This window comes from Engystomops pustulosus, chromosome 1 (genome assembly GCF_040894005.1).
Source record: "Engystomops pustulosus chromosome 1, aEngPut4.maternal, whole genome shotgun sequence".
NCBI classification, from domain to species: domain Eukaryota; kingdom Metazoa; phylum Chordata; class Amphibia; order Anura; family Leptodactylidae; genus Engystomops; species Engystomops pustulosus.
The window spans coordinates 213,381,087-213,453,175 of NC_092411.1; the positions used below are offsets into that span (position 1 = coordinate 213,381,087).

Consider the following 72,089-nt stretch of genomic DNA (forward strand, 5'->3'; position numbering starts at 1 on the left):
AAGCCTGATGAAAGTAAGTAGGAGGGATATGTGGATCTCTAGCTTTTTGCACTTCTTACATGTACATGACAATCAGGTAATGGGTTTACAGAAGGAAAAAAAAAAAGTATATTTCCTAGAGTCTAGCATAAAGCCATGAGTACATAGCAGCTCCGACGCTCTGTATGCTCTCCATTTTCTCATGTTCAGGGGTGCACGGAAAACAGAATACAACAGAATCACTTTTCTCATGTTTATTGACTCCAGCGTGGTTATGACATGTCAATGCTTGTAAGCCGCTGTTCAGAAGGATTTTGATCATGAAAGAGAATCCTTGTGCTAAGGCACTAGAGTATGGACATTTGCTGAGAAAACCAAAATGATATCAGTCAGCAAAATGGGAAGTCAGAAATCATATAGCAAGCAAGAGAGACTATAAAAATATATATCTGCAGTGCAGGATGGCATATTATCTGTATTTATAAAATCCTTCTCCAGTCTTCTTGCCCAGCTTCTTCTCAGCAACCAGTTTATTGAGCAACTCACTGGGGGCAAAGAGGGGGTTGTCAGGCTCCATCTGGTGCCAACCTAGGTTGTGGGGGGAAACAATTAGCATTAATTAAATTAAAAAGTGCTTTATAACAGGAGTTAGAGGCTGTCCCAACTATCCACAGGAATGGGGGATAACTAGCTGATCAGTTACACTTTGCCCTCATCATACACACCAATTGTTTGCTGAAGGTGTTTAGCAGCTAGCAGAGGTTTTACCTTGCCAATGATCTGAAAGTATTCATTTATCAACTTTTCTCAAACAACCAAAAAAAAAAAAATAAATAAATCAATTACCATCAATGATGTATTTACTAGTGTCGAGACCAACATAATCCAGAAGTTCAAAAGGGCCCATTGGGTAACCAGCTCCCAACTTCATTGCAACATCAATGTCTTCCTTAGATGCATGACCTGAAAACATGAGAAGACTGTAGATAATCTCCAGTGCCTACGCCTTCTTTTAATACGTTCTGATTTTCAGATAGCTTTATTAATCATTTATGAGTATACAAAAGGTAATTAAAGTATACTTTTGTAAGTACAATTATAATTGATAGTTTATCCATACCCAAGAAAAACACGAAATCAAACGAGTTTTAGAAAATAAAATCTTCCCTTAACCCCTTACTGATGCATGCTAAGTATTACGGCGCGTGTTGGGTCCCGGTTCAATGTGAGGGCTCACTGGATGAGCCCTCTCCATAGCTGCCAAGTCTTTGCTGCATATTGCAGCAAAGACTTACCGGTAACACCCGTGATCGGTGCTAGCACCAATCGCGGTGCAATGTCGTTGATTGACAAAAAGATGGCGACGTATGACATCATCAGGGAGCGGCGATACGTCGCCATGATAGGCTTGGGTCTTGCAAAAACCCGAGGCTGCCTAGTTTTAACCCTTTCATTACAATGTGCTATCAGCACATTGTAATTGAGGAAGGAAATCCCCATATACTGCCATACTGTAGTATGGCAGTATATGATAGGATCGATCAGACAACCTAGGGTTAAAGTACCCTATGGGGTCTGAAAAATAGTAAAAGAAAAAAAATTATAATAAAAAACCCTAAAAATTCAACTAACCCCCCTTTCCCTAGAACTGATATAAATATAAATAAGCGGTTTTTCACTGCATTTAACCCCATAACAGAAAATAGCGCCCAGTCGAAAACGGCAAAAAGTGATCAAAAGGTCGTAAAGTCCTAAAAATGGCAGCATTGAAATAGTCAAAGGTTGCCAAAAATTACACCACCCACAGCTCCGTACACCAAAGTATGAAAAAGTTATTAGCGCCAGAAGATGGCAAAAATAAAACATTTTTGCACAGGTTTTAATTTTTGTAAATGAATGAAAACATAAAACCTATACAAATTTGGTATCCCCAAAGAATAAAGTAGAGGTGTCATTTGTGGCGTACAGTGAAGGCTGTAAAATCCAAGTCCACAAGAAAATGGCACAAATGCGTTTTTTCACTGTACTGCATTTTGAATTTTTTCCCCCGTACACGACATGGAAAATGAAAAACCCTCGTTATGAAGTGCAATTTGTTACACAGAAAACAAGCCGTCAGAGCGCATTACGTGGAAAAATTAAAGTTAAAAAAAAAAAAAAAAAAAAAAAAGGAAAACAGTTAAAGATTTTTGAAGGAGTGGAGTGAAAAATGCAAGTGAAAAAACTAAAAAGGCCCAGGTCATTTAGGTGTTAATATACTTCTCCAAACCTCCTTATGTGCCACTCACAAGAAAGAAAGAGGATCACAACAAATAGGAGAGGGAGCAGAGGTAAAAAGAAAGAGAAGGAGTAGGAGAGGAGACACAAACGCGGAGCCTGGGGCTTGAGTTTTCCTTAAAACGTTCTGATTTTCAGTAAATTTAAGAAGGACCTAGGCTTATGTTCCTCAATAGCTGCAATAGTTTTTGACTATGTGGGCATCATCAGAACTCTCCATTTAATTGCGAATGTGCATTTCCAACTAGAACGGATAATGGTTTATTCATATATAATAAAAGCTAGACAATTTGGATTGCTGCTCGTTTTGTGTCCACAACATGGCAGAAAACATGAAAACGGTCACAGATAAATGACTAGTACTAGCTATTAAGGAAAAATTTGTAAATGATGTCATCAAAGCCAAGTGCTTCCTTGTCTCTCATTATTACTAATCATCCACCCTCATTACTTATCTGCTTTTCACTTTGCAGAAAAGAGCTAATGGAAAATAACACAAGCCAAATAATGACTTATTCCTCATAGACACAGGACTACTGCTAATCTCCGCACAACTTGAACAGCAAAACTTCAAGTCTATGCCTGCCTAGAGGTGATCCCCGAATAGTTTAGCATTATAGCTTCACCCCTCTCCACAGGTTGTATGTGTTATTGTAGCTCAGTCTGTTTCACTGCATTCATGTAGCAGGCACAACTAATGAACAGGCATGGCGTTTTTGGCATCCTGGAAAAACATTTAAGGCTGGTAAAGCAAGAGGATAAAATGTGTGAAATATGCTACATGTATCATGGTTATTATTCTAAATAAATTACTGTATAAGATAACTGTATGCAAAAAGATGGGCATCTATAAAAAAGTTACAGTAAATGGTTGCCGAGCTTTCAGAGCTTTTACGATGTGATTTAAAAGAAAAATCGAACAAGATAAACCAGGGACACTTACTCCTGGCACAGTGACTGTGGTAATCTTCTTATATTAGTTATCCATAGTCTCCTTCCATCTAAAATCATGCTCATTACCATGCTTTAAAAAGTTGAAGGGTTCTGGGAGTGTATCCAGGGCCCTCAGTGCTGCAGATTCTCAAGCGGAAACTGTGAGCAGAACATGTCTTAGCCTCCCCCTCCTGCCTCAGCCTGTGTAATCTAGCAGCAATAGAAAGTGCAGACGGGGGGGGGGGGGGGGGGGCGGGTGGGAAATCTGCTCTACTCCTTGTGACAATAAGTCAAAAGACATCACTGAGGGGCTCTGGTAACATCCACCAGAGCCAAACAGACTCATTAGCAAAAGTTGATTTGAGAAGGAGGCCCTGGATAACAAATATTAGAAGATTACCACAGTCACATTGCCTGCATCTATATGCAAGGATGGATTATGATGGTAGGTTTTCTTTAACTGCCAATGTTGATCAAAGTGATTTGAGGAGGCGGCTCGTGCCTTCATACTGTTGTCTAGACACTTTCTATAATCCAACCATCTCACTGACTCTTTATCGGATGATGATCTATACAGATTGGATAGCTAATCATGAGTACAAGCAGCGCAGGCACATACCCCTTTCGTGTAGACGGACAGATTCCATTAGATATGGTACCAGAAGGCGGTTCACTACGAATCCAGGTGTGTCCTAAAAAAAAAAAAAATTAAAGGTAATTAATTGTTATGCAACTAAAAATGCCATCCATGAATATATATAGATATTAAGTCATATTACTGTATGACATTACCAAGAGAATAAGCAAATAAGTATGTAAAAATATGCAAGAAACAAGAAGTTCTCGTCTTGTATCAGTACAGTTTATTTCTGTACTTTACCTTACATGAGACGGGAGTCTTTCCAAGTGCCTTACTGAAATCCAAGAGAGAATCAAAAGTCTTCTGGCTGGTCATTGGTGTCTTTATGACCTGAAAGACAGGGCAAGAATAAGAAAAACTTAGGAAGAGAAACTTCAGAAAGAACTGCAAATGTGTCTGTTGGTGGGGTAGTATTTTGTAGCGAGTAAGAGGGAAATTATATTGATACACCCCATACCACATGATGTATGCGGCAGGCGTGTGCTAACCGTACGGAGGGAAGCTAGCATATGGCCACCATAGAAGTGCATTGGCACCGTACAGCGCGTGTTACTGTACCATGCTGTCAAGAAAAAGAAAAAAACAAAAAAAACACACAACAACGACCTTTAGTACATATGGTGCAGCTGCACAACTTCCTATGGAGAGAGAAGGGGCAAGGAGGATTCCCCCCTCCCCTTCTCCAGTCAGCCCGGGCCGTATGTGTGAAAGGGGCAGTCTTTATTAAGAGCTCCATACAATTTTCAACAGGGGTGCAGGTTATCCATAACTACCCCATTCTAAAATATTACAGCAGAGGCGAGGGGGTGTGGTGCTTAGCTACCATCCAGCACCATGTGGTACCCTCCAGATATACTAGAAAATACATTAAAATACATGAAATTAAAAGGAAGGTCCCTGAAATAATGTGGGTGCAGAGGTAATTAAAGGGGTATTCCCACAAAGACCGGATTCTTAAAAATGTACTCAGAAAAAAATAAATAAAAAAAAAAATAATATAATATATATATATATATATATATATACACACACATATACACACACACACACACACACACTGCCCATCAGTCCTGGTGTACACAATTTCAGTTGCCCCGGGATCCGACGCTTATTCTTCTGACTTTAGGGTTGGGCAGGACAGATTTTTCTCATGAACAGATTCTCCAGTCTCACACTGCAGAGTCTCTACCCCCCCTTCCATGACAAGCTCATACACACAGTACAGTCTTCAACAACTCTGCTGGTTTCACACAAATCGCAGGTGGAACTGATCATCAGTGTGCACTTAGGAGACTTCCTTCCTCTGACGTTAGAACAAGTCAACTTTATTCTATCACTTTTTAAAAAAATACATAGAATTTGTTCTTGCTGCATATCATTCAGTCAATACTTTTTCTTTAAGCCAGTTGCATTGTGAAAAAACAAAAAATTGCTTAAAGAAAGTACTGACGGAATGATACGCAGTAACAAAATTACTTTTCTGTGTAATTTTTTTTTTTTAAAGTTTAGTATAAAGTTGACTTGAGAATAAGAATAGGGTGGGAATTGCATTGTTTGCAGCCTCCACCCAAGTGTGAGTCTATTGTACATCACCAGATTAAAAATTATTATTAACTCACTATTCACCTTTCTGACGCCCCCTGCAGGTTCTCTACTTTCTTCTAGCAACAGCTCCGGCTGACAACATACCCTGCTGATGAAAGAAAGAAGAGGACCTGTGTGGGGCATCGAAAAGGTGAATATTGATTTTTTTTCCGAGTTTCGGGTTTTTAGCACATTTTTTTGTGCTGAAAAACTCAGCCTATACTTGAGTATATATGGTAGTAATGCAAAGATGTCAAATATGTGAGATCCAAATCCAGAAGCATACCTCAACCAACTTCATCATTGGAACTGGATTAAAAAAATGCAATCCTCCAAAGCGGTCCTGTCTAGTTGTAGAGTTTGCGATGTCTGTTATTGGCAAAGAAGAGGTGTTGCTGGCAAATATGGTATGTCTGCAAGAAAGGAAAGCAGTAAAGAACATTTCAACCAAGTGCATTACCGACCAAAGGTTATAAAAATTATTTTTGCTGTGTTGGGTAGGATAGAATCCACGAGATATGGAACACAACATGTTCAATACCAAATTTTGTGTTTTATTACATCAAGTGTTGCGGGTGGGGTTCGAGCAGCTCTGTAAGCTGTGCAATGAGTATGTGGAATGGTAACCAGAAATGGGAATGAGCTGCAGTACAATTTACAGCCAGTACTGTTTATGGGCATAGACGCCTCTTTAATCAACTGAACAGTGGTTTCATTTCTATGGGTGACAGTATCTTTCCATAGGCTTTATAGTGCATATGGATGTAGTTCCTGTTTAAATAACCAGCACAATATGTGGCTGCTTTGAGAGACACTGGCATCATACTGAATTTCATGGAATTGGATATACTTTAGTGCTCTCCATGCAGTAAGAAGTGCTGTTACAGCAGCAATAACAGTACAATGGACATGCACAAAATATCCGTGATATCTCTGCATAAATAAGAGCTCTACATAAATTTGCAACATCCTTAAAATTTACATCCATTTTAAGTGAGAATTAATCAAATGAATAAATTTACGAACTGCGTTTTTTTCTCTCATTTAGGAGATCTGATGAATGATGGCAATAAAGGTTAAATGGTGTGAAATAACAAATTCTTTAGCAATCTTCCTTACTCTGGTGCAAATTTATCCAATCTCTTGAAGAGTTCGTTTTTCACTTCCAAGTTCTCAACAATGGCTTCCACCACTAGATCCGTGCTGTGGACCACGGCTGCTGGGTCGCTGCTGGTGCTGAAATTTGAAAGGGTTTTCTCAATAAACTGAGAAGCAGCCTGAAAGTGGAGAGAAAGGAGAAAATCAGTTACTAAAGTAAAAATGTTGCGTTGATGCTCATTTCCATAGACATTACTACTCCTGCTACAATCCAAATTATAATAAATGTGCTTTACAGCTAGAGTTCACCTTTAACTAAAATATACATTTGCTTATAGCTAGATGCACCATCTCCTGAACATCAAGGTATGGCATTTGGGGGGGGGGGGGGTACAAAACTTTGTACCAAGAGTCAGTAATAGTGGTGCTGCTGGTGTACTGACACTTGGCTCCTTAACCCCTTAAGGACCAGGCCCTTTTTCGTTTTTGCGTCTATTTTTCTTCAAAAATGTATAACTTTTTATTTTTCCATGTGAAGAGCTGTGTATGGGCTTGTTTTCTGCATAACCAATTGCACTTCATAGTGGTGGTATTTAATATATGCCATGTACTGGGAAACAAATTCTGAAAGCAAAAAAAAAAAAAAAAAAAATGAAGGAAAAATGCCTTTGCGCCATGTACTTGTGGGCTTGGATTTTACGGCTTTCAATGTCAGGTCTACTTCATTCTTTGGGTCAGTACGATCACTGAGATAACAAATTTGTATATGTTTTATAATGTTTTCATACAGATACAAAAATGAAAACCTCCCGATGACGTTTTTCAATGCTACAATTTTTAGGACTGTGCGACCTTTTGATCACTTTTTATAGAATTTTTTAAAATGGCAAAAAAGTGACATTTGCGACTTTTGGCGCTTTTTGTCCATTACAGTGTTAAACTAACAGATCAGGCATTTTCGGACACGGCGATATCTAATGGGTTTATGATTTTTACTGTTTATTTATACGATTCTAGGGAAAGGGGGGCGACATATTTATGATTTTGTTTATTTTTAATATCAGTTCTAGGGAATAGGGGGAAATGTTATTTTTTATAGGTTTTTTGGTACTATAGCATCGTAGGATATTGAAAATTTGCTATGGATCTTAACAGTGTGCCACCGACACACTGTTATAAATCCTGTTGAATGGCAGGTTCTGGAGTCTCCTACAGATTGCAGGCTGCAATGGGAACAGATCGTCTCTTCCTGATGACATCACAGGGAGAATTCAACTGCCGCTTTAATCACGTAGCCCATGAGCCCTTTACATACACCCTTGACAATATTAGGAAATCCATTTATAGGGCAAGTTTATCATGATTTTCATGGTTTCTCGAATTGAAACCAGTAGTTGTGATAATTTCCCCCTTTACACCACCTCCACACTATGTGGGCGTGGAAGGGCGTATGACTGGTGGCAGCACGGAAGATACACCAGCAGGCCGGTGGGGCTTTCACCATAAGCCGGAGCACCAGCGTATGATAAATATCTCCCAACAAATTGTAACTATTTTTTTTTTTGGGCTCTAGAGAAATAAAATCCTGTAAGTTTATAGAGCTCTTATTTGGCAGAAGATGCATTAAGGTTGAAGAAAGAAATACCAGAATGTCACCTCAGGCTTGTCTGCAAACATCTTCTTGGTGACTCTTTTCAAGCTGTCTTCAATAGTTTTGGAGGACTTTTTCAAGATTTCATCAGTCTGGTCCACTAATACTACAGTGTGTCCAGTGGCTGCAGCTACCTACAATGAAACACAAAAAGTGTGCACCAAGAGAACAGTGTCAGAACAGACACAAACATATTTAAATGCACCCTTAACCCACGCTCCTATGTGGAAGAATGTTGCCCTATTTGTCACCTTACTCATTACATTGTAGATTTGAGAATTTGCAGCATGGCCCAAGGTCTGTTTTCACTCCATGTGTTTGTGTAGCTTTAAACTTTTCATTCACTTGAGTTGTATTACATTTCAATTGGGTTTTGGATGTGCAACGTTCATGACAATCCACCCCCACACCATTAGTTGAATGTTTCAATAGGACATTAATATAGATGACCTTTACTGCATAGTAATTGATGACTTTCGACCAAAGGTGTAGTCTGGGGACACAACAAGCCGGTAATCTACAGTATTTTCAAGGTCAGCACTGACTACATTAAACATTAACCTGTTCTGTCAGACAAGGTCGGATGTGCAGAGTCCATGCAGAGACTAGGGTACACTGTTCCATCCCTATGCCCTTACATTTGGAAAGCTTAGATAGGATTTTATAAATTGAGAACATGCATTATCTTAGACTGCTTTAAAACACTGTTCCTCAGAGCCCTATAGCTTACAGGTGTATTCACATTATGGTACATCAGAACACAGGCCCCATGAGATGTACTGTGGCTTTGTAAAACCCAGGTTGTACAAACAAGAACCCTTTCAATCATCCAGAATCATCTTATATTACTGTACTGTTACAATATGTCAGACAATTCAAGCCCACCCCCCTCCCCGAAATTACATTTTTACAGTTTGTGGGGCTGAGCAATATATTTACAAACTGCAGCCAGCACTGTAACAGTTAATAAAGTGCTGGCGCTTCAGTCCAGCCAGCAGACTTCCATCAAAGTGTGCAGTCTGTGGGGCAAGCCAGCAAGTAAGAGTTCTCCTTACCGAGAATGCCAATTAAGGGTGATTAACGGGCCACACATCCCGTTTTTGGACCATTTTAAAGCATGTGTTGTCAATCTGTTTAAAAAAATGGTCGAAAAAAAAGGGACGTGTGGCATCACCCTTAGGGTGAAGACACACATGGCGTTTTTGGGCCGTTTTTCATTGCGCAATTTCTGAAAAACTGACAAAAACGCATGCGTTTTTAACGATCTGAAAACGCACTTAGTAAAAAGGGCACAAAAACGCCATGCGTGTCTTCACCCTTAGACCCTCATGCACAGGTAAAATATCATGTGACAGAAAGCAGGGGCGAATCCTGAAAAACCTGGCTCAGGACAAGTATGTAAGCAACACAGAGGTATAACTTGTGTAATGGTTGGTGGCTCAGACCCAGCTCGATGTGGTTGCCTGTGTGTGGCTGTATCTAAATAATCAGACAGCTGAGAAGCCCATCTGGAAGCCATCAGTGCTGCCACCTATTGGTTGACAACCGTTCCTTCAATCAACCATTTGAGGGTGCTGTCACACGTCGCGTTTACTGCATGCGTTTAAAAAGGCATTGCTACAGCTGAAGGGATATTTCCCTAATTAAACAGCTGTTAACGCTTGCGTTTACAAAACGCATGCGTTAACATAGCGGTTAACGCATGCGTTAACAGTGCGTTAACAACCGCATGCGTTAACCGCGATGTTAACGCATGCGTTAACGCTTGTGTTTTGTAAACGCAAGTGTTAACAGCTGTTTAATTAGGGAAATACCCCTTCAGCTGTAGCAATGCGTTTTTAAACGCATGCAGTAAACGCGACGTGTGACCGCACCCTGAGAGGTATAAAGAAAAAGTGTCGGGGAGCAGGGATCTAACATCATAAGGCAGACAGGGAACTACTTTGATTTGAATATCATTTTATTCTGACATATGCCAGGTATCTAACATCAAGCCCTTAAGGGTGATGTCACACATGGCGTTTTTAGGCCGTTTTTGGGCTGAACTGCCTAAAAACACCATGGGGGACATTTACATAAAGTGTCGGTGTCTGCATTGGCTTCGTTACTGACCTGCTCTCGGTAAGCAGACACACATTTAATATTGTGTAGCTGTGCAGATAAGTTTCTGGCGCCGAGACCATTTTCTGTCCATGGAACCAGAAATGTGTCCAACAGTCAGAGAACAGGCAATAGCACTGTTTTGTGTCCCTGCTAGACCAAATTTCTTTTGGTCTACTTTACGCCAGTTTACAGCGTCCAAAAATGGCTGTGACACATTAATTGTGTCTGAGTTTCCACTCCGCCAAAGCCACGCCCCTTTTCAGAGAAGAGTCGGAGCAGGCGGAAAAAGGCATTTTATCTGTCCCCGCCAGCTAATAAATAGGTAGGAGAGCAGAAGATGCGGTGAAAGCGCCACAAAACTGGCGGAAACACCATAGTAAATGTCCCCCCCATGTGTGTCACCACTCTAAGGCCACGGTCACATGGTGCGTTTTGAAACGCATTACAACACCTGAGGAGAGGTGGATTGCCTAATTACATTACGATTAACATTTGCATTAACAGAATGTTAACACATGTGTTAATGAGTTAACAAAATGTAAATGTAAACACATAGTTAACACAGCATTTTGTAAACGTAAATGTGAACAGTAAAGTAATTTGCCAATCACCTCTGCGCAGCTGTAGAAATGAGTTTCAAAACACAATGTAAATGCAACCAAAACTCATTGAAAACTGATGTGTTTTTGCTCATGGGTTTTTAAATGTTTGTTCGCGTTTTTTTAAACGCAATGCTTGATGTACGCAAGGGTGGTGCCACATGTTCCCCTTTGTAACTGAATCAAAACACACTGCGTCGGCCCGCGGACGAGCACATATGCGCTTGCATGCTGCCTGTCCCAAATAGAACAGCCAATCCAACAAACCAATGCCCCTAGCAACTAGACGTGGCTATGACTGGCCAGGGGGACACGTTTACCATTAGGTCCTCTCTTCTTTAGCAGCCACAAATGTCTGACTAGGTAAATCCCTCCAGGAAACTAATCTGTGGCCCAGAATGCATACCATCACCAGTTCCGGATCCAGTGGTACAGTCAGCGTTAGGAGGAAGGTCACATGCTGCAACTCTTCAACAATAGATTTAAATGCAATGGTGATGCAGGGAGCCGTTGTGACTCCATTGAGCTTTGATGTGATGACAGCACTGCACCTGCTGGCTTCAAAACAGCAGCAGAGTGGGGACCACTTTAGGGGGTATTAGTTACAAGGACCATTTTTTTCAAGATGGACATTATACATGGTGAGGGGGTCACAAGAAGAGGCATTATACAGTGTGAGAGCACTAGGGGGTAGATCAATGGGCATGGCTTAGAATATAATAATTTCCCAAATTATAGGACATTTATCATATGATAAAGTCCCCATTCCTGTGTATACATCAAAAGGCTCCAGCCCTCTGCTGCACCCCCTTGGCATGGAAGGGAAAATAATGACAATGCTCAGCAGTTCACAAGTGACCGCAATTATTACACCAAAAACCTGATAAGTGTCCACCGCATGTCCATATTCTCATCATCACAAAGATTTCAATCCATGTGAGAGCAGTAATAAGGCTCAGCTCAGACATAAGTATTACATACAAATTTAATAGCAGATCTCATCCAGGAGAGTGAAATCCACTGGAAATACTGACCTGCTGCAGATCTGACACCAGAGCTCAATGTGCGCTACATCACACTATGTGACTATAGAAGTTATACAGAACATACAGGGGCAGCACCGCGGAGGACATGCAGCGGGGTAACGCACGGCGCAGTAACTCCCTGCTCACACATGCACCCCGCGCTCAGGTCACATGACCGGCGTTCGCCTCTCACCTGCGCGATCCCAGCTCCCATGAGGCCTCCCCCGATCACTGTGACGTGCTTGATGGCGATCTTCTTGGCGGCAGCACTGGATGACATACATCGTGCAAGGAGCTGCCTACTGGCAGAGGCCATGACTGCTAGCGAGTAGGAGCTGAAGGACACACGCCTTATGCCCGAGCTGACAGCGAGTGACGTCAACACCAGGCGCCGGGAAAGTTAGCCAGGAGCTGGAGCGGAGCGAAGGAGGTCACCTGACCGCACGGGGGCGGGGCTAATCCTTCTCCGTGTACATATACATGTGTCATGTAAGAGAGAAGTAATAACGTAGGGAAGGTCATTGCTGTCACATACCGGCAGTGCTGAATAGTCATGGCGGGAATAGAGAAGAGGTAGCATGGGAAGAAGCATACAGGGAGATTGTGTGACAGAGAAGGAGCATGAGGGAGGTCTGTGAGAGAAGGGCTGATTGAGAATGTAAATGCAGTAGTTACGAATACACTTTATGCTGAGGCTATGGTTACAATGTTGTTAACATAGTGCATACCTCCGAACTTTTGGGTGGGAGGAGAGTGACAAAACCCCTCCCCCTTTATAAACCACGCCCATTGCCCCACCCACAAGCATATTATAATATCGACCTTGATGGTCCCATCCTCCTCCTTTGGACCTTTTGTCCTCCAACCTCCTCATGTAGCCTCCTGCCCTCCAGCCTCCTCCTGCCCTCCAACCCCCTCATGTAGCCTCCTGTCCTCCAGCCTCCTCCTGTCCTCCAACCCCCTCATGTAGCCTCCTGTCCTCCATCCTCCTCCTGTGAACTCCTGTCCTCCAGCCTCCTCATGTAGCCTCCTGTCCTCCAGCCTCCTCCTGTCCTCCAACCTCCTCATGTGGCCCCCTGTCCTCTAACCTCCTCATGTAGCCTCCTGTCCTCCAGCCTCCTCCTGTCCTCCAACCTCCTCATGTGGCCCCCTGTCCTCTAACCTCCTCATGTAGCCTCCAGCCTCCTCATGTGGCCCCCTGTCCTCCATCCTCCTCCTGTCCTCCAACCTCCTCATGTGGTCTCCTTTCCTCCAGACCCTCCTGTAGCCACCTTTTCTCCAGACCCTCCCTATCCTCCAGCCTCCTCATCCTGTGGACTCCTGTCCTACATCCGCCTCCTGTAGCCCCCTTTCCTCCAGCCTCCTCCTGTTCTCCAGCCTCCTCCTGTCCTCCAGCCGCCTCCTCCTGTAGCCCCTGCCCTCCAGCCTCCTCCTCTCCCCCAGCCTGCTCCAGCACCCTACTGTCCTCCAGCCTCCTCCTGTCCTCCAGCCTCCTCCTCCAGCATCATCCTCCTGTCCCCCAGTCTGCTCCATTATCCTCCTTTCCTCCAGCCTCCTCCTGTCCCCCAGTCTCCTCCTTCTCCTATCCTCTATACTCCTCCTGTCCTCCAGCCTCCTCTGCCAGCATTCTCCTGTCCTCCAGTCTACTCCTCCTGTCCCCCAACCTCCTCCAGCATCCTTCTCCTGTCCCCAGCCCCCTGTCCTCTATCCTCCTGCTGTCCCCCAGCCTCCTCCTCTTGTCCCTCAGCTTCCTCCTCCTGTCCCCCAGCATCTTTCTCCTATCCTCTATACCCCTCCCTCCTGTACTCCAGCCTCATCCTCCTGTCCCTCTGCCGCCTCCCAGCATCCTCCTCCTGCCCTCCAGCATCCACCTCCTGTCCTCCAGCCCCCTTCTCTTATCCTATAGACTACTCCTGTCCCACAGCTTCCTCCTCCTGTCCCCCAGAATCCTACTGTCATCCAGCCTCCTCTTATTGTCCCCCAGCCTCCTCCTATCCTCTATCATCCTCCTGTCCTGCAGTCTGCTCCTCCTGTACCCAGCCTCCTCCTCCTGTCCCCACCCCTCAGTGTCCTCCATGCCCCCCGTCTCCCAGCCGCCTCCTGCTGTCCCCCAGCCTCCTCCTGTCCCCCGCATCCTCCTATTCTCTATACCCCTCCTGTACTCCAGCCTCCTCCTCCTCCAGCATCCTCCTGGCCTCCAGTCTCCTCTTCCTGTCCCCCTGCCTCCTCCAGCATCCTCCTCCTATCTTCAGCATCCACCTGCTGTCCTCCATTCCCCCCTGTCCTCTATCATCCAGCCTTCTCCATCCTCCTCCTCCTGTCCCCCAGCATCCTACTGTCATTTAGCCTCCTACTCCTGTCCCCCATACTGCTCCACACCTCTAAAGGTCAACGGAGGATTAAATAAAGAAAATCAAACTGCGATTATTTCTTACAGTGAAAAAATGCTGCACTGTGATTGGGTAAAACATGTGCTTTCCAATACACAGTTTTCTTTGGTTATTTAGAAGGGAGACATAATCAATACTTCCAGCAGGTGGCGACATTACTTAGTTTATGCTCACATGTGACTGTCCCAAATATGGAAGCAGGTTAAGGAAATCTATGCACATGCTTCATCATATCAGAAGATATCAGTCTGCCGTCCGAAAAAATATGTGAAATCTGATCAATCCCCCTGCCCTCCCAAAAATTACGCCCCTTAAAGTTCCTCATTTCTTTTAAGTGGAGATTATTCCATAATGGTGCCTGTGTTGTGCTGCTATTAATTTCGCAGTGCTTTTTAACCCAATCCCAAGTTCTCCTGAAACACCTACATATTGGTACCCGTGCTAATTCTATAGAATCCAGAGTCCAAATATGTCAAGCCATTCTTAAAATCTAAGTTAACCTTTTTAGCTATAGCTTTAATGATTATGTAGCCCAGCCCCCCTTCCTTTTCGGTTTGCACCAATATTGTAATTTTAGTCTGACTCTCTTTCTTCCCCAGATGAGCTAGTTTAGGAGTCTTTCAAAGATTTTAAAATATTTACTACTAATCCAAATTGGAGTGGCTATAATAACATACAGTATTTGCGGCAGTAGGATCATTTTGATAAGCGCAAGTCTATCTACCTGGGATAACGGCAATTTCACCCATACGTATATTTTCTTCCTTATCTTCTGAATTAAGGGTATTAGATTCTGATCAATATAAGTTCCAGGGGTCCTAGACACTCTTATCCCTAGGTATTCTATCGTGTCCCCTCTATCCAAAACTGTCACCTCACCGCACTTCCTAACTATAAAATCATCCACTGGGAGAAGGCATGACTTCCAGTTCACCTCTAACCCGGAAAACTTACTAAATTCGGCTACTGTTTCCATTATTTTTGGGACAGATTCCTCTGTTCTTTCAACAGTAAAGAGTATGTCGTCTGCATACAATAGCATTTTATCCTGGGTTCCATTGCACCCCCAACCCCAATGCAATCCCTGCATTGCTTCTACACCTGATTGCCAGCGGTTCTAAGAATAACACAAATAGAACGGGGGAAACTGGGCAACCCTGTCGAGTTCCTCTTAGAATATCAAATACATCAGTCAGACATTGTCCAATTCTGATTCTAGCCTTTGGGTCTACATACAGCAATTGGATATACTTCACGAACTGTACCCCGAATCCAAATCCTCTCAACACTTCCCAGAGGAAGGTCCACTCCACCCTGTCGAAAGCCTTAGCTGCGTCAATCGACAGGATGGAGCGGGTCCCCCCCTGGCCCAGCTGAATCCCTGCAAATATCCTCCTTATGTTGTTGGAGGCATGTCTACCGGAATAAACCCCGATTGGTCTGTGTGTATGAGCTCACCCACAACAGATTTCAGTCTGATTGTCAAAGTTTTAGCAAATAGTTTCACATATGTATTTAATAGGGATATAGGGTGGTATGACTCCACCTCTGTGGCTATTTTGTTTTTCTTCGGGATCAGTGTGATTATGGCTTCTCTCATGGAGACCGGTAGTCCTCCCTCCTTCAATGAAAAATTTAAGACCTCCAGTAGGATGGGTAACAATACCTTTCCTCCCCTACGGTATATCTCAAATGGTATCCCATCCAATCCCGGGGCGGTGTTACCTGATATTACACTAAGTGCTTCGTTAAGTTCCCTCTCCGTGATCTGTTCATCTAGTTTTTCTTTATCCAGTGATGATAACTGCGGTAGTTCGATCCCCTCTAAATATTCCTTTACATTATCTGCTCCCTGTGATATACTGGATGAATATAAATCCGAGAAGAATTTAACAAATCCCCTCCGGATCTCTATTTTATCACTTGTCAGGTTCCCAGTACTTGTCCTGATTGTATTTATCCCAGGGTTATAATCATGACTTTGTACCACCTTTGCTAGCATCTTCCCGGGTTTACCCCCTTCAAAGTGTTTCTTATATCCTGCAAAGAAAACAGCATGTTCTGCCTTTTCCATCAACACATCCTCTAATTCTTTATGAGCTGTTTTTAATTTGTCATAGTTCTCATTATTTGGCATGGTTCTGAACCTCTCCTCACATTCCTGAATATTCTCTTTAAGCTTTTCCTCCTGCTTACGTTTTGCTTTTTTTGCCCATTGTATTTTACTAAATAGGAACCCACGGATGTGAGATTTCAGTGAGTCCCAGACCAACCTTATGTCCGTGTCTTTCTTATTTTCAGTCCAGAACCTATTTATCTCTTCCATCAAGTCCAGATCTATATCCAATATTGCTAACCAATGGGCATTAATTCTGTATGGAATTGAATGCTCCCCTATCACTATCTTATTCCTAAGGTCAAGTACTACCAAGTAGTGATCCGATATACTGTTTGGCTCATATACCATTTTTGCCACATATTCCATACAAGCGCTATTCCCTAGTGCAAGATCTATCCTGGACATTCCTTTATGTGATTTACTGAAACAAGAATATGCTATTCTTTTCGGATATTTCTGCCTCCATATATCTATAAGGCCCACTTCATCGCAGATTTTTTTTAGTGGTGATCCTCCTTCTATTTTTCTAGTGGGATCCCTTGAGATTCTATCGAGTTCCGGGTCCATTATGCAATTATAATCCCCACAAGACAATACAGGACAATTTGGGCAGTTTTCCAGAAAAAGAAATAAGTGTCTAATGACATCTGATGTATATGGTGGAGGAATATATACAAAGGCCAATACACACCTTAAACCTTCTAAAATGCCATCAATAAAAACAAATCGGCCATACTCATCCACTTTGGATTTTAGTACCTTGAAGTCAATTTTATAATGGATAAATACACTCACTCCTCTTGAGAGGTTACTAAAACATGAATGATATTGAGTGCCACTCCATTTCCGATTTAATCTCCAAATTGTGTCTTGGGTCAAGTGGGTTTCGAATAGTAATATGATTGCTGGAAGATGCCTATTAATGCAATCAAAGATGGCAGTTCTTTTAATAGGTTCCGAAAGGCCCCTAACATTCCATATCAATATTTTAGTATTCATTCAAAGAAAAAAAAAACCCTTTTGCCGAATACCCTGCCCCTCTATTTGGCCCACTACTATCTTTCATAGGCCTCTCCACTAAGACATCACCCCTCCATTAATCCCCCTCGCCGCCCTGCTACTGCCAGGCCCTCCGCCAAAAAAGCAGTTCAGTAAGACCAACCACATCCAATATCCTTGTTTAGTCCTAGTTTTTCATAGGCCTTTCGAATCTAACCACTCCATCGCTTGCTCTGAGGTATCGAAAAAAACAACTTTATCTTGATAAATAACTCTTAGCTTTGAAGAAAAAAGGAGAGAGTATCTTAAATTTGCCTTCTGTAATCTCTTTTTCACATCATAGAAACTCTTCCTTTTAACTTGTGTAGCCCTTGAATAGCCTGGAAATAACATCACCTTAGATTTCTCATAGAACACATCATCTTTCTCCCGTGCTTTCTTTAGTATTGTGTCTCTGTCCTTAGACAATAACAATTTAACTATTACATGTCTAGGCCCCATTCCCGGTGGTGGTGTCTTTCCGGGAATTCTATGCGCTCTCTCTACGCAAAACACAGAAGATAAATGTTCTTTCCCCGTTATATCTTGTAACCATTTCTCCATACAATCCACGGGTTTTCCCCCCTCTGCCCCCTCTGGCAAGCCCACCACCCTTATATTGGCCCTACGGGATCTATCTTCCATCTCATCCAATTTTTTTTGCAGTGTACCCTTCCCTTCCTTGAGGAGGTTAACCTCTTTTTTCAGATTGTTTACCTCTTTCGTAAGGTCTACTATCTTATTATCATTCTCTTTTAATTTTTCTCTTATTTTTTTTACTTCCCCCCTCATGAATATACTTTCTGTGTCAAATTTATTTGTCAGGTCCAAGATAGAAGCGTTGCAGTCTTTAATGGCCTGCAAGATTTCAGAAACCGAATTCTTATCTAACATTACGTTAGTAGGCAGGCTACTTTCTATGCCAGCCTCCTCTATGCCCACTCTCTGCTCTTCCTGAGCCGATTCTTCGACATTAGCTCTGATTTGGCCCTTAGGCTCTACGCCTTGCTTCTGATTTACTTTTGTCCTTGTTTGTGGTGATTGCCATAGTTTTTCCAATTTGTTCTCATTCCTACTAGTTCCCTTATCCTTGGGCGAGACAGCACCCTGTGATTTCCTTTTATCTGATTTGTCTGTTTTGGGCGCCATTTTCTAACTAGACTCGAGAGGAACCAAATCAGAACGAATAGTTACAAGTGAAGCAGTCGGTGCTGAACAGGGATTGAACCTTGGGGCACTCCTATTCCCCCTATTCTACTTCCCACTAGCACGCACGTTTACCTGGCAATACACGCTTAGAGGGATGCACTAATCGACTACAAAACCTCACTTATGTTCAAAGTTCCCTCTTCTTATTACACCAGGGAGAAGGGGCAGGGATAAATACAGTTCACCACCTCTGTCCTCAAAATAGCATATCTCTTATCGACACTAGATAGTCTCTTATACTAGAGTCTATGTTCAGAAGTCAAACAATATATGATGCTTCATGACTGTTATTAATAATACGATCACAAGCCATCAGTTCCCATATCATAGGCATAGAACATTAGCAACAAACACGAGGTGTTGTAGGCCCAATATCGCCACAAATCTGTTCTTCCTTAGGCCCTAAACCTAGTGAGTTGATGCCGTGTTGACATAATCACCGCCTAAGACATAGGATATCAATAGCTATCAGTAGAGCAATTCAATAACACCGATGCAAGTCCATTCTTCCTGTCACCTTGAACATAAGTTGTTAATAACATAAACAATGTTAATAGGGCCAGTATGAATCAGTTCTTCCTGCAACCTTAAATATCATTTGTTAATAACATAGTCAATGTTAATAGGACCAATACGGATCAGTTCTTCCTACAGCCCTGAGCGTAAGTGGTTACTAGCATAGTCAATGTTCGTGAAAGCAGTGCAAATCACTTCTTACTGCAACCTAGGCATAAGTTGTTAATCGCATATTCAATATTAGTAGTACCAACGCAAGTCAATACTTCCTTCAGCCTTGAGCATAAGTTGTTAATAGCATAGTCAATATTGGTAGTACCCATACACATCAATTCTTCCTTCAACTTTTAGGCATGAGTTGTTAATAGCATATTCAATGTTAATAGTACCAGTGCAAGTCAATTCTTCCTTCCGCCTTGAGCCTAAGTTGTTAATAGCATAGTCAATATTAGTAGTATGTGGCTAGTAGTACCAATACAGGTCAGTTCTGCCTTCAACTTTGGACATAAGTTGTTAATAGCATATTCAATGTTTAATTATACCAGTGCACGTCAATTCTTCCTTCAGCTCCGGGCATAAGTAGTTAATCACATAGTCAATGTTAATAGCACCAGTGCAATTCGGTTGTTCCTGCAACCTTAGATATAAGTTGTTGGTAGCTTAGTCACTATTAGTCGAACCAGTGCAAATCACTTCTTCCTACAACCCTAGCAACAACATAGACTGTGTTAGTAGTGCCCAGAACGTCTGTTCTTCCTACAGCTTTAGGCTTAAGGTGTTAACCGCAAATAGGTATTAGTCATGCCCACACGTCTCCACTCTTCCTAAAATTGCTCAAAGATAGTATGTTAGAAGGCTGCTGAGAGTTAATAGCGAGTTAGCTTGCCTGAGTAGATAAAGTAGCCACAACAAAACACAGTTGGAGGGAAAGCAAGAAGATAATTTCAACAGCCTCCACTACGTCCGTTTTAGCCCGATATTATAGTAGAAACTAACCACATACTTATAATAAGCAAGTTGAGATCGCTCATCTCACCACCTTCATCCCGCTGGCCTTGGGTTAAGCACCGATCCCCTCAGCTTCCACGAGTGTCTCCTTCAAAGTAATATGTTTATCAAGCTGCGGCCTCTGCTAACTCCTCCATCGATAGCCAGTGCCTCCTGCGTTTCTATGGCAGCCTCCAGGTCGTGGGTACATGTAGACCACTTTAGAATTTTTTATCGCCTGCTGGGATTCAGCTGGATGTCCTAAATCAAAGGGGAGTCTGATCCGGTCCACTTTTCGGTGCTCCACTCCGCTGATGCCGGTTATTTCAGGCTCCCAGAGGGGCTGCCATATACCTCAACCATCTGCCCCCAGCACCGACTCTCTAATGTAGCCTTACCACCAGAGCACGCTCGGCTCCGCTAGGTCCAGCGGCTCACCATCCAGGCGGCGGGGTCGCGTTTCGGCGGTCCACCGCGCTGTCGACGGAGTTCCGGAACGCTGAAGGGCTGGTATCGCAGGGCTTCCGTGCGTGGGGGAGGAGCAGTGAACGACACGCTCACATCATGCCGCTTCCGGTCAAAGAAATCTACCTATGCACATGCTTCAGAAAGCTTGGTTGTGTATTCGGTAAACAAAACTTCAAGAATCCAACACCACAAAAATGGTCTCAGACTTCACAATCTTGTTTTCCTGGTCACTCTAGTAGTTTTAAGATGAATGCAGACATTGCCTTCCTGTGCCTTATGCCACTGATTTGTATTGGAGGAACTTCACAACGGAGCATGAAGCCAAGTTCATCTCATTTAAAAGCCTAGGAGAGTTGCAGCCTGCACCCTGCTGACAGTCAGAAGCAATGAACACTTCCATAACTGATGTAACATAACTGATGGAAGCTTTCGTTCATTGGTGCAGGAGGCCGGGTAGCAGTGAGTGCAGCTGAGTTCTCACTGCTCCCTGGTCCTCTCCTGCTGTTCCATTCTTTGTCCGGATTCCTGATACTGGTTATATAGGACACAGAGCACAGTACAATACTTGTCAGCTGTACTGCATTGCTCCCCTCCTGCTCCTGGCACATACAACAGGCATAGGACACAGAGGAGAGCAGCACATGAAGAACGTGTGGTACAGGGAGAAGAGAAACCAGGAAAGAATTGGATTTATTATTACTTTTTGCCTGATCTGGGAGGCTTCCATATTATTATTATCTGCTCTGGGTTCTCCACTTTTGTCTGAATGCAATATGTGACTGCTGGAGTGATATTTATTGCTGTAATGTGGCATTTCTAATTTCTGGTATGGCATTTGTGCTGCACTGCAGTTGTTGGTGCATCTACAGCATACCTCCCAACTTGTGGGTGAGTGACAAAAAGAAGCTCCCCCTTTTTTTCTAAAGCACGCCCACCTTCAAGCATAGTGTAATATCGGCCCCCACATAGTATAACGCCCCCTTACTATGATCAACCTTCTCTTCCAGCCTCCTCATGCAGCCCCCTGTCCTCCAGCCTCCTCCTGTAGCCCACTGTCCTCCTCCTGCAGCCTACTCCAGTATGGCAGTATATGGTAGGATCAACCCTACCTAAGGGTTCTGAAAAATCGTAAAAAAAAAACCCTAAAAATTCAAATCACCCCCCTTTCCCTAGAACAGATAATAAATAGTAAAAATCATGTTCGATATCTCCTTAACCCAAAATGTCCGATCTGTCAAGATACATTAACTGTTATTCCAGGCCTTTAAATGACACTACTTTGCCATTTTGCAACATATAAAAAAATGTATAAAGTGATCAAAAGGCTGTACAGTCCTCAAAATTGTAGCAAAAAAAAATCTCATCTTGCAAAAAAATGACACCACACACAACTCCTTACACTGAAGCATGAAAAAGTTTAGCTGAAAACTTTATAAAACACCTTAGCGCTCAGTGGCGGATATATCTGGATCGGAGCTGAACCGGCATCGGCAAACACGAGGTTCCGGCACCCCAGTGTAACACCCGCGGTCGGAGTGGGCTCCAATTGCGGGTGTTAAACCCGTTAAATGCCGCGGTCAACGCAACCGCGGCATTTAACCTGCCTTTGGGAGGGGGGGGGGCGTTTTCGGGGGGCACCGATCGTTGCTATGGAAGTGCTGGGGTCCGATCAGATGGTTGCTTGTTCTTGTCCCATGGTGGAAAAAGTAAAAAAAAAAAAAAGAAAAGTTTTTCACTAAAAAAAAATAAAGTAACCATATCATGAGAATGGAGGAGATGTGAGCCATAGAGGGACTGGCAGACTCCCAGATGGATAGGTATACCAAGGTCTGGTCCCCGTGGATTGACTTCCGAAGTTCGACAGAATTTGTCTCTTGGATAGAAACAAGTGCTGGATGACTTGGTCTAAGTAAGTAGTTTCTTTTATTCTTCTTCCTTTCCCTTGCACCCGATGCGTTTCTCCCCTCCCTCCTTCCCATATTCCTTTGTATACCCCTATGTGTTTTCCCTCTGTTCCCCGTGTTGTAAATGTTAATGTGGTTAGTGTTGTTAATATTTGTTTAGTAATAACTTAGATTTGTTCTCAAGTTCCTTTATACGTACAATAAAGTTTATTCAACAGAAAAAAAATAAAGTAAAAAAAAAAAACACAATGAAAATGCCCATAAGCCCCATAACATATAAAGAGATATAACAAAAAAAGTCTAAATCATAACACAAACCCCACATATATAGTATCACCGCGTCCATAACAACCCGTAGAACAAAAGTAAATAATTATTGAACCCCTATGATGAACGCTGTAAAAAAAATAAAAAGTGATAAAAAAAAAAACAAAATGTACTTCAGGATGATACAGTTGAAAAGTACAACATGTCCCGCAAAAAACAAGCTATCAACCCGCTCCGTAGCCACAAAATAATGTTGTGCCACTTGGAAGACGGCAATGCAAAAATGATAGATTTTTCCACATTAGGGCTTTGACAAATTTAGTAAAACGCAAGAAAAAAAATATTCATGTCTGGTATCCCCATAATCATATCAACCCATAGAATAAAGATAACATGATTATTAGGTTATACAGTGAACAGGGACAGGGACTCTTTGTATCATATGAGTCCCATCCCCTGCACTGTGGCCTAGGAATTGCAGGTTCCCAATTCAGACCATCCCCAATGGCTGTTTTAGCCACCAATCTGGAGAAAGCAAACACAAGAAAACCATAATATTTATAGAATTTATTTATTTTCATTTTTAGGAAAGGTAATGCTATTGTAAAAGCCATAAACTTGTATAATTGTATCTACACACACTGATTATTCACAGACATAGGGGGATATGAGACAAGCAACAATGGATAAGTCATGAGCACTCATTGTGCAGAGCGGTATTAATACATCAATCAAATGTAGAAATTTGACGTCTAAGAGAGACTGGATGTAAATAAGACATTACTTTATCCTGAAGGTTTGCTCTTGTATCTGACCCTGCTGTGGTGAGATCTAACTACTTTTCTACAATTTTTAGAGAAGAGTTGAATTGACAGAGGGTCAGTTTGAAACAAATCCATTTTGGGAGTCTCCTCCTCATAGAATTTTCTATGCATGGGGATAATGTACTGTACATATAACCAACATACAATGTAAAAATCTTATTCCAGTTATTAAAAACAGCACCCAATTAGGGAAATAATGGAGGAGGTTTTTATTTCACTTCATGTGCAATGTTTCAGCTTGTATGAGGGCGGATAAAAACCTCCACCATTTTTTCACTAGTTGGGTGTGCCGCCTTTTTTTTTAATTTTTACCAGTGCACTAGTTTTGGACACGGGTTAAGGATATAGCATCCTGCCTCTGATCTTTGGACTGTGCCACTGTTATTTTGTTACATTATTCCAGTTATAACTATGACATGTATACAGATAACAGGATAATCAGTATAGTCCGGTCAGTAGATTTAATATAATTATGTGTGTGCCCCCCATGATTCTCCACTGGGGTATCTCAGTATACAGTACATTCAATACTAGCAGACCCCTTCTAGTAATGGAGACTATAAAGTGTAATCATTTTATCACATTAAGGGATTGTCTATGGGTTGCAAATTGACTTTATTGTTCTCAAAACTCAGTTATTTGTTTTGATAAAATGTGAACAAGCTAAATTGTCCTACTCCAGGTCCAGGAAACTCCTCTTCTGTGCACTGGTGTTTACTAGTGTTAAAGGGGAATTAACTATACGACTCAATATCCACTTTACAGATTCTCAAAATTCTGCAATAGAAAAAAACTGTATATAGAAATCTTCAGAAGTTTCTTAGCAAGTGGATCAAGTGCTTGGTTTACCGTATATACTCAAGTATAAGTCAACCCGAGTATAAGCCGAGGCCCCTAATTTTGCTACAAATAACTGGGAAAATGAAATGAAAAGCCCTGTTGCCAAACCCTCGCCCCCCACTTATATGCCCTGCAGCCAGCCGCTCCTATTAATGAAATGCCCTGCTGCCCCTGGGTGTATAAAAAAAAAAAAACACAAACCACTACATAAACTACTATATGCACCTTCTGGCACTGCCCGATGCTTCCCACAAATGCTATCACATTTGTCTTTTATTTTCTTATTTGTGAAAAATTGTAATCATTTGGTTAAGAATAATACGATTATAAAAAATTCTAGTATTTTACAAAAATCTCTTATTTGGGCATATTCCCTCAATTCTAGGTTTTCCTACTGTAAATAAACAATTATTACAGTGTTACAGTAAGTTGCAGTCTCCCAAGCTTCTACATTTATTGCAGATTATACTATATTTAGTCAGAGTCTTACTCTGCTCCATGGCATGGAAATGACATCCATAAACTACAAATGCTTGTAGATTTCACAAGAAGTTGATAATTCATTGTAGATAATAATGTAAAAGATAGGGATGCGTGTCAGTGTTACTGATACCCGACTGTGGACCATGGACATGTTTTCTTGTGGCAAAGTGCACTCTAGGACACATTTCTATGTGTAAAATGATTGATAAGGAGTATAGACATGACACTAACATATATGATGCATGACTATGGTTATCGCCCTGATTTCTACTATAAGTGCACACAAGGGACTACTTATCCCAGCTACCAAGAAAAGTGCTGTGTAAACAAGATAAGGCAAACTTTCAAGTGCTGTGCCCTCTTCATGGGGCTGTTGAGTGGCAGCCAGGCGCTGTCCGCAGCTCAACCAAGAAATGGCTAGTAGCTAAGCAAATATATATCACATTTTATATCTATATATCTCTATATAGATTTATAAGTACTCTGTTACAACAATAGTGTCCTCTGACAGAATTGTAATTGCAATGTTTTGGACCAATCTTTTAAAGAAAAAAAAAAAAATGCAAAAACTTAGGATATGTTTTATAGATACTGAAGCTTTTACAGATCTATATATCTGGCTTCAGCTATCATCTTTTAGCAATCTTGATATCAAATGGGTATGGTGCCAGAGTCAGGCCAAATCGACCCTCCAGCGAAGGCTGAAATGTATCACTAGCAAACGAAAAACTAAAAGACTGCAGCAGGTTGACAAACATCAAGAAGAGCTCCATCTTGGCCAACTGCTCCCCCATACAGACCCGGCGACCTGCATAAAACAAATAAAGGAGGAAATATATTAAAAGATTTATAGAAAACAAGGGGCATAAAATACCTGTAGCAATGAAACACCATCTCCTCCCGTAGAGGATAAGACGTCAGCAAAGTTATAGCCGTCAGAATATGGAGATTTGGTGATTTTTCGCTGTTTCTATAAAAATTTTTTAATATTTTGTATGTAAACTAAACAAAAACTAAAGAAGTATAAAGAATAAAAGGCGAAGGGTCACAGAGCACTTAGTGAAAGCATAGGAAGTACAATTTACCCCACATATAACAAGCCCTTATGCATCACCACACATAAAACTTAAAAAAGTTATAGCTTTCAGAAGGTGTGGGTCTAAAAATTGGAGGAGAGAAGTCCTCCAATGTGTTAAATGTCCTCACCAATGCCAAACGGAATGAAAGCTTCTTTCTTCAGTATTTGTCCGTGTTCATCCAGAAATCGGCTTGGATTGAATTCATTTGGTTTTTCCCACACCTTTGGATCTCTGTGTACTGCCCATAGATTTGCCAATACTACACTCCCTTTAGGAATTGTATAGCCCTGGAACACTGAGGAGAAAAAAAAATTCCCAGAGAAATGAATGGAGAGGTGGGCATGTCCTTCATTGCTTCCTATACTAGGCACTCTAAGGCAAGGGTTGGACCCCCCATGTGTGAAGTACACACCCTATTTTGTGTAGGATTCCCTCCTGATTTTTCACATTACAAATACTGATAACAAATCCTCACTAAACTTTGTCAAGGTAGCCTAAAGCTTTGTTCACACTAGTAGCATGGCTTTCACTTAAAAAGAATACACTAAGTTAACGGTTCATTTTTGACAGACCAAAGTGGACAAAAATCAGTCTCCCTTTCATGGTGTTTTTTTAAAGCCCTCCATATAAAAGCAAAACCAGCTCTGTGCCATTGTAACTTATAAACCATATGCTTTGTGATTATGGTTTCTTCAAGCCCTCATGCACACTACAGTGTGTGCCACCAGTGGCAGGGGTTGCGGGGGCACCTCTACCCTTGCTGAGGTCACCAGGGGTGGTGACTGGAATAGGATCTGCTCTAAACTTTGCTGTGCAGCCACCTAGTACAGTCAGTGCGGTAACATGCGCCATAAAGGTTTACAGGGGCTGTTAGCTTGTCCGAAAGGGGCCGAACCAGCTAACAGGCAAAATTTTACTGTAGTGTGCATGTATCCTTATGGTGGGATAGGTCATTACTTACCTGTATTTTCTGAAGCCATGTGAGGTACTGATAGGGGGACAACGACAGTCATTCTCTGCACCTCCATAATAGTGGCCTCTGTAAAAGGCATCTGGATCTTGTCAGTAAGTGATGGAGGCCGATCACGTCCTATAACCGAGTCAATTTCAGCCTGCACTTTCTCTATTTAGATGGAAAACAAAAATTGTAGGATTGTATGTTTGATAAAAAATATTCACTATTGATTATAGAAGGCATTGTTTAGAAATTTAATTTAGACAAGCAAAATCATGCAACAAAAAGGTCTGCTTTTTTATTATTATTAAAGTTATAAATTTAAGGTATTTAGGGTGTTAAATCTGCAGGCAACATGTTTCACAGCAAGTGAAGCTGAGCAGAATAATATAGTTTCCAGTATAACTTGTCACTTAACTTCACAATATGTAAATGGATATTAAAAGGGTATTCCAGGAATCAGCATAATTCATATGCAAATGGGTAGTCAACATATAAGCTAATGTGTAATTAGTTATTTAAAATTTTGCTCCCCTTAAGAGAAAAATGCTGATGACATAGACTGTAATAAAGAATTAAAATGCTACTGACCCTTTAATCTGTCCGTTAATTTCCTTCGCGCGGTCTGTTGTGGAGCAGACACAGGACAGAAGATGGCCGCTGGTCACATGTCCACATCACATGTCCTGCACCTGCCTGGGCAGGTCATGTGATCACCACTTGGTTTGGCTGTAGTCAGTTGGTTGCAGTGCCTCCAGTATGGTCAGTGTTGTGGTGATGACAGTTACACATCATTACTATGGTAACAGAGCAAGAAAACCTGTTACACCATCACTGGGAGCAGCACATAAGAGGGAGGAGGAGTTACTGAGAACTAAAGGATCATGGAACCTGTAGTTTCCAGTGGCGGCCATCTTGGTGATAACTCCACCTACTTTAGAGGCCATAACATTTTGTAAATCATAAAATCAAACTATTTAAGCTCCGTTTTGTGCCTAATGACATTGAGTATTGTTGTATTCATTTATTTATATCATCATGGGTTTTTGTGTCAGACATTCATATTCCCGGAATACCCCTTTAAGGAAAAGGATATACATCATTTAAGTTCAACCGAGGAAAGCAAAGGATGTAAGGAAATACATTTCTATATTATAACTTAACCATCAATGCTATTTTGCCTTTTTGAAGTTCTTGCATAGCTCCACAACCATTAGTCTGCTTGAAGAACAGCAGGTAACCAAGAATGTTATCATGTGTCCATAAAAGAGATCTTGAAAATGACGAAATAAATTCTATAACTTCTAAATTACTTCGAGTGAACCCATTTCCCTATTTGCACACTTGTCCGTTGGAGTGCTATGTAGTAAGCACTTCTATGGAGTCAAACTCCAGGAATGCTAAAATGGTTATACTTTGCTCTCTCCAGAAAATAAACAGATTACGTGTGACCCGCTATCTGACCTGCTACCAAGGTCACTCATGAGTTACAGACAGTGACACAGGAATGGTTCACCCGTGCACTTTGAGCCTATATAAACTGCTGGGTTACATTAGAGATTAATCACCTGGCACTGCCACATCGAGAGGATAATAACATACTCACTGCAAATAAATTGATAACATTTGCGTTAACAGGTTGTGTTTTGTAAACGCAAATGTTATCAATTTAATTAGGCAAAGCTCACTTCAGCTGTGGCATTACATTTTGAAACACATGCGTTAGAGACCACATGCACCCCAAGATTACCTCCTTTAGACCACGGGAAAGAGCACTAGGCAACCCCACCAATAAAATATTGAGGTTGCAGAAATGGTTCGACCAAGATGCAAGTTATCCTTATTATCCACCCATTAGTACTCCCATAACCTGTATACAGGTGTATACAGGTTTATACATGAACCATGGCTACAGGATTGTCAAATCTACGACAAGGTTATAGTTCTCTTTAATGCATAGTGTCATTTTTTAGAGAATTGAACTGCTTACCTTGCACATCTGGATGATGGCACATGTATAATAGTGACCAAAGAAGCGTGTTTGTAGTTGTATCAGTCCCTGCAATGAACAGATCGCCAATAATATAGAACAAGTATTCTGTGTCGAAGCTACTCTCTATCTGTGCTCTTTGCTCCTCATCTATATGAAGAAGGTACATATCAATAAAATCCCTGGGGTTCTCTGGGTCTAGAGAAAGCTTATGTTCTTCAATTATCCTTTTCAGAAAGGCTGTGATGTCTATAACAATTTGCCTTAATTCTTTGAATGGACCAAATGGAAGATAGTACATCAATGAGCACAAGTTGGAGAGGATAGCTTCACTGTTGACACTGATCTCCAGGCCCCGGGACATCAGGCTCAGCATGGTCTTGAATTCCTTATCCTCATAGTTGAATCGTTTGCCAAAACTTATGGAACAAATGACATTGGAAACTGCATTGTTGATGATCTGAAAAGGACTAAACCCTTTGTCACCAAACTTCATCATTTCAGCCTTCACATATTTAAACTCTTCAATAATTATAGGTTCCAGACTCAGCTTTCCTAGGCCAAAGTGTCTCAGAGTAGAATGGGAAAATCGTCTCTGCTGTCTCCATATAGGACCATATTTTGCAAAAACAATACCTAAAAAAAAAAAAAAAAAATAATAATAATAATAATAAAGAAAAATCAGAAGCTCTGGTGAACAATCTTTTATCGTTACACATTAAAATATATGTTTGTTATAAAAAAGATGCATTAAGAATACTCAGGGGATTCCTTAGGGTATGTTCACACAGAGATTGTATGGAGTCATTCATACAAGTTAATCGCATACACCACATCCCAAATTATAGCTCTGATTTTCCTAAATGGTTGATGCCAATGACAAATCAGTATAATAAAAGTCACGACCCGTTACAGTATAAATTGAATTTTATTGAACAAACCTCCCAATGATAACTGTAAGTTCTTCACAAATTTTAAAATCAAAAAATGCACAGTACCAGATTATGCACAGCAGAGTTTCAAAACATTTTATAGGTTGTGTTAAGGAGATTGCACTGGTTTTGGACGCCATCTTGACTACTGTCCGCCATCTTAGATACAGCGGCCATGTTCCCTGACCATTGTCAAGTTAATGTCATGATTCGAACTTCATTTTATGTAACCTGTTTGCTCACCTGTCAGCTAATACCCTTTGACATTTAATGAGAAGCCAGTCTGTCCTCGATGCTGCATAATAATATGATTCTGGAGCCACTTATCATCTCCTTCTCAGCATTAGTATAAACAATATCTGTGTACAAGGTCTCTGAGAACTGAGCACAATTAATTCACTTTTTTCCCAGAATGTGCTGATGTCCAATAGAATCTAAGTGCCTTATCTCCTTTCATACAACACCCAAAATGCTGATTTCTCTGTATTAAAATACAGCTGGGTTTTTTTTTAAAATAAACAGTGTGATTTGAGTGCATCTAAAGACCGGACTGTGTCTTTCTTCTACTCTCATCTGGCTGCCGGCAGCTATCTCATCCTCCCTCAAAGGGTTAATTAGGACTCACCTTACAAAAGTCAAGAGGGCTGTTGGGGCCCTGCATAAAAATCCCTATCAGATTTAAAGAAGTGAAAATGGTCGTTTGTTGAATGTGTAGCATTAGGAGGTCACATTCAGTGAAATCAAAAGAGATTTCATTCCAAAACATCCTAACAGGCCAAGTTACATGTAACATAGGGCACTTTGATATCACCTTAACAATTCTTGCAGTAATTGAACTTGTGAGTTTTTGGAAAGTTTCTCCTCGAATTTCATTGCATGATGTCAGAATATTCTCCAAGAGCTGTTGGTTGGATGTGAGCGGCCTCCCACCCTCAGAGCTTTTGCCTGAATTATACTGCAAAGGTTCTCTATAGAGTTGAGGTCCGGAGAAGATGGTGGCCACACCACGAGATTCTCTCCTTTTATGCATAGCAGCCAATAACACAGAGGCATCTCTGCAGCAGGAGATGGTGCATTGTCCTGCATGAAGATGGTTTTGCTCCGGAAGGCACGGTTTTTCTTTTTGTACCATGGAAGAAAGTGGTCAGTCAGAAACGTTATTTACTTTGCAGAGGTAATTTTCACACCTTAAGGAACCCTAAAAGGGCCTACCAGTTCTCTCCCCCATGATTATGGCCCAAAACATAACTCAACCACCTCCTTGCTGGCATTGCAGCCTTGTTGGGACATGGTGGCCATCCATTGCTCCAACCATCTGGACCATTCAGGGTTGCAAGACACTACACTACTGGCCGAATAGTAGTTTTATGCACCACAGCAAGTGTTCTAAGGATCCTATACCTTGAGATTTGCGGGACTCCAGAGGCACCAACAGCTTCTAATATCTGTTTGCTGGTTTGTAATGGTATTTTAGCAGCTGTTCTCTTACAGTAATGCTGCAAATTCAATAAATGACCATTTTCAGGTCTTTACAAGCTATAAAATATCTTAGAAGTGTTGAAAATGATTTTTTGTAAATTTTTTTGAAGAATATACGGTTATCATTGGAAGTTTTGTTTAATAAAATTTGATTTATACTTTAACCGGTGATGACTTTTATTGTACCGACTCATTTGCATTGAGGATATAGGAAAATCAGAGATAAAATATCATTTGTATAATAATTTGGAACATGGTGTAGACTGCTGTGGATATGCTGAAAAAGGAACTTATTTTCTTTAGTCTTGGAAGTGTGCCCAATTGCCACAAGACCAGTCAAAAAGTATGCTAATGAGGCCGTGGCACTTCAGTCTACCTTATACTTCTATCGTGCACGAACCAGTCTTGCCCTACCGACATCTGGGGATGTCACCGAGCTCTTGGGAATTGTAGCAGTTATTTACTGGATGTGGGTAGCATGCAGCCATCTGCTTTGAACAAACCTGGCCTCGTCAGCATGACAGAGGTGTGTACTGCAAAGCAAATGGCTGCGGGCTACCCACAATTAAATACGCATAAACTACAGTTCCCAAGAGCTCACCATCTCTTGAGAGGGTGGGGCAGGTAAGCAATTCACCCCTGGAGCAAGGGAGGCAAAAGGCCTCTTTAGCATAATTTTTAAACTGGTTTTGTGGAAATTATGCACCTCTCCTAGACTTCTTTTTCAGTATACTCACAGCAGTCTAGGTTTGAAATGATGTCTACCAAGGGGTACATCTCATTTAGCGGTCCCATTATATTATTTATTGCATACATTTTACCATTTTATACTGGCATAATGTAGCAGTACATTAGTCTGTGCTCTAGACGTACACAGGCACGTTTGGGCATATTCAAGAATGTTTTAAACAGAGAATATAGTAAGACATACTCTGGCTATTGCAGATATAAAAGAGGCTCAATTTATATGTTTTTTAAAGTTTACCAATTTGGTGGACGTGACTGTCCACTGAATAAATAAAAAAAAAATATTTGGATTTATTCTTGTTCAAAAATATACATTTCCTGTTATTTATTTATAGTTTCTATACAGACATGTTGGTTTCCATTACATTAATCCTGTGGAATCTGATACTATAGGCATAGCCTCCAATTCAACCTGCGCTTTACTACTTGCAATTTTGCAAATGAGCCCGAGGGGCTCTAGGCTCCATTAACACATATACGGCCCGGAGTCTTGCATAATTTAAAAAACTTTTTTGTAAAAACCAGGGCATAAGATGCTAGAAGAGTAGATCCTGCCAGAGGAGGCAAACACCAGTATATCAGTGTGCTTGGTTTACATTCCTTCATCCTGGTGGTAGATGTCCTTTCAATAGGGCGATGACCACAAATTACCCAAACCTTTGTTTTTATTGACCAGCAAAGCCTTCTGTGTCTCGACTTTACTTCATAAAAATGCAAATGAGGCTGAAGTGTTTCGGTGACATTAGCAGTGCACCCCTGGGCTCTAGTTCAGCAAAAATAACACCTTATGCGCCTTTTCTCATTTTGCAACTACGTTACTTCTGGGTCCAGCAGAATTTGTGGCAGGAGACTTGCCATAATCTGCGAACGCCCCCAAAAGTACTTCAACCTCATTTGCACGGGTCCGACAAAGGGCCTGTGGCTAGGACCCAACTTTTTTCGTGGGAAAACCCTTTAAGGGTTGAGTAAACACCCCACCCCTAGGCACCTCCTCCCTGGATTAGCTCCTGGAACCTCTGAGGAGTTGTAACTTCTCAATGGGAAGTTATAGGATTATAGTTCCAGCACCAACAGACCCTCTGGATCTCCAGTAACTTTCAAGACCAAACCCACTTACTATGTTCATATTCAGAGTTCGGTGCATCTCCTCATCCGAGGCCTCCAGAATACAGATCCAGATCTGTGTAGCCATACCTTTGTGTATGTTAGTAGCAGCAGGACTATGAAATATATATTTTATACCAGGGTTTGTATGTGGAGCAGAGTGAAAGTCTCTGCAAGCTGCTGTGTACTAGGAATAGTTAGAATGTAGAAGTCAGAAGACTCAGAGCAGATGGGAGGGGTTGTGCGGTATTCAGTGAAGATATCCTACACATAAAATCCAGCTTCAAATGACTTTTTATTTTACAGACTTTATGTGGGAATCAGGACTCCTACGATGGGCAGAAGAGTAAACATCCTGTTGTTTCCAGGGGAGGGCTTTAGCCTTTGTATAAAGAGTGCGAAAACTTCTGACTATTCAATAACCCCGATGTGACATACTAAGCATGCAGAAATGCACCAGTTCCATTATTCTTTGATATTATTCAGCCCAGGTTCAGTGAATTATCAGGGCAAATTTGAGGTTTGGGTCCTGCACTTCGTTTGAATACCTTAGACCAGTGATGGCAAACCTATGGCATGGGTCCCGGAGATGGCACTCAATGGCCTCTCTGTGGGCACATGGCCTCTCACCCTAGAACAGAATTCACCACCCAGGCTCAGCTCCATTTTAAAAAGACTCATACTGCAGGTAGCGTGAGAAGAGGCCGATAGGGTTATTCCATGGAGCTCCTGCTCTGGGCCCTGTGATTCTCCCTGTTCCTCAGGACATCCTCAGGATGCTGATACAGACAAGAGTGCTGGCATTAACTGATGGCATTTTGCAATAAGTGGGTTTTGGGCATCATTTTGGGCACTTAGTCTTTAAAAAGGTTTGCCATCACTGTATGTAGCGACAGTAAATAGAATTTACCTTTGCTCTCCTTTTGTGGTTAGCCTAAAGTGAATATATGGGGCTAAAGGCAAACCCCAATTTAACTGGAATTTAATGACAATGTATTTTAAGGAGGTTCGAGTCGGCTTATAGCAGCAGGTCCCATTGTCCAGTTCACTCTGCAGTCAATGACCATTGCCCAGCACACTTGCCTAAGCTCAGAGAGATATAGGGGCTTCTCCCCACCATTGATACGTTAGATGACACACAATGTACACAAACAGCAGTGAATAATTACGGCTGTAATAATAAAGGACATCACCACCAGGATGAAGGTTTGTAAACCAAGCACACTGACATACTAGTGTGTCCCCTCTTGCAGGATCTGCTCTTATTTTAGCTTCTTATGCCTTGGTTGTTGCAAAAAAAAAAAAAAAAAAAAAAAAGGCTTTACAGTTATGCAAATGAGCCTGAGGGGCTCTAGGCTCCATAGGTGATGGTGGATGCTGGAGCCCCTTAGACTCATTTTCATAGTGTTAATGCCTTTTTTTCTTAAAAGCCAGAGCAAAAAAAGCTTACAGAAGAGCTAATCCTGCCAGAGGGGGCACACAACAGTATGTCAGTGTGCTTGGTTTACAATCCTTGATTCTGATTTCCTTTAAATCCGTCCTTTTCTATTTTCGGTTCCTGAACCTTTAAATAAATCTATTTGTGTTTTGGAAGAGGACTGTTCAGTGTTGAAGGACAAACTACCTCAAAACAAGAATGTTATTACATCCAGTATCTGTGGCATCTAATCTACTTGATAAGAAACTCTTCCAATGCAGCAAATCCATTCGGGAGGCATTCCAGCTGCCAGGAAATAACTGAGAAACACAACCGTGACCTGACAGCAACATAAATCACTGCACCCATCACCCGAGCTACAGGAGCCACAATCATAGTTGTAGGGAAGAGCCCACCGGTGTTGTCATTACGAGTCTACTCATCACAACCCCTTTCTGCACCTAATCTGGTGCTCTACACCCCATTTGTGCATAAAGTGGCATTGATGGTGGATGGCAGCCATAGTCTGGGTGGGGGGCTGACAGAATTAGCCTAACCCTCCTTGGGTGGTGCTAGGCTCGATCACATATGCGTTACCATAGAAATACATGTGGTCGGTATCCAGCACTCACGGTTTTAAACAATGCAAAATAGCAAGTGCTGGTCATTGTAAAATTACTAGAATTGTCTCAACTGGCTCTTAACTTTTCTGGTATAAATAGCATCCATTAATACTATATATGCCTAGGAGCTATCTGTATTGTAAAAAAAAAAAATTCTCAAAATTGGTAAGAGGAGTATTATTACTCCTCTGGTAAAAAAAACAAAGGAAAGAAAACATTTCCAGTGTTAACCCCTTAAGAACGCTGTTTTTTTTTTAGCTCATTTCTCGCTCTCCACCTTCAAAAATCCATAACTTTTTCATTTTTACGTGTACAGACCTGTGTGATGGCTTATTTTGTGCGTAACAAATTTTACTTTCCCGTAATGTTATTTATTTTAACATGCCGTGTACTGCGAAGCTGGGAAAAAAAATTCCAAATGTGGAAAAATGTAACAAAAAAAAAAAAAAAAAAAAAAAACCTCACGTTTTTTGTGGGCTCTGTTTTTACAACTTTGACTGTGCGCTCCAAATAACACCTCAGCTTTATTCTTTGGCTTGGTACGATCGCCGTGATACCAAATTTATATAGGTTTTATTGTGTTTTAATACATTTTCAAAAATTAAATGAATGTGTACAAAAAAGAAAAAATTTTTGCCATCTTCTAACTTTTTCATACTTTGGTGCACAGAGCTGTGTGATTTGTCATTTTTTGCGAAATGATCCAGCGCTTTCATTGCTACCATTTTGAGGTCTGTGCGACATTTTGATCACTTTTTATTCCTTTCTTTATGTGATGTAAACAGGTGTAAAAGTCGCATTTCGGACATTTGGGCGCCATTTACTGCCTCGGAGGTCACCGCCGGCCGTAACTGTTTTTATATTTTGATAGATCGGGCATTTTGGGACGTGGCGATACCTAATAAGTTTGTGATTTTTACTGTTTATTATATTTTATATGAGTTCTAAGGGGGGTGATTTGAATTTTTAATATTTTATTCATTTTCTTTTTTTTCACTATTTCTTAGACCATCTAGAGTACATTAACCCTAGATGGTCAGATCGTTCTTACCATATACTACAGTACTACTGTATTGCAATATATGGCATTTTTGCAGGTCATTCATTACAATGAGCCACTGGCTCATTGTAACGAATCTGCAGAAGCCATGTAGCCTCGGGTCAAACAAAGACCCAAGGCTACCATGGCAACCGATCGCCGCCACCCCCCTGATGACGTTCGGGGGAACGACGATCAGAATAAAAATGGCGGCGGCAATGGAAAGGTTCATAGCCCCGATCCATGCAAGCACCGACCGCGGTTATTTGCGGTGGGGGTTTGCTGCAATATGCAACAACCCCCACCCTTGTATGAAGAGGACTCAGCCCGTGAGCCCTCTCTATACATTCCCTGCACCTCTGCGCCGTAGAGCTACGGCGCAGAGCGTTAAGGGGTTAATGGTGTAGTTTACATAAAGGATTGTTTCTTCTCATATGACAGTGGTATTTAGCTCCTCTGTGAGCAGAGCCATCACATAATGAGACAAGTACAGTTTGTTGGCACCGCACACATGGCTAATCCCATAAACAAGCAGCTGCTCTTCAACCTGCTCCAAGTCTTGTGATGCCTGTTGAGAGCGGGTGCTGACTTTTCCACTACCCAGGTATAATATTAAAGAAAGACTATCCCAAATCTCCGGAGTTGTTCCCCCTGCGGTGGAAAGGGGGAATTATCGTGCACGGCATAGGGTAAAGGCCACAAACCACCACTCTCCGTAACCGTGGATACGTCAAAAGGCATAGGCGCCACTGGGAAAATGTATGCCAGGTCCAACCTGGGCTAGTTTAGCATTTTTAGAAAGTATGCAGGCATGTGGCAGGACTGCCCCATTCCGGCCCAATACGCCAGTGGTCTCGCCCCTCAATGCCCACATGGTGTGAATGTTGTGTTGTGTTTCTTGCAGTGCACAAGAAATTGCAATTATTTAAGGGCCTATTCCCAGAAACTAGTGTAGAAGCATGGATAAATGCCCCCTACGCACATAAACCTTTAGGGGGATAACCTAAACCTCAACTCCAAGGCTTCACAATCTATTACGGTAGGCCTCAGTGTACAGAGGCCAACAGTAACAGTGTCGCCTGGCTTAAAGGGAGTGTGAGAGAGAAGGGGAGTATGAGTCAATTATTATTACACACCCCAAAAGCCCTGGACAAACCACTTTAAGTATTACATCTCACACAATGGAAGATTTCAAAGGAATTAAAATCAGCACCGAAAGCAGCAAAGAGAATTCACCACAGACTGATACATAGATAAAAGGGTCTCCATCTCCAGTTCTATAGATTCCCGCCTTTTTCTTTCACTGCATCTCTGGTCTGCAGCTCACAGAACCACAGGCCTGATTTGATATGAAAGATCCCCAATTAGATGCATTTTAGAAAATGCTGAAAGAATTCTGTGTAAAGCATTAGAGGAGTTTATAGTCGCGCCTAATGCCTTTATGTTTAATGGCGAATGGTGCGGTCAGAGAAGATATGGCCATGGGTACACCTGTGTCGTGTACCTATGCCAACCCAATTGTCCCAGAGACCAAATATTTTTGACCGGGGTTACAATAAAGTATACAGATCCGACTTACATACAAATTCAACTTAAGAACAAACCTACAGAACCCATCTTGTACGTAACCCGGGGACTGTCTGTATATTATATAAACAATGCTTCAGTTATTTTACTGATTAATGCAAAGTTTGTTGAAAAGTTAGTGAACATTCGGCCCAAAACCAGAAAAATTATAGTAGACATCCTGGCGTTTTTCTGATGAATCAATTGTTTAGCCAGTAGATAGAGAGTAGTTACCACACATTTCTGCAAGCATGTAATCACTTAGGACACCAAGATCCTGTATCTATAGCTGGACACATAGGAAGCTTTTCTCTAGTTTTGCCATTTGGCCACAATAACATATTGACCCACATTTATTAAAGTCCCTGCACATTCATTTCAGTGCAAACTGCTGGCAAATGTATTTATAAAGTGTCCGACTGGTGACGCTCCTGTACCAAACACGACACAACACAAAATTGGAACTGGATCTATACAAACTCTTGGTTTTTCCTCCAGAGAAACAGTAGCAAAGATATGAAGAGTTGTGCAGTCTACCCAGGCGCAGTTTGCCTCACCAATGTGCGCACATTATTTAATAGTGGCACACTTTCTTAGTTGTTGGGGTTAGTTTTCAGGATGTGCACACAGCTGCACCTCTTGGTGCACTTTGCTACATGCTGCTGCGCGATAATAGATAATAAATGAAGTACTAGCTAGGAATACACCAAATCGTCCCTTTAGGGGCAGAGTCCTCAAACATGTGGGACAAAAGGCAGCCGCGTCACAATAGTGGACCAAACAAATAACAAATGCATGTTCTCCAAAGACACGTTTATCATGCAAACTGGCGCAGCCAATAATATATCTCCGGTAGATCTACCCCTGCACTGCCACGCACAGTAAAGCCTGCACATAGGCCACGGCATTGACAGAACATCCTCCCATTTACTGTATGCAGACACCATTTCTTCTAGGAACATACAGATACAACTTGTGTGGAAAACAAACACCAGCATTTCATTTCATATTGAGGAGGAGCTGAGACAATCTTCTTCAATAGTCTAATAGTAAGTCTCCTCCACAGATATAAAGATCCCCACACGCCTAAAATTAGACCTTAGATGAAAATAGGCAGAATTCCAGCACCAAAGAGTTGGTGTAACTGTATAAAGTTCTGCTGATGCGGCTACTTTTTGGGGCCATGTCTTATGTCTACAAGGATTTTAGCAGTGCTGAATGGCACTGGGCAGTGTACAAAGAATATGGGAGGACCAGCAGGTATGTCCATGCCCCTGGTGTGCAGAGAAGCTCATTTGCCTTAAGGTAAATCCAGAAATTTTGGCAAAATGATAGAAAGACTGGAAAGTACAGAGACATATCCAGTAAGCTTCTAAGGAGCTCTACACAACGGGGTCACCTGGGAGCTGGTAGGATCACTTTAAGCCCATAAGGTCCTCTCACTACTTAAAGGGGTTGTCCGAGTTCTTTAAAAAAAGCTAAAAAAAGTGGCCGGGATAGGGCTGCTTAAAAAAAATAAAGATGTACTTACCTCCCGGTGCCCTCCCGTATCCAGCGCTGCTGTCGCTCCGGTCCGGGCGCCATGTAAACAAACATGGCCGCCGGAGCAGCGCTGGACTCAGTTCCGGCCGGACCCGACAACCTTCCGGCCCCCATACACAATGCTGTGTATAGGGACGGATAGGCGTGCCCGGCCACGGCCGGCCGGAAGCTGAATCCAGCGCTGCTCCGGCGGCCATGTTTGTTTACATGGCGCCCGGAGCGACAGCAGCGCTGGATACGGGAGGGCACCGGGAGGTAAGTACATCTTTATTTTTTTTAAGCAGCCCTGTCCCGGCCACTTTTAGCTTTTTTTAAAGAACTCGGACAACCCCTTTAATGCACATTTATATTTTCAGCTTTGTGACGGTCACATTCTAAATAACACCAACTTAAAGTTTTCTGGCAAACTTAATTTTTTCGTTTAAAGATGCAATTAAGGTATAACCAAACTTCTAACATGGTTATTTCTACCAGCAATGGAAAAGGGTTTTTGCATCACCATCTTCTGAAAGCCAGTACTTTTCAATGATAGAGAAACAACCGGAAGCAAAAGTCAAAAAAGCTGACAGATTCCCTTTCAGCTTCCTTCTCCATTAGCACCAATATGAAAACAGACTTTACAACCGTGTGATCATTGATATAAATAGATAAAAAAAAAGTAGTACGGAGAACAGTGTGAATAGATAAGTGTTAACTCATTTTGCATTACTTGATACAGTTTCTACCAGTGTTTTACATCTTACCACTTTAGCAAACTTGAAAAACACCAGCAAAAAAACTGTTACAGAAAGTAAAAAAGGACCACTTATACAAATTCATTGATTGAAGGCAGATTAGACAATGTCTGCCGTCTGGTAAGCACTTGGATTCTGGATATCTTTTTAGTGGAAAGCACAATTTTGCTTCTTCTGAATGGTGTAGACTACAACAAATCTGTTGCCACCGATGATACGCTATACATTGGGCTTTATCAGCAACTATGGCAGGAAAGTGATCAGCAAAATAATTTTCTTCGTCCCCAGGTGAATTAGGACACTGATGGAAAAGTACCAAAAACAGGGCTTCACTTACAACCAGGTCCACTTTAAAAGGAGCCAAATGGCAATGCCAAATGCTAGGGGGAAAAAAGTATTGTCTCGCTGCACTTACTAGCAACATGTTCCATATGCTGAAGCTGAGATTAACAAGGAATTCTGGTCCCTGGGCCAAGACCAATGACTTATAGTAGGCGTATTGGTCATCAGTATCTGGGGATACTGTATAACAGTATCGCTGGGGAGCTTCTACTATTACATGCACCTGCCGGTAAAGAACCAGAAATCCCTTATAACTGCCCTCCTTTGCCATTTTTGTTGAGCATTTCCTACAATTCCCTGGCCACTTTGTACGATGCAAGACTAGTCTAGACTATGCATCCATTGGGATTTTTATTTAATAGTGAACTTTTACACGAGTTAGTAGGAACATTAGGCCAACCATCAATCCAGAGGAGATCCATGTCCTTTTTCTTTGTAACCTTTCAATAACGCAAGTCTACATGGAGACAGGTTACAAAGAAAAATGCCAGCACACATGAGGCTAACTCAGGGCAAACTCTCTCTGTTCCAGGGTGTCCTGTTATACGGAGAGGTGTTGACAAGACTTGTCCATAGAACAGGACACTCCACAACACACAGAGTCCTAGATGATCTCTTAAACCTGTCAGATGTAGTGGACAAGTCATCCAAAATAAATACCTACAAATGAGCCGACAGTCTAATTTGAATAATTCCTTAAAGACATTGGGGGAGATTTATCACCGCTTCTACTCCAGTTTTCTGCTGCAGGAGCATTGGAATAATTGCAAATTCTTGCACAGTGCAAGAATTTGATTATAATAGTGTATATGCTACCTCCAAACCACATTGGCATGAAGGTGGTGTAGAGGGGCACTGCAGCGATGGAGTGGGCATGCACTGGTTTTCACACAAAACTACTCCAGGACGGTCCAGAAGTAGTTTTGCCCAGCGGCCGGCCGCTTAAACCTCTTGTATCTGGCAGGACATGGGGAGGGGGGGGGCTGGCCGCTACCATACCCCTAGACACAAGTGCCAGCTTATGATATATCTCCCGCAATATGATCAATGATCTGGGCTCAAACCAATCCCCCCTCCCCAAAAAAAAATCTTCACCAATTACAGAATATTTTTCCAGGTGTCTGGATAACAGACGACTATCCCTGTAATTGTGAGCAGATCTTTCCTTATACAATGCATATTTCCTATCCGCCGTCACCATATGGTCCCCTGTCTGTACCTTTCCGCTTGGTGATGATGGTGACCAGGGGCACGCTGGGCCGGTCAGAGAACACCTCAGAGTGGTTCACCATGGCATCTTTCACTGTGTCAAAGTCATTGAGGATAACGATGAGGCGGCTGCCAATGTAGATGCCATAGATCCTGCCATAGACTTTGGACATATTACTGAGCACGATATGGGGGTACAGGAAGGCCCCTCTCCTGGTGGTGCCAGCCGGGACTTTACTCAGTCTGTTGCTATCTATCCCGAACTGCAGCAGCTGAAGCAGACGCCCGGGCACCAGCATGAAGCCGAAGTTACCCACGAAGGGCAGAGGAGTGGGGCCAGGCGGGGAGTTGGAGGTGATGATCTGGTAATAGGCCCATAGAGAGCTCAGGAGCAGGTACAGCCCCAGGAACAGGAAGGTGTAGAGCAGAAGCGCCTGCAGGGACACGTCCTCGGGGCCGGGCAGCCAGGCGCCCATGTACTCCCTCCACGCCGCTATCATCCTGCCAGTGCTGCCCGCAGGTAACGCGCCGCTCACTTATGTACACAGGATGCCCCGCCTCCCACAGCACGGACAGTGTTGCCAAACACAGCAGCTTCCGCTGATTGGCTGGAGCCGCCCTCCCAGCCCCGCCCTCACTGTAACGTTACGGGCACCGCTAGCCGCTACCAGGTAGTAACTGTTAAGACAGACCAGGCGCTGTGCCCAGCACACACACGGGGGGCGCCGGCTGATGACGTTTCTGGTGCGGAGGGGCTGAGCACCTGCTGCTACTGCCCGTGATTTCCCCCCACAGACAGTGATTGGCAGGAGATTACCTCAGACTGTGGCGTCCTATCTGGGGCTGGTTCCTATTGTACACGAATAGGGAAGAAGGTTCCCAATATTGTGCTCCAATTACAATATACTAAAAGCCTGCCTGGGTGAGTGGCCCCAGCGCCATCATTGGTCCCCAGGCACCACCTAGGTGCCATCACATGTTGCTGCTCTCCAGAAGGGATGGTAAGGCCCGGTGCACCCCAATGGGAGATAAGTCCAGAGAGTCAGGGTCTACAGAGAACTCATTTAGTGATGAAATTCAGGTACAAATCAATAAACGGTTTCGGTTTCATCCCACACTCCAAAACATACTGGTAGGTTGATTAGATTGTGAGAAAGGGACTGATTTGGCAAACTCTGTGCAGCGCTACATAATCTGTGTGTGCCATATAAAGGAATTATTATTATTAATACAAGCAAAGGGGTCACTTCTCCAATCTCCTCCCTGGCAGAAGAAGAAGGCTTGCATGCTGACGCCTGGGGTAGCTGTCCCTCTCTTTCTCTGAAGTCTGTTATCCTGATCACATGCTAGGAGCCCAGGGTCTATGGCAGAGTATCCTGTCTCAACTTCTTATTCTGGTTGCTCAGGTAGACTGGTAGTCTTCTCATACAAGTTCTTCTAACTGGAAGACACTAGGGACTGGGACTGTTTTCCTTATAAACCTTCTATTTCAGCACAAACAATAACAAAGCATTCTCCCAGAGACTTACATTCCATAATATTCTATGGCAGAAACATTCTAAAGTGGTAAACAACTTCCCAGACAGCACTTGTCATTCTAAAGGTTAGACTGCTTTTCTGATAAATAAGTCTGTTTTTTCCTGCAAAACAATTTCTTCTATATCTGTGGAAGATTACTAGGTTTTCTTTAGTTAGAGATACACAGTCCGAAATGTCTCCCGGTGTTCATTAAAGAGGACCTGTCACCCATAAATTCGTCACTAGTGCTTAAACAAACACCGCAGTGTTAGAATGATAGCGTTACCGGAAAACCTCTGATAACGCTATCTAACACTGCGGTGGAGTACAATGGATGATGCACGGCAGTCACCGCCGGCCATGGAGCAAGCGGTGCGGTCCGGGGAAGGGGCATCGCCTCAAACCGCCCCCTCATGAATACGTCGGACAGCTTTGCAGGCGGTCCGGCGTTTACATTGTACTCCGCCGCAGTGTTAGATATCGGAGGTTTAACGCTATCATTCTAACACTGCGGCGTTTGTTTAAGCACTAGGAGCTGCTTACTTTAGTAAGCAGCTCCTAGTGCCAAATTTATGGGTGACAAGTCCTCTTTAAGCTTTTCTACAAGTCCATACAGATACAGTACAAATAAATGTCTATACAAAAAGATGTATATAACAAAACACTAGATTAATACAAGTTAACGCTTGATGTAAAATAAAAGTAAAACGTGCTGACTTTGTGTAGGATAAATATTCAAATGTCCACAAATATCCAAAGTTCATTGCTCTTCCGCTCCATGACGCTACATGCCTTTCATATTAACCCCCTCCCGCTCTCTGAGGGATATATCCATCTGCGAATTATGAAGGGTATATGAACCTGAGCCCTCTTCATACAGACATGGGATTTGCTGCATATTGCAGCAAACACCATCGCTAACATCCATGGTCGGTGCTAGCACCGATTACGGGTGTTAAACCCTTGATTGCGGACAGCGAGTGGGCACCACCATTATTCTGCAATACAGTAGTATTGCAGCATACGGTAGAAACAATCACACCATCTCGGGTTAACGTACCCTAGAGGGTCTAAGAAATCGTAAAAAAAATATATTACAAATTCAAATCAACTCCTTTCCCATGAACTGATATAAAACCAAACAAACAGTAAAAACCACAAACATGTATTTCTGCTTCCCAAAATGCCCAATCTATCAAAATAGTAGTTATTGCCGGCAGTGAACCAAATAATTAAAAATCGCACCCAAATGCCTGAAATGCTACTTTTACACCATTTTACATATCATAACATTTTTTTAAAAAAGTGATCAAAAGAACGCATAGTCCTCAACATGGTAGCAATTAAAATGTATGAAAAAGTTATTAGGGTCAGAAGATGGCATAACATGTTTTTTTGTACACATTGGGGGAGATTTACTTACCCGTCCGACTTAGTTCACCTAAAGTCCATTGTCCGTCTATAATACACTGTGCCGCGATTCACTAAGATCGTGCGCCCGATATCCTGCATGTGTCGCTTCCCCGCTCAGGTCTGACAGATTTCACCTTTTTCTTCCCGGTGTATGTAAGTGCATGTCTTGCGACACAACTTTAAAGTTAAACCCCACGCTCAGTCCGAATCAGTCAGATCGTCCAACGGCCCGCTCCCCGATTTCTGTCGTACGAAATCCGGCGCAGCTGCACCACAATCCGATCACGTGGATCCAACACGATCCTAGTGCAAACCCCTGTTTAATACCTGTCAAAGCTGCGCAAATTCCAAAAATGGCGAACAGTCCGACGAAAGTGCGATTTGCGACCCTTAGTAAATAAATGTTTTCATTTGTGAAAATGTATTAAAACAGATTAAAACCTATATAAATTTGGTATAATTAAAGAATAAAATAGACATATAATTTAGAGCGCAAAATGAAAGTTTCACCACACTTGAAATTTTTTTCCAGCTTCTCTGTAAACGGCATGGTATAATAAATAAAATCATTGAGTAGCAAAGTTTGTAACACAGAAAATAATTAAAAAAGGTATAGATTTTTGAAGGTGGGGAGCGAAAAAAAGGCTGCATCCTTAAGGGGTTAATAAAAGAAAAGGTAAACCAATGTTTATATATGTAATAGTGATGGGAAGCCTGGCACTTTATAGTTAGTTGGATCATTTGGCTCAACTCACTAAAAAAGAGACATATCCTCCTATTTAACTCTGTTGGGATATATTTTCAGGTAGATAGTCATCTATCTGGTTACCCTATAAGGGGCAACGTTAAGGGAGCTATCTGCTAGGAGTTGACTCCCGTCATTCACCTGAAAGTTCATAAGCAACACATCACTGGTATGTAACAATAATCTCTTTTATATTTCCTTCAGGCACATAAACATTATTTGCGTCCTGTTGTTTCAGCAGCTAACACTTAGCCCTTTGTATTCTTATGGGCTCATACACACACCCATTGGAGGACATTTATTAGGGCGACTATCTAGGAAACTGGCATAGAAGCGCTAAAATAGTTGCACGCTCATCCAATCTTAGTGATTAGATCTTTTTCTGGGCTTTTGTCCTTCACACAGGACACACAAACTCCTACAATGACCATAATTTTTTCACTTTTACCGAGTCAGTGGGCACCAAAACAAAGTTTCGTTATGACAGATGCTGGTTCTAAAGTGTAATTAAAATTAGAAAATAAGGTGTTAAAAATGACCGTAAGGTTCTTTGGATACACGAGGCGTTAACCGTCCCCGTCAGCATTGCAAGGTGATTTTCGAATTACATGAGTCTTTGTTTCCAGCTCTGGTATGGCAGATTTACTTACCCGGTCCATTCTCGATCCAGCGGCGCGTCCTCTGCGGTGGATTCGGGTCTTCCGGCGATTCACTAAGGCAGTTCCTCCGACGTCCACCAGGTGTCGCTGCTACACTGAAGTCCGCCAAGGCGGTTTCTCCGAATCCGTTGGGTTTTCGTACGGCCACGCCCCCCCCGTTTTATGTTGCATGCATGCCGGCACCGATGCGCCACAATCCGATCGCGTGTGCCCAAAACCCGGGGCAAAACAAGGAAAATTGGGCGCAAATCGGAAATATTCGGGTAACGCGTCGGGAAACCGAGAATCGGGCCCTTAGTAAATCACCCCCATTGTCCTTACTGTAGATTAGCTCAAAATAAAAACTGTGTTTATTTTTGACACTGAGACACTTATATAGAAAATTATAAAGCACTTTTCATAGGGCGTGCAAGTACACACGCGGGCAATACTATTGGGTGGTTTGACCTCGGAAATGCAACACCATGGGATGCAAGCACACAAAGAAATGTAGAACCATTGTCTGTCTTCACACAAACAAAATGCCCAGGTGCTCCCCTGAATACCTTCCCCTAGGTGGTGCTAGCAAGCACTAAGTTTTTGTGTTTTCTACCTTACTTTGTTTGAATAGAATTGTTTAAAATGTCTGTCTGACGCAACATGGCGTCCGAGACCAGTGCGATCTATTTAACAAAAGGTGGACTTACAATAAAAGATTGTATGATTTCTGCAATATTACAACATAAGGCTATATATCTTCATTTGCATTGTAGTGCTTTAACCCCTTAACGACCTGGCCCTTTTTTGTTTTATCATTTCCATTTTTCACTCCCCAACTTCAAAAATGTATAACTTTTTTTATTTTTACATATAAAGAGCTGTGTGATGGCTTGTTTTTTGCATAACAAATTGTAGTTCACAGTGACGGTATTTAATATTCCACGCCATGTACTGGGAAGCGGGGAAAAAATCCAAATGCAGTGAAAATGGTGAAAAAACACATTTTTTTTGTGGGCTTGGATTTTACGGCTTTCACTGTAGGCCCCAAATGACATGTCTACTTTATTCTTTGGGTTTGTGCAATCAGGGGGACAACAAATTTGTATAGGTTTTATAATGTTTTCATACATTTGCAAGAAATAAAACCTGTAGAATTTTTTTTTTTTAATTTTGCCATATTCTGGCACTAATAACTTTTTCATACTTGTGTATGAAATGTGGTGCGGTGTGTGGTGTAAAGAGCTGTGGGTGGTGTCATTTATTTATTTATTTTTAATATTTTTCACACCCCCTAGGGTACTTTAACCCTAGGTTGTCTGAATGATCCTACCATGTAATGCCATACTATATAATGTGCATATTGAAATGAATGGCTTAAATCGAGACAGCCGGGAAGACCTAAGGCTGTCAAGGCAACCATTCGCCGCCCCCCCAATGATGTCACAGGGAGTGACGATCTTCACCAAGATGGCAGCGCCCATGCTTTGCCGAAGGCGATTAACGGATGAAACCTATCTAGCACCGATCATGGGTGTTACCGGTAAGTGTTTGCTGTAATATGTAGAAACACTTACAGGCTATGAAGAGGGCTCAACCCGTGAGCCCTCTCCATGCACCCGCACCTGATGTGCACCATACTATTATGCAAAATACAAATGCAACACACAAGCAATAACAGTTCACAACAGAGCACCAGATACATGCTAAATTAATAAAAAGAGCAACCAAAACAAGCTTATATAATTTATACAGCACCTGAACCCCTGAATACAGAAATATAGCACCAGAACAATGGAAATACACTACTCAAAAAAATAATACTCAAATGACACATCAGAGACACCCGGAGACACTAGGGAGAAGGGAGATGCGGTTTGTTACCGAAAATGTCCCCCAGGGGTCTTTTATGACCTCATGGGGGACATATAAAGTACAAACACGCACACAAAAAAATATTACTAAATACTCATAAAATTACAATGACAGTACCCCATATATCATATATACTTGTGTATAAGCCGAGTTTTTCAGCACAAAAAATGTTCTGAAAAACCTCACCTCGGATTACATACAAGTCAATTAAAAAAAATTTCAAATAAGCTCCCCGTTGACTGCGTGGCTCCTCTTCTGTCTTACCCGTGGGCATAGACGCGGCAATGTTATCTGCTGTCCCGTGCATACTATGATGTCACTAGCGGACACATCATGTATGCGGGGACCGGCAGATAACACGGCTGTTAAAGAAGACTGAAGAAAGAAGAGGAGCCGCGCCGACATCGGGGAGCAGCACTGAGCATCAGGGCCGCTGGAGGGTGAATATATAAGTTTATTTTTTTTAAGTGCTGGGTGGGCTGGCTGTATACCACTGGGGGCTGGCAGGCTGTATACTATAGGGAGCTGGCTGTATACTATAGGGAGCTGGCTGGCTGTATACTACAGGGGGCAGGCTGGCTGTATACTTCTGGGGGCTGGCTGGCTGTATACTACATGGAGCTGGCTGTATCCTACAGGAGCTGGCTGGCTGTATACTACAGGGGGAAGGCTGGCTATATACTACTGGGAGCTGGCTGGCTATATACTAGTGGGGGCTTGCTGGCTATATACTGGGGGGGGGGCTGTGACCAATGCATTTCCCACCCTTGGCTTATATTCAAGTCAATAGGTTTTCCCAGTTTTTGGTGGTAAAATTAGGGGCCTCAGCTTATACTCGGATCGGCTCATACTCAAGCATATATGGTAATAAAAAAATCCCCCGTTACAGTACAAAAAGCAATGCCATAGTCACCCCGTTTTCCCGAGATTATACATATTATATATCAAAACAACCAAAACAAAATAGGGAATTCATTAATAATTTTCATTTTGAGTTCATTTGAAAATGTAAAAAAAAAGTACTATAAATTACAAAAAAAAAGCCTTTTTACCACGCAATAATAATAAAAATGAAAAGAAATGTCTAAACTTTTATTATTTTTTTTAACTAGCTCTATGTGTCCCGATTAAAACACAGCAAAAAATTTAAGGTAGCATGCAAAAAAAAGTTATGGCCCTTAAACCAGCGCTTACGAAAATTCGCTAAAAATGCCTGGTAATTAGAGCCTTTTCAGGCCACGACACTAAGGAGTTAAAATTCAGCACACAAAAGAACAAATATTGACATAGCTTAAAAAGTTGATATATGAAGTATAACTCATTAAACAATTGTTCTCTCCAATATTTGTAGAGAGAAAAGATAAACGTTATATATTATTGTTACTGTAAAGAAAACATAGAACCAAATAGACACATATGCACCGGCATATGAATGCCCCGCCTCTGCATTTTCGCAGTGGGGGATACAGCGGGCAGGCAGCTGCGCGGGGTTTATTCTATGCCAGAAAGGAAAAGAACGCAGCTGTGAAAAGTCGAGTGCGTTGGCGCAGGGACAGTAACGACCCATGCCAGCCCACTCCCAGCCGGCCATGACCTCGGCTTGGCCGGCCGCGTCCCCTTCACACCCCACTGGCGTGAAGGTGGTGGAGAGGGCAAAACAATCGCAAGTGGTGCAGAGGCCCTGATAAATATGCCCCAAACTGTTTAGTTCTATCTTGTCTTATATATGAATTACAATCTCTAAGTTCTCGGTTACATAAAATCAAATCGTGTCGTTGATTTAAACCCTGAGCGTTTCTAGTAAAAAAATCCAGAAAGATTCTCTGCTCAACAAATATCTGAAGTGACCCCCCTCTCACTGGTTTATGAACTTTCTCTATACCTGGCCTGGTGAGGGAATTAACTTGAGCTGCATGTGTATCTATAAAATGACGAGTTAGGGAGGATACATTAACTGCTTCGTTATTGACATCTGAAATGTGTCACTTAGGCTATATTCACACAAACGTATGGGGGATGTATATACGGCCGACGTATATACGGACGATATACGTCCCCCATACACTCCTATGGGCGCACGGCACCCTACGGGAGCGGTACGGTGCCGCACACGTGCGGCACCGTACCGTTCCGTACCCGGGAAAAAGATAGGACCTGTCCTATCTTTTCCTGTAATACGGGGCCGTGCGCCATAGGTTGCTATGGAGAGGGGCGGGGGTGAGCTGCGCTCACCTCCTCCTCCTCTCCCCGTACACTGCCGTTGCCCGCTACGGTACGGTACGGGCGGGCAACGGCAGTGTGAATATAGCCTTAATCTGTATTTTTAATAGACAACTACTACAACCAACACATTGTACTCTGCACATCGTACATGTTGTTGCATAAATGGCATAAGTTGTATTGCAAATTATGTAAGATTTGATTGTATATGATTTATTTGTTGTATATGAAATTCAAGTATCGCCCCTTTCAATATATTTACATGCTTTGCAATATTTATGTCCACATTTATGGCAGACCGGATACTGTAACCATGTATATTTTCTGCTACTGTTATTATTACTCTTTAATAAGTTGGGTGAAACCATAGAGCCAATTGTAGTCGCCCTTTTAGCTGCGAACCTCACACCATCTGATAGAATAACATTTAGGTCATCATCTTGAAATTATATTGGTAGATTTTTGGGGATTATTTGCTTTACCGAATTGTGCACTAAAAGTGGTAGTGAATGTGATGGGCTTGGATGTACTGTTATCCCATTTCTTATTATTTTTGTTTTGTCATGAGCATAGGTCTAGATTCGTTATCTATCCGTTTTAGTTTTATTAATGCAGTTGTCATTATAACCTCTCGCCCTTAGTCTATTACTCACTATGTTGGCATCTTGCTGAAATTTGCAAATTCTCCATATGGAATATTTGCAATGACATGTTTTGGATGGCAGAAGAGGAAAGCAATGTGGAATTGCCCGAGACTTCTTTTCTATACAGTAGAAGTAGAGTGAAGTAATCAGGTGATACCTTTTTGAGGCAAACTGAGTATATTTGATGGTGAGCTTTCGAGAATACTAGTTCTCTTCGTCAGACATGATGTTATGCATGAAACAGAAAATTCACAGCATTTTATACACACTAAACAGTGATCATCAAAGGATATAAAAAAACCCTCTAAAACAACAGATTGATAAAAACAGGGACATCTTATTTACAACAGGATGGCAATACAAACATTAACAACCTGTGAGGCGAGACACAAGAGCCCTGGCTCTTATCTGCTTGTGGCCTCCAGGTCAGAGGTAGGAGGTCATGAAGCTGGCATGAATGTTAAGACCACTTTGTAAGGTGTTGAATCTCCTCATTAATTTATACTCCCTTTCTTTCCTTTCCCTCTGTGTCTAAAAATGTCCCATTAAAATAGTAATCTGCAAGTCTTCCATAGTGTGGTCCTCTCTGGAGAAATGTGCAGCCACTGGCAGATCTTTCCTTTCATTTTTAATACCAGATCCGGGAGAGGAGGGACTGGGAATATTTCTTTTAGTCTTGTGTCTTTATGCAGAATCGGTTGGAGTTCCTTGGCAATATGATGTAGGATCTCCAGTTGTGGGCTGTAAGTGACTACTAGGGGTACTCTGGCCTCCTGTTGGGTCTCCTTATATTTGAGTAAATCATCTCCGTTGATGGCTGCTGCTTTACCTATTTGGTAGTCAGTCACTTTTGGTCTGTAGCCCAACTGGAGAAATTCAGACCTGAGCTCCAGGAGGTGTTTTTCCAGGTCGTTCTTGTCTGAACAGATATGGTTGTAGCGTATAACCTGGCTGTATATGATAGATTGTCTGGTATGTTTGGGGTGGAAGCTGTCATGTCTCAGGTAGGCCGTTCTGTCTGTTGGTTTATGGAATATTGTTGTGGTTAAGTGGCTGTCTTTAATCTGTATGGTGGTATCCAGAAGGTGTATCTTCTTGTCTGAATAGCTTAATTTCAGATTGATGGGTGGGGTGAAAGTTGTTGTAGCCCTCATGGACTTGTTAAGGAGATCGCACTGGTTTCGGACGCCATCTTGACTACTGTCCGCCATCTTAGATACAGCGGCCATGTTCCCCGACCATTGTCAAGTTAATATCATGATTCAAACTTCATTTTATGTAACCTGTTTGCTCACCTGTCAGCTAATACCCTTTGACATTTAATGAGAAGCCAGTCTGTCCTTGATTATATTATGATTCTGGAGCCACTTATCTTCTTCTTAGTATAAACAGTATCTGTGTACAAGGTCTCTGAGAACCGAGCACAATGAATTAACTTTTTTCCCAGAATGTGCTGATGTCCAATAGAATCTAAGTGCCTTATCTCCTTTCATACAACACCCAAAATGCTGATTTCTCTGTATTAAAATACAGCTGGGGTTTTTTGAAATAAACAGTGTGATTTGAGTGCATCGGAAGACCGGAGTGCGTTTTTCTTTTAGCTGCCGGCAGCCAGATGACAGAGTATCTCATCCTCCCTCAAAGGGATAATTAGGACTCACCTTACAAAAGTCAAGAGGGCTGTTGGGGCCCTGCATAAAAATCCCTATCAGACTGTAGGTACAGATCCTCTCCAAATGAGAAATAGTTGTGGGTGAGCACAAATTGTATGAGTTCTGAGACCAGTTCTGTTGGTAAGTTGTGCTTTTCCATGTGTACCCGGCATGCTGCTTTTCCATTTTTATGGGGGATGTTAGTGTATAGAGATTCCACATCCATGGCGGCCAGAATTGTACCACCAGGAAGTGGGCCTACAGTCTTGAGTTTATTTAAAAGGTCAGTAGTGTCCTGGATGTAGCTCAGAGTACTTCTGACCAGGGGTTTAAGGAGATTTTCCACCCAACCTGACATACTTTCCGTCAAGGTGCCAATGCCAGAAATAATAGGCCTTCCTGGATTGCCATCTTTGTGTATCTTGGGGAGCATATAGAAACAGCCTGGCCTGGGATCCTCTGGGATAAGAAGGTTGACCTTGTGTTGCATCTCAGTTGAAAACTTCTTGGTCAAATCAATAAGTTGCTTCTTGTAGGCCTCTGTTGGATCACTTTCAAGTTTACTATAATGAATAGGGTTGGACAGCTGTCTGTTTGCTTCCTTGATATAGTCAAAAGTATTCATTATGACTATTGCACCCCCTTTGTCTGCAGGTTTTATGATGATATCTGGGTTTACTTTCATTGATAGAATAGCCCTTTGTTCCTGCAGGGTTAGGTTATTGACTTGTTTCTTTCTTTTCCCCAGGATTTCAGTTTCCACTTTTTTTCTGAAGTGGTCAATGTATTTGTCCAGTGTTGAGTTGGTTCTAGATTTGGGGGTCCAGGTAGATCTTTTTTTTGGGTTGCTGTTGAACTGTCCTGTCTCCAAATCTGTGCTGTGAGGAGAGTCTCTGTCATGGAAATATTCTCTGAGTCTTATTTTTCAGAAAAATTCCTCCATGTCATTGCAGAGTTTAATTTTGTCCACAGATCTTGCAGGGCAGAAGGACAGACCTTTGGAGAGAACTGACATCTCATGTTTGTCAGGCTCATAGGAGGAAAGGTTCACAACACAGCTCTGGTAACCTGGCTGAGCACTTGTGCCTGTGGTGGTGGAGAATTTTTGTCTTACTATTTTAATGGGACATTTTAAGACACAGAGGGAAAGGAAAGAATGGGAGTATAAATTAATGAGGAGATTCAACACCTTGCAAAGTGGTCTTAACATTCATGCCAGCTTCATGACCTCCTACCTCTGTTATTATTGCCATCCTGTTGTAAATAAGATGTCCCTGTTTTTATCAATCTGTTGTTTTAGAGGTTTTGTTAATATCCTTTGATGATCACTGTTTAGTGTGTATAAAATGCTGTGAATTTTCTGTTTCATGCATCATCATGTCTGATGAAGAGAAGTAGTATTCTCGAAAGCTCACCATCAAATATACTCAGTCAGCCTCAAAAAGGTATCGCCTGATTTCTTCACTCTACTTCTGCTCTCCATGGCTAACACGGTACAAATCTACATTTCTACATTAATTTTATCATTTTCACAAAAAAAATACTTGATCCTACAAATATGTTAGTGAAGTTTAGGTTTATATGGTTGTTATTGAAAAATGACATAATTTTGGAAAATTCCACCTTCGAACCATCCCAAACCCACAAGAGATTATCTTTGAATCTCCTAATCCATTTAATGTGATGTCTCTGTGGGTTTAAGAGTCCCATGGGCGCTCCCCTCACTTGCAAATAATATTCTCTATCAAACATAAAGAAGTTATTCCTCAAAAGAAATTCCGTAGCCAGAACTAAAAACTCTTTCAGGGCTGCGTTGTAATGACTTTACTGTGCAAGATGTTTTTCCAAAAAATACAATCCCATATCATAGGTGATTGAGGGGTACAAAGCCACTACATCGCTAGTGGCCCAACTGTAGTTTACCCCCCACTTCATTACGTCCAATATTTGTAAAAGATGTTGAGTATCCTGCAAGTAGTTTGGTGTAAATTTTGTGAGCGGTTGTAGATATGAATCTATCTACTCACCCAACCTTTCCCCAAGGCTACCTTGGTAGATGTAAATTGGTTTTATGAAGTCAGGGAGGCGAAGTTTAACACTGAAGTCAAGCTCTCTCTGCCTTAGAACTTCCCCTTCACTGGTATTGATGGTCCTGCATCCAAATACATCATTGACCAGATCTCCTCAAGGCCAGGAGATGATGTCATTCAAATAGGAGGAGGTGTTCAGGGGCAGTTAAGCTTGACTTAAGTGAACTCTCCGCCTCCTTGACTTTATACATCCAATTAATATCTCAGTTAAAAATCGGTAATATTGGGGAAACCCAACGAAAAATAGCAATTCGGGCCCTTAGTAAATGACCCCCATTATCTTCCGTTTCTGAAAAACTTACTTGTGAAGAAGCTTTTTCACACTGTCCATATTTATGGTGCTTTTTCAAAATAGATTTTGTCCTGCGGCTTTTGTAAATATTGCAAAGCATGTAAATATATTGAAAGGGGCGATACTTGAATTTCATATAAAACAAATAAATCATATAGAATCAAATCTTACATAAATTGCATTACAACTTATGCCGTTCATTTAGCAGCCTGTACGATGTGCATAGTACAATATGTTGGTTGTAGTAGTTGTCTATTAAAGAAACGGATTAGGTGACACATTTCAGGTGTCAATAACGAAGCAGTTAATGTATCCTCCCTAACTCGTCATTTTATAGATACACATGCAGCTCAAGTTAATTCCCTCACCAGACGAGATATAGAGAAAGTTCATAAACCAGTGAGAGGGGGGTCACTTCAGATATTTGTTGAGCAGAGAATCTCTCTGGATTTTTTTTACTAGGAACGCGAAAACCTCGGGGTTTAAATCAACAACACAATTATGTTACTGAGAACTTAGAGCTAAGTGTAATTCATATATAAGACTAGATAGAACTAAACATTGTATCTGTATTTGGTTCTATGTTTACTTCACAGTAACAATAATATATAACGTTTATCTTTTCTCTCTACAAATGTTGGAGAGAACAATTGTTTAATAAGTTATACTTCATATATCAACTTTTGAAGCTATGTTTGTTCTTTCGTGTGCTGATAAAGTTTTAACAATGTCAAGGCACGCACTCCCCCCCCCCCCCCCCAGGTTAAGTCACGGGGCGGCAACTTTTAAATAGTGTGTCTGTAGTTTATATGCATAGATCAAGATTAAGGCGACCCAGGGCTGTTATTTATTTAGTGGGTGGGAGATTTCCTTTAAAAGGAACCTGTCAGAATTTGGCCTACTAAACCACTACTAGTATATTGTCAGTGTCACACACGGGGGTGTGGGAGAGTCTCTTGGGGCTAGAGTCTGTGGACTCCCTGGACCACCACGGGGGACGATGGTACTAGCTGCAACCCGGCTTCCCAAGAGCCCGCAGCAAAGCGGGATGGTTTTGCTGTGACGGGGAGCCACCAGGTGGTGGCAGCCAAGGTCGGGAAGCAGGAAGGCAGAACCTCAGGATGGCAGGACTTCAGGAAGGCAGGACCTCGGGAAGGCAGGATTTCTGGATGGCAGGACCTCTGGATGGCCGGACCTGGGGAAGGCAAGACTTCGGGAAAGCAGGACCCCGAGACATGGATCACGGGGTCACCCGTGACTGTCAGGTACCGTAACACCTTCTACTTTTTGTTTCTTTCAGGGCCCATTGTGGTGACATTATCCAGAAAATCAACTTTCAAGTGAGAGCTAAATTGGTTGAGTAAAGTCATGGAGACAGAGAGAGTTCAGCATTGAAGTCAAGATGTGGAGCTGTGAGCGCCTCCTCCTCTGTGATTGACCTCATGCATCGGACTTCCGGACATCTGGTTATTGAGGTCTCTGGATGCAGGATCATCATTTACAGTGCAGGGGCCTTTCTGAGGAACAGAGAGCTTGACTTTAACTGTGTTAAAGGAAACCTACCACTTGTAGTGGCAGGTTTCCGATGGCAATACCGAGCACCAGCTCAGGGTGAGCTGGTGCCGGAGCTTATTTTAGTTAGTGTTTTAAACCGCGGTATCGCGGTTTAAAACACTTTTTAAACTTTATAGCCGGCACAGGCAGGTACGCGCTCGGCGCTTACCGTGCGCACGGCTACATAGGAAATGAATGAGAGCCGTGCGCATGGTAAGTGCCGAGCGCGTACCTCCATGCGCCGGCTATAAAGTTTAAAAAGTGTTTTAAACCGCGATACCGCGGTTTAAAACACTAACTAAAATAAGCTCCGGCACCAGCTCACCCTGAGCTGGTGCTCGGTATTGCCATCGGAAACCTGCCACTTCAAGTGGTAGGTTTCCTTTAAACTCTCTGCCTCCTTTACGTTATATATAATATGTATAGTCTCAGGCCAACGGGGGCACTAAGGCAATTCTTTTTATTTTATAAGTAAATATTCATGTACATTTATATACAATTATGAATATGTGTGTGTTTTAATCTATGGGGCAGATTTACTTACTCTGCGGTGGATTCGGGTCCGGCCGGGATTCATTAAGGCAGTTCCTCCGACGTCCACCAGGTGGCGCTTCTGCGCTGAAGAGCATCGGAACGCACTCAAGTTCACCGGCCTATTCCTAGTGAAGGTAAGTGCAAGCTCCGCGACACTTTTTTTTTAAAAAATGCGGCGGTTTTTCCGAATCCGTCGGGCTTTCGTTCGCCCACGCCCCCCGATTTCCGTCGCGTGCATGCCAGTGCCAATGTGCCACACTCGCGTGCGCCAAAATCCTGGGCCAATTCAGGGGAAATCGGTGCAAATCGGAAATATTTGGGTAACACGTCGGGAAAACGCGAATCGGCCCTTAGTAAATGACCCCCTATATGTCCCCCATGAGAAAAGACTCCTGGTTGAAATTTTTACTGTTTTATTCATATATTCTATATTTTACAGGGAAAAACAACCCCCTGTGTGGGTACCTGCACCTCTGCCAAAAGACAGTGGGCGGTCAGGATATAGACTGATCTGGCAAGCTCTGTGTAGCGCTGCATAATCTGTGTGCGCCATATAAATAAAGGAATTATTGTAATTATTAGTTAATAAGCTTGATTGCTCTTCTCTCCAAAACTGTACACAATATTGCACGTGTGGTCTGACCAGTGAGTTGTATAAGGGCATACAATTCAGATTCCTCTTTAGAAACTGTCAGGATTCAGGATGCGTGGATCCACTGGACCACCGCAGGAGGGGGTACTAGCCGACACCTGGGACCGGAGGCAGGGTGGTCTTGCTGCGGCAGGGTACCACCAGGTCGTTCCGAGGTTGAGGTACCTTAGCAGGAGACAGTCTTGAGGTCAGGTCCAGGCACAGGGTCAGCGCAGGCGGCAGAGATGCAATGTCAAGTCCAATTTGGGGTCAACAACAGGAGGTCCAGGTAGATGGGAATGGGAACACAGGCACATGGGAACTCGGGAGCAGGATACACGGAACATGCAGGAGACAAGGGAACGCGCAGGAGACACAGGAACGCACGAGATACGGGAACGCAGGAATATTGCTGGGGAGCCTTTTCGTCGGCTGTGAGGCACAAGGATCCGTCAGGAAACATAGAAAGGGGCTGGAATTTATAATGACAAGCAGCTGGCCAGCGCCAATTAGCAGAGCGCTGGCGGACATTGGTGGGATCGACCCTGGAGCCAGGACAGGTGAGTGAGAGGCAGGGGCACTTGTGACAGAAACATCCCCTTATTTTATTTGTCTTATTGGCTCAGCTCACAAAAATTATGCTTACCATACACCAATACCAAGTTTTTTCTGCTACAGTTTTACCGAGTGAATGCTTAACCCCATAGCGCAATAAGACGTACCTGTACGTTTTATTGCGCATGGGGTAGTATGAAGAGGGTTCACAGGCTGAGCCCTCTTCATACACGCCGGGTGCTTGCTTCACAATGAAGCAAGCACCCGTCGCTAACACCCGCGATCGGTGCTTGTACCGATCGCGGGTGTTAACCCTTTCATTGCCGCCGGCAAAGCTGCCGGCGGCATTAACGAGCCGGCGGCGCGTGGGCGCCGCCATCTTGGCTCCGATCGCCGCTCCCCGTGACGTCATCGGGGAGCGGCGATCCGTTGCCATGACAGCCTCGGATTACACAGTGATCCGAGGCTATCATGTTTTAGGCCATCTATTACAATGTGCGATCTGCACATTGTAATAGATGGTGTGCAAAATCCCTATATACTGCCATACTGTAGTATGGCAGTATATGGTAGGATCAATCAGACAACCTAGGGTTAAAGTACCCTAGGGAATCTGAAAAATAGTAAAAAATTTTAATAAAAAAAAATAAAAAATAAAAAATTATATTAAAAAAACCTAAAAATTCAAATCACCCCCCTTTCCCTAGAACTGATATAAATATAAATAAACAGTAAAAATCATAAACACATTAGGTATCAGCGTGTCCGAAAATGCCCGATCTATCAAAATATAAGAATGTTTTTTTACTGCGTTTAACCCCGTAACGGAAAATAGTGCCCAAAGTCGCAAATGCCATTTTTTTGCCATTTTGAAAAATATAAAAAAATCAATAAAAAGTGATCAAAAGGTCGTACAATTCTAAAAATAAAAGCATTGAAAACGTCATCAAAAGTCGCAAAAAATGACACCACCCACAGCTCCATACACCAAAGTATGAAAAAGTTATTAGCGCAAGAAGACGGCAAAATGAAGAATTTTTTTTTTGTACAGGAGGTTTTAATTTTTGTAAATGTATGAAAACATTATACAACCTATACAAATTTGGTATCCATGTGATCGTATTGACCCAATGAATAAATTAGACATGCGTTTTTTCACCATTTTCACTGCATTCAGAATTTTTTTCCAGCTTCCCAGTATATGGCATAGACAATTAAATGCCATCACTATGAAGTGCAATTTGTTACGCAGAAAACAAGCCATCACACAGCTCTCTACATGGAAAAATAAAAAAGTTATAGATTTTTGAAGGTGGGGTGTGAAAAATAAAGACGCAAAAACGAAAAAGGGCCTGGTCCTTAAGGGGTTAAAACATAACTGTATTATATTGCAAATGCGAACAGTATATTGTTTTCTATCCTCCAAAAAATATACAACATATACAAATAGATATACATCGGGGTAACAAATTGCACTTCAAAATGGTGGCATTTAATATTACAAGCCGTCTACTGGGAAGCGGAAAAAAATTCCAAATGCAGTGAAAATGGTGAAAAAACGCATTTGCGCCGTTTTCTTGTGGGCTTGGATTTTACAGCTTTCACTGTGCGCCCCAAATGACATGTCTACTTTATTCTTTGGGTCAGTACGATCATGGGGATAACAAATTTGTATAGGTTTTATAATATTTTCATACATTTACAAAAATTAAAACCTCCTGTACAAAATCTTTTTTTTTTTATTTTGCCATCTTCTGGCGCTTATAACTTTATTATACTTTGTTTTACGGAGCTGTGAATGGTGTCATTTTTTGCGACATTTGATAATATTTTTAATGATACAATTTTTAGGAATGTACAACCTTTTTTGATCACTTTTTTTTAGATTTTTTTTAGATTTTTCAAAATGGCAAAAAAGTGCCATTTTCGACTTTAGGCGCTATTTTCTGGGGTAAAACACAATGAAAAACCGTTAGTATATTTTGATAGCATTTTCGGAGGCGTCGATACCTAATGTGTTTATGATTTTTACTGTTTATTTATATCAGTTCTAGGGACATGGGAGTGATTTGAAATTTTAGGTTTTTTTATTATAATTTATTATTATTTTTTTCAACTTTTTTTTATTTTTCTTTTTACTATTTTTCAGACTATTTTCCTCCTCATTCATTACAATGTGCTGATGGCACATTGTAATGAAGGGGTTAAAACGAGACAGCCTCGGGTCTTCAGAAGACCCGAGACTGTCATGGCGACGGATCGCCACTTCCTGATGACATCACAGGGAGCGACGATCCTAGGCATCCTTTTTGAAGCTGTTTTACGCAGCAAAAACTTACCGGTTATGGTGAGGGCTCAGCCAGTTAGCCCTCTCCATGCATCGGGACCCGTATTCACAGCGGGCGGTCGTGAAGCGGTTAAAAAGACGCAATTTTTTGTGCAACTCAAACCATAAGCATTCCTACGCATGGTAAGGATTGTAGTGTTTTTTGGGCAATTATTTGTGCCTTTTGAGGTGCATATTAATGTTAAATCAGGCGCAAACAACTGGAAGCAGGAGAAGTACAAAGACACAAACCAGGTTACCACTACAACGCCTGCGCACTACTTGAAAAAGGTACAAAAAATTGAGCAAATACCCAAATGCACTCAAAAAGTCACTAATAGAAACAAAAAACAGCATCAGTGTGCCCATAATGTACGACCACTCAGGCACACTTTAATGTGCATGCGTGACAATTAATGTACATCAGTTTACCACTAGAGGGCTCCCTTTTACCACTGATTGTTTTTGCTTGATAGTGTCTAGCTGCCCTTAGCCCGTTAAAGCTTGCTATAAGCTTCGGAGCTATCATTCCTGTTATTGCAATTTCTCAAATGCCATTACTTCTATTCGCCGTTGGTATGGTGCTGCTGTATCACCAATCCTGCTGTAAGAGCCACTTGGGTCATGTGGTGTCATTGTGACCTGATAAAATCACATGGATTGTGTATGTGACTCCTAGGAGTATAGCACATGGACTATCCAAAGAGGGGATCTCTAAACCCATCTTGACGACAAGGAATGGTTCTGTCATACAGTAATATTAATAATAGTGATGCCACTACAGGCACCAGATCACACAATCACACACTGCAAATTTTAACACCCCCAACCGTCCAGGTCCAACATGACAGTCCTGCATTTCCCAGCTCTGTGCCGCCCAGCGGGGGCTGATTACAGTGATGGTGCAGAATGCTTTCAGGTCCCTGCATTATCTGTGTAACTCTGCTTCTGCTGTATGTAGCCGAGGCTGCATGTGATGATGTCGTCCCTGCCTGCTAGATTCACTGCTACATACAGCAGCAGGAGAGAAGAGAGAATCTCTGCAGGGAAACAGGAAAAAGGCAAGTATATGTATATTATTTTAATGGGGGATCACAATATGAAGGCAAGCTGCGGGGAGTGGGTGGGTGGACAAAATACGATGGGAAGCTGCTTGAGGTTGAGCTTCTGGTGGGTACAAAATAAAAGGGGAGTTGTTGGGGGTACAAAATAAGAGGTGGAGCTGCTGAGGGAGCAAAATAAGAGGTGGAGCTGCTGGGGGGTCAAAATATGCCCTGGCAACACTAGTACAATTGATATGGGGACCCGAGTGGGCCCCTGCAGTACCCCGGGCCCTGGAACTTGCCCGGGTTAGCCGGGTGCTGGCGCCGGGCCTGTCACCAGTACTTTGAAGCAAAATACAGGGAGTTCCTGACTTAAGAACACCGATTTACAGACAACCCCTTGTTACAAACTGACCTCTGTGGCCACTGTGACCTCTGCTTAAATTCTCTGGATGCTGGTAAATTACTATACTTTAGCCCCTGACATCAATGGGCTACAAAAGAGTTAGCAAAAAACTTACAAAACCTATGAGTTCCGACTTACGTACAAATTCAACTTAATAACAAACTGAAAGAAGCTATGGTAACCCGGAGACTGTCTGTATACTTTATACAAATGTTTTATTCATAAATTCATATTCAGTAACTCACTAAAATGAATATACCCTTCACAAAATGTCTTGATAAGGCCAGGGGAGAAACAACAGCAGAATCTGTCACCCCCAGTAATATGCTGCATACCACTTACGCTGTCAGGACAGCCCATGCACAATACTATGTTTGGCGGACAGCTAAATCAAGTACACGCGGTCCCCTACTTAAGGACACCCGACTTACAGACAACCCATAGTTCCAGACAGACCCCTGCAATGATCAGCTGTAAGGTGTCTGTAATGAAGCTTTGTTGATAATCCTTGGTCCCATTACAGCAAAAAATGTTTAAATTCCAATTGTCACTGGGGCCAAACATTTTTTTGTCTGGATCTACAATTATAAAATATTTCAACTTAAGAACAAACCTCCGGACTCTATCTTGTACGTAACCCGGGGACTGCCTGTAATAGTGCGGAGCTATCAGTAAATAGAATACTGTACATAATGTTTGGACTGGACCCATACAATGTGTATTGATGAAATATAAATCTACACACGTACAAAAAAATGGATTGTACTTTGTATTCCATACAGTGTATTGGAAGCTGGAAAAAATTTTTATAGTAAATCGGGTGGGCTGGGGGTTCATACCTGGCTCCCAATCCCAACATGCCCCCAGCCATGCATGATAAACGGGCAACAAGGAACTGGCAATAAAAAGAGAGTCCTATTGGTGCTATAAACAAGCTCTATAGGAAAGCACTATGGACTCAACGGAGTGTCCACATCAATAAAAATTTACTCTACTCTGAATAAAATCAGGTTCATTTAATAGGATAAAACCAAAAAGTAGTCAAAGGTAAAATACAATTACAATTGCATGAAACAATTTATTGTCCCTGTTAACGCGTTTTGGGGTGGTACCCCTTTATCAAAACAAGCGGACTGATGTAGATAGTGATAGGCAAACATATAAAGGTTAACAGGTACAATACATTGTTTCATGCAATTGTAATTGTATTTTACCTTTAACTACTTTTTGGGTTTTATTGATGTGGACACTATGTTGAGTCCATAGTGCTTTCCTATAGTGCTTGTTTATAGCGCCAATAGGACTGGCCTTTGATTGCAAGTTCCTTTTTGCCCCTTTGTCTTGTCTTGTATTACTATTTCCGGCACCCCATGATATTGGGGTCTTCGGCTATTTTTTGGGCTACTGGCAGCTGATTTAAGAACACTGTTTTGAAATCAAATATTGTGGACCAGCAAATTTCGTCGACCATTGGAAATCCTACTCAATTCCTGATTGGAATATTTTGCTCCTATCTAAGAAACAATAAGGTGAGCAGCGCTGCTGTGGGACATTGATTTTAATTTTGGACCTTGTCGTGAAGTATTACCCGAGGCACCTCCTCTGTTTTGTCGCTTTTCTTCCTTGTACGAGGCTCACAACTGACTGGGATGGAGAGGTTTACATGCCTTCCCTCCAGAAAACTTGTGGAGAAGGCATAGTTAATCCCCACCATTGTAATTTTAACAACCATTTAAGATGATAGAACTGCTATCAAACACATAAGATAAGATACAATATTGCCAAAAAATACTGAAATTACTTTGCCAAAATCACAGCGTGTAAGACCCTTCCTTTTTGCTCTAGTGTATACTGGTGCTCACTCAGCAGTCAATACATTGGCCATTACAGAAGAGCTGTGCTTACAGTTATGCTCTTACTAAGTGATGTGCATTAAACTAAATGTTTGTTGTCTCTTCTCTTCAAGAAGGAAGATACAATATGAATACAGGACACAGTTAAATGGATTATCAAATTACATTAACGGCAAAATAGCAGCGAAAGAAAAATTCTGCTTGTCATTTCCCTGCAATTACCCTTATGTCAAGTGTGTGTTGCTTAAGACTGAGCTATGGTGAGCTTAGTTCTTAACCTACAGCCATTCAGCGTTTCAGGGCCTTGTGTAACGCAGTGATGTAATTTCAGCCCATACCTGTTATTTTTATATTTTGACAGCTTCATTACCGAAACTCCAACCAAGTTTACATTGAGTTCTAGTAAACACTAAACACCCACAGGTTCTTATCTACCAGTGATTTAGTGTCCCAAAATTACTTTAAATCAGAAAAATAACTGTGGAAAATTAAATTGTATGTTCACAAATGCCAGAAGTATCACAGGCAAAATGGGCGAACTTGAGGCTCTGATATTAGAAGAACAGTTAGATGTTGTTGGTGTAGCAGAGACATGGCTTGATGCATCGCATTGGGGTGTTAATATTCAAGGTTTTACACTCCTTCGGAAAGACAGGGCAAATAGGAGGGGTGGTTGTGTATGTCTGTATGTCAGAAGAGACTTAAAAGCGGTTGTGAATGAGTCAGTGGTCTCAGAGTGTGAGGAGGCTGAAACTTTGTGGGTTGAAATTCAAAGGCAAGAGAGCTTTGAGAAAATTATTTTTGGTGTAATTTATAGACCCCCTAACATCTCTGAGGAAATAGAGGGTCACCTATATAAACAGATGGAGCGGGCTGCACAGGAGGGGACCGTAGTGATAATGGGAGACTTTAACTTTCCAAATATAAATTGGGGTCAGGGCTCGTCTTCATCTGTGAAGGGGAGACATTTTATGAACATTCTTCAGGATAATTTTATGGTGCAGCTTGTAGAAGATCCCACAAGAGGTGACGCATTGTTGGACCTTGTGATTTCTAACAATGCGGAGATTGTCCAAAATGTCAGTGTCCAGGAACCCCTTGGGAACAGCGATCATAATATAATTATTTTCCACTTAAACTTTAAAAAGCAGAAACAGGTGGGAAAATCGAAAACTTTGAATTTTAAGCGGGCTAATTTCCAAAAATTCAGGGCTGCAATACAGAATATAGACTGGGATCAGATACTGTCACATGGTGATACTAATGTTAAATGGGAGAAATTCAAATCTATCCTGGGTTTTTATACTTCTAAATTTATTCCAATAGGTAACAAGTATAGACGGGCTAGATTACACCCCGCGTGGCTTACAGCTACAGTTAAAAGGGCAATTAATGAGAAAAAGAGGGCATTTAAAAAATATAAATCTGACGGGTCACCTGAGGCTTTCAATACTTACAAAAAACTTACCAAAATCTGTAAAAAGGAAATCAAATCAGCCAAAATACAAAATGAAAGACAGGTAGCTAAAGATAGCAAAACAAATCCAAAGAAATTTTTTAGGTATATCAATGCAAAAAAAAATGGGTCACAACAGGTTGGACCCCTTTATTCTGAAAATGGGGCATCGGTGACTGGAGACCAAGAGAAGGCAGAGATATTTAATAGGTATTTTAGCTCCGTTTATACAATAGAAGAAAGAACTTCTGACTTGGGTGGTGCCAGTGCGGGTCATGCATCCTGTAATATAGTAGACTGGCTGCATGTAGGCATTATCCAATCTAAGCTCAATAAAATCAATGTGTACAAAGCTCCTGGACCAGATGGGTTACACCCCAGAGTTCTTAAAGAACTCAGTTCTGTTATTGCTGTACCACTGTCTAAAATCTTCAGGGATTCCTTAATGTCTGGTGTGGTGCCAAGTGACTGGCGCAAAGCAAATGTGGTGCCAATATATAAAAAGGGCTCTAGAACTTCGCCAGGCAATTACAGGCCTGTAAGCTTAACTTCCATTGTGGGGAAAGTGTTGGAAGGGTTAGTAAAAGACTACATACTGGAGTATGTGACATCAAATAGTATAATAAGTGACAGCCAGCATGGGTTTACTAAGAATAGAAGTTGTCAAACTAACCTTATCTGCTTCTATGAAGAGTTGAGCAGGTGCCTGGATGGAGGAGCAGCTGTGGATATTGTGTTCTTGGACTTTGCAAAGGCATTTGACACTGTCCCTCATAGACGCCTGATGGGTAAAATTAGGGCTATTGGGCTCTAGAACTTCGCCAGGCAATTACAGGCCTGTAAGCTTAACTTCCATTGTGGGGAAAGTGTTGGAAGGGTTAGTAAAAGACTACATACTGGAGTATGTGGCATCAAATAGTATAATAAGTGACAGCCAGCATGGGTTTACTAAGAATAGAAGTTGTCAAACTAACCTTATCTGCTTCTATGAAGAGTTGAGCAGGTGCCTGGATGGAGGAGCAGCTGTGGATATTGTGTTCTTGGACTTTGCAAAGGCATTTGACACTGTCCCTCATAGACGCCTGATGGGTAAAATTAGGGCTATTGGTTTGGCAGAAATCATTTGCAATTGGATTGAAAACTGGCTGAAGGATCGTATCCAGAGAGTTGTGGTCAATGATTCCTACTCGGAATGGTCACCAGTTATGAGTGGTGTACCTCAGGGTTCTGTGCTTGGCCCACTACTATTTAATATATTTATTAATGATATAGAGGTAGGAATTAATAGCACTGTGTCTATTTTTGCAGATGACACCAAACTGTGTAGTGTAATACAATCTATGGAGGATGTTCATAGGCTGCAGGGTGACTTGGACAAACTGAATGTTTGGTCATCCACTTGGCAAATGAGGTTTAATGTGGATAAATGTAATGTTATGCACCTGGGGGCCAATAATCCAAAGGCAAAATATGTCCTTGGGGGAGTAAATCTGGGAGAGTCCCTTGTTGAGAAGGACCTGGGGGTACTAGTAGATCATAAATTGAATAACAGCATGCAATATCAATCAGCTGCCTCTAAAGCTAGTAGGATCAAGTCATGTATCAAAAGTGGAATGGACTCTCGTGATAGGGATGTAATATTACCACTATACAAGGCACTGTTTCGGCCACACCTGGAATATGCTGTTCAGTTCTGGGCACCGGTCCATAAAAAGGATGCCCTGGAGCTGGAGAGGGTTCAACGTAGAGCCACAAAACTGATAAGGGGTATGGAGGGTCTTAGTTTTGAGGAAAGATTAAAACAACTAGATTTATTTAGTCTGGAAAAGAGACGACTACGAGGGGACATGATTAATTTATATAAATATATGAATGGTCCATACAAAAAATATGGTGGTAAGTTGTTCCAGATTAAATCAAATCAAAAGACGAGGGGGCACTGTCTCCGTTTGGAGAAACCAAGGTTTAATCACCGGAGGCGACAGGGCTTTTTTACTATGAGAACTGTCAATCTGTGGAATAGCCTGCCTCAGGCGCTGGTCACAGCAGGGACAGCGGAGAGCTTCAAGAAGGGTCTAGATGCCTTTTTACACCTAAATAACATTGATTGTTATGCTATATAGAATTGTTTCCCCTAAATCTCTTCCTCATCCAATCCCTACCCTTCCTTGGTTGAACTTGATGGACAAGTGTCTTTTTTCAACCGTACAAACTATGAAACTATGAAACCGCCCCTTTAGCAAATCCGTCTGTTCCCGCTACAAGGAAAAAAACATTATAATTACACAGCAAGAGATCCGATGAGACGCATTGGACCCATCTCTGGTACTCCCCGCACATGCACAGTAAATCACAAGTATCATTGTGCCAGCACCATACCCACTGCACATGCGCTGCGAAGCTGGGGTGTAATGCACTGGCTCCACTGTGCAGGCCTGGGGAGCACCGGAACGAGGAAAGTATAAAGCTTTTTATTTTAATAGCAGCATATAGGGGCTTGCTAGAGAGCGATTTGGGACACTAAACCGCAGGTCCATAAGGTGGCGTGTGTCCCCCATAACACTGACAGGTCCTCTTTAAATCCTTAGTTACATGAAACAGCACATATTCAGTGTTCACAGATATCAATTCATCTGGCCCGGCAAGTGTAGAAAAAGCCTAGTGGTTCTACCTCCTCCCAAATAATTCCACTAGTAAAAGCCACAGTGTAAACCCTCCTGACATGTACATGTTTACCCAAGGATGAAAACAAATACTATAAATGATCATATTTTATTGCTGTAAAATATTACGATTCTTTTTTTTGTGACTTTATTTTTGTTTGGTTTTCAAAATTTAATACAAAGAACAGCGCATATGTGCATCATATTGAATATTATGACATTATGAAACATAATACTGTACTTTGTTGACATATGCTACATTACATATGCAGTATAAACATATAAGAACAAATGAAATTAAAAGGTAACAGTGCCTGTTATTTGGTATACATTGAAGGTATTTGTTGAGGAGTAACCAGAGTCTAAGTGGAACCTGGTCTTCACCAGAGCCCGCCACAAAGCGGGATGGTCTTGCTGTGGCGGGGTGCCACCAGGTTGTTCCACGGGTGCGACTAGGCCCACGGTGGCAGCCAAGGTAGTGGAAATATGCAGGACACAATCAGAGCCTGGGGTGACAGCTTAGGACAGTGGTGGCGAACCTGCGGCACTCAGAGCCCTTTCTGTGGGCACCCGGGCCATTGCCCCAGCACACCAGCCAGGACTCAAAGAATCTTCCTGCAATTCCAAGCAACTTAAAAGATGCTGCTTTCAGAAAGAAGCTAACATTTTCCATCTTTCTACTGTGTTGCTCTCCTCAGGAGGCCAATATGATTGAAAGTTGTTGAAGAACAGGGAGCACAGAGGAACTGCTTTAATTTTTGGTTGGCACCTCGCAATAAATAAGGGGGGTTTTGGGTTGCTTTTTGGGCACTCGGCTGCTAAAAGGTTTGCCACCACTAGCTTAGGAGGAACGCTGGAACTCACGGCAGGAACACAGGGGCAGGCACACGGAACAGGCAGGAACGGACTGGCACGCGGAACAGGAACTCAGGAACTGGCAGGCAGTAACGGATGACGGGAACACAGAGAAACACCGCATGCGGCCTAGTCGGACGGGAAGCAGGCTCGTGGAGAGGTAAGACTGGGGGGCGCCGCGTCACACAGGGAGGCACGGGTGTGCCCACCAACTGCGACAAGGATCGTGGGTGCATCCGTGACATTAATATAACTCCAGAATATTAATATTCCTCCATCAGGAAATATATTAAGGTCATACAGATTAAGGTCACATTTGCATACATTTTTCATATTTTCTCTAGATGACACAATTATTGGAAGGTGACTTAACATTTTAATTTCTGGTATAAGATATTGTGTAAAATATTAGAACTTGTATCAATATTTTTCTAGTAAAGGAAGGGTCATAAGGATTTTCTCTCATTGCAACTGGGAGGCCATTTTTTTAGCCTGTAACATGGCTCAGCTAAAGAATCAGGGCCACGTTTATTAAACTGGCTGTGTCATTTTTGCCCTTTTTGGTTAAGGGTGGAGCCTGTGGTCCCACATCATGGTGACTGGTTGGAAGCACCACCTAAGACTCCATTTGCAGTGTATGCAGCCATACTGCATGTGAAGGAAAGTGTATGTTGGCCTGCAGCGGAGCACTTTGTAGAAGAACAAAACCAGTGATACTGAGGTACTGTGGATATATTTCTGACCTAAGGATGTCACCGTGGTAGATGTAGAAAAATAGTTTTTTGGTGTCTTTTGGTGGTTTTGTTCTCATTTCCACTGTGTATACAGTGTAGTGCAATCAAATAATTTTTTTGAATTGCTTTTTGAAATGGTTTACATTCAAGACTTGTAGTGCTTGTTCCCGACTGCAAGTGTTTCAGTTTAAATGGTATTTTTTTTTCGAACAAGCCCCTCCCCATCGAGTATTAAAACGTAATCTAGCCTTAGGGATAATGTAAAGGTTTGTGTGTGATGAAATAGCTTTTTTTTAGCTTCATAATACAGTTAACTATTTAGGTAGGAACAGCAATAGTCACTATATGTTGATTCTATATATCACATCACTCTTTTTTTGTGTCTAACTATTTCATATATAAATATCTAACTTACATACGCTATATCTAATTTGCGAACTAATATCTCAAGACTCTGATCTTTCTCCATCTCATCTCTCTTTTTCTATGTCATATTATTAAAAGAATCTTCAGAAGTTAAATTAAAGTTTAGGTAAACCTGTTACTATGATAATTTAAACACATGGTCAGCACACAGCAACAGGAGAGAGGAAGCTCATATGTACAAGAATAACACAGAGTAATGAGGAAGTGTCTGTTCTGCACCATGTGACTGCTCATCTAGTGTCCGCTAGTGATGCAAAATCAGTCTCTTTATAGTGCACTTGATCTTTAGGCTCTGCTCACCATAAAGAGCCAGCTCTTCTGGCTCCTGAACGGCTCCCTATGTAATTACATAGGGAATCGTTTTCAGGCAGCCAGCCATCCATCCCCCTCCACTTTTAATTCAGAAATTTGTAGGTAAAAGGGGGCGTGATCATGAAATCGGGATGGGGCTATCTTAATGGAGGCAGTGCTAATTGAGACATCAGCTCTCAGGGCAGAGAGAACTCCTCTCATTCACGACCCATCACTAGAGTCCGCCAACAGAGCTTACACTGAGTAGATGTTGCAGTGATAGCAAAAAAAAAAAAAGCAAAAAAACTGAGTAAGATTGCAAAGTAAGTGGTTAAAAGTCATAGTTATCTTATTAGAATCACTAAGGGATTAAGATTTGAGGACATTCTATGCAACTCTCTTCTCCCACTCTTGACATAGACAATTGCCTTCAGATAACCCCAAAGATAAAAGTCTAAAGGTAGTCAGCCTGAAAGTCTATGCTAGCATTTCTTCTGTAGTGTTGCTATCAGTGTGTCAAGAGTGGGAGAAGAGGGTTGCATTGACAATCCAACACAATGGGTAGCACTTTGAACACCTTTTGTAAGTCATCATAAACTTATAAATAACTCATGAAAGAATTATGTTACGTTAAAACCAAGTACACCATTGTTTTTATTGTGAAGTTCTCATTAAGTTTGATGTGTTACAGGACCCTCTTCCTGTAATAAAGTTGATTGCAAAATGTCCGACTTTAAAATGGTTGCCATGGTCAACACCCATCTTGAAAAGTTTCCCCCCTCCCATACACCAATGTGCCACAAACAGGAAGTTGATATCAGCAACCATTCCCATTTTATTTAGGTGTATCCATATTGTTTTTGTTGCTATGGCAGTTGCTCAACAGTTTTGATTTATAGCCAAGATGAATTTTTAATGGAAGCGATATACATTTGTCAAAGATCTATGAAACTAGGACTGCAATATTTCCCAAAGTGGTATAAAATGTGTGTGAAAAGGTCTTAGATGGATTAATGGATAAACTGAGTGATGGGCATGGAAAACATTAACAGCTATACACTGTATCAGTCAGCAATACAGATAGAAATACTGCTAACCATGCTGAGCCGCACTTAGAGCTCATTCATCAAATACACAGGATGCAATTCAAGCTCCCAGGTACTAAACACCCAATTGTGCTTCCCCGTCCCTGATCTTTTTTTATGCATTTTGGGGACCCTTTTATTTGTCCCACTTTATTATTAGTATCCCGAATGCAGGGCCATATTTAGAGCTCACATGGCCCTAGTTACTAAGACTGAACACACTCCCATTAAAGGGCATATAACGTGTCCTACTTAGAAGTTCCTATTCTTTTATAACTCTATATGCCTCAATTGCAGCAATATCAGTAGGTACAGAAAGTATTCAGAACCCTCTACATTTTCCACTCTTTGTTTCATTGCAGCCAATTGAGAAGATCAAAAAAAGCTCTTTTTTTGCTTATTAATGTACACTCTGCACCCCATCTTGACAGAAAAAAAACAGAAAATGTACAACAAGAAAAACTGAAATATCACATGGGTCATAAATATTGCTACGATACTTATATTTAACTCACATGCTGTCCATTTCCTTTTGATCCTCCTTGAGATGGTTCTAATCCTTCATAGGAGTCCATCTGTGTTTAATTAAACTTGATTTGGAAAGGCACACAGCTGTCTATATAAGACCTCTCAGCTCACAGCTCATGTCAGAGCACTTGAGAATCATGAGGTCTATGGAACTGCCCAATCAGCTCAATCAGTGTCCAACTACAGGCCTTTATGTTGGAGAAACAGGTCAAAGACTCCATCAACGTATGAACTCACACAGAGCTGATATTAAAAATGAAAGGAAAGATCTGCCAGTGGCTGCACATTTCTCCAGAGAGGATCACACTATGGAAGATTTGCAGATTATTATTTTAATGGGACATTTTAAGACACAGAGGGAAAGGAAAGAATA

General features: G+C 41.9%; 2 protein-coding genes across 2 annotated transcripts; both read right to left on the reverse strand.

The window, feature by feature from the left end:
• Positions 1-218: 218 nt before the first annotated feature.
• On the reverse strand, positions 219-12,302 carry HADH (hydroxyacyl-CoA dehydrogenase). Its single transcript, XM_072119326.1, has 8 exons — positions 12,083-12,302; positions 8,168-8,296; positions 6,533-6,690; positions 5,700-5,826; positions 4,070-4,159; positions 3,809-3,881; positions 826-942; positions 219-567 (listed from the first exon to the last, which is right to left on the reverse strand). Exons 1-8 carry the CDS (start codon positions 12,203-12,205, stop codon positions 449-451), a joined length of 936 nt encoding a protein of 311 aa, XP_071975427.1. The 5' UTR covers positions 12,206-12,302; the 3' UTR covers positions 219-448.
• An 11,040-nt stretch (positions 12,303-23,342) lies between these two features.
• Positions 23,343-42,368, reverse strand: CYP2U1 (cytochrome P450 family 2 subfamily U member 1). Its single transcript, XM_072119327.1, has 5 exons — positions 41,703-42,368; positions 28,959-29,594; positions 26,975-27,136; positions 26,141-26,308; positions 23,343-25,742 (listed from the first exon to the last, which is right to left on the reverse strand). The coding sequence occupies exons 1-5, from the start codon at positions 42,190-42,192 to the stop codon at positions 25,564-25,566; spliced, it is 1,635 nt and encodes a 544-aa protein (XP_071975428.1). The 5' UTR covers positions 42,193-42,368; the 3' UTR covers positions 23,343-25,563.
• Between the last annotated feature and the right edge of the window lie 29,721 nt (positions 42,369-72,089).

Bases quoted from the DNA above. Each gene is read 5' to 3' on its own strand.
- HADH (XM_072119326.1), bottom strand. From the start codon at position 12,205: ATGGCCTCTGCCAGTAGGCAGCTCCTTGCACGATGTATGTCATCCAGT. The intron at 8,297-12,082 runs GTGAGAGGCGAA...GTTTCATTGTAG, and splicing joins TGGGAGCTGGGATCGCGCAG to GTAGCTGCAGCCACTGGACA. The intron at 943-3,808 runs GTATGTGCCTGC...TCATGTTTTCAG, and splicing joins TGTCCGTCTACACGAAAGGG to GTCATGCATCTAAGGAAGAC.
- CYP2U1 (XM_072119327.1), bottom strand. From the start codon at position 42,192: ATGATAGCGGCGTGGAGGGAGTACATGGGCGCCTGGCTGCCCGGCCCC. The intron at 29,595-41,702 runs GTACAGACAGGG...TTTTTTTTTTAG, and splicing joins CATCATCACCAAGCGGAAAG to GTATTGTTTTTGCAAAATAT. The intron at 27,137-28,958 runs GTAAGCAGTTCA...CCATCTAAATAG, and splicing joins CCATCATCCAGATGTGCAAG to AGAAAGTGCAGGCTGAAATT.